The 71023-nt window shown below is 41.9% G+C and overlaps 4 protein-coding genes and 3 long non-coding RNA genes across 9 annotated transcripts; 3 read left to right on the plus strand and 4 right to left on the minus strand.

Moving 5' to 3' along the window:
- Positions 1-8591: 8591 nt before the first annotated feature.
- Positions 8592-9586, minus strand: LOC121655665. Its single transcript, XR_006013267.1, has 3 exons — positions 9544-9586; positions 9255-9455; positions 8592-8617 (listed from the first exon to the last, which is right to left on the minus strand). It is a non-coding gene; the product is annotated as an uncharacterized LOC121655665 (long non-coding RNA).
- A 15-nt stretch (positions 9587-9601) lies between these two features.
- Positions 9602-11807, minus strand: LOC121655742. Of its 2 annotated transcripts, none has more exons than XR_006013286.1 (3): positions 11777-11807; positions 11378-11667; positions 9602-9668 (listed from the first exon to the last, which is right to left on the minus strand). It is a non-coding gene; the product is annotated as an uncharacterized LOC121655742 (long non-coding RNA). The 2 variants fall into 2 exon arrangements; XR_006013287.1 differs by lacking the exon at positions 9602-9668 and adding an exon at positions 9743-9767.
- Positions 11808-12036: 229 nt separating this feature from the next.
- On the minus strand, positions 12037-12755 carry LOC121655528. The gene is made up of 3 exons (XR_006013234.1): positions 12414-12755; positions 12263-12326; positions 12037-12110 (listed from the first exon to the last, which is right to left on the minus strand). It is a non-coding gene; the product is annotated as an uncharacterized LOC121655528 (long non-coding RNA).
- Positions 12756-16913: 4158 nt separating this feature from the next.
- On the plus strand, positions 16914-31658 carry LOC121654689 (PWWP domain-containing DNA repair factor 3A-like). 2 transcript variants are annotated; one of them, XM_042008932.1, is made up of 6 exons: positions 16914-17001; positions 30384-30479; positions 30752-30847; positions 30983-31159; positions 31304-31392; positions 31505-31658. In XM_042008932.1, exons 2-6 carry the CDS (start codon positions 30459-30461, stop codon positions 31629-31631), a joined length of 510 nt encoding a protein of 169 aa, XP_041864866.1. In that variant the 5' UTR covers positions 16914-17001; positions 30384-30458; the 3' UTR covers positions 31632-31658. The 2 variants fall into 2 exon arrangements, with proteins under 2 accessions (XP_041864866.1, XP_041864863.1); XM_042008929.1 differs by lacking the exon at positions 16914-17001 and adding an exon at positions 30238-30302.
- LOC121649073 lies at positions 17270-25939 on the plus strand. Its single transcript, XM_041999619.1, has 7 exons — positions 17270-18060; positions 18188-18327; positions 18592-18796; positions 18892-18996; positions 19198-19397; positions 19726-19858; positions 25641-25939. The coding sequence occupies exons 1-7, from the start codon at positions 17436-17438 to the stop codon at positions 25937-25939; spliced, it is 1707 nt and encodes a 568-aa protein (XP_041855553.1). The 5' UTR covers positions 17270-17435.
- On the plus strand, positions 27358-29836 carry LOC121649082. The gene is made up of 12 exons (XM_041999632.1): positions 27358-27386; positions 27484-27611; positions 27745-27864; positions 27956-28003; positions 28174-28257; positions 28396-28461; positions 28607-28704; positions 29085-29145; positions 29225-29275; positions 29359-29403; positions 29504-29568; positions 29683-29836. Exons 3-12 carry the CDS (start codon positions 27853-27855, stop codon positions 29834-29836), a joined length of 684 nt encoding a protein of 227 aa, XP_041855566.1. The 5' UTR covers positions 27358-27386; positions 27484-27611; positions 27745-27852.
- A 2039-nt stretch (positions 31659-33697) lies between the features above and the next one.
- LOC121654410 (putative nuclease HARBI1) lies at positions 33698-34970 on the minus strand. The gene is made up of 3 exons (XM_042008540.1): positions 34616-34970; positions 34141-34535; positions 33698-34070 (listed from the first exon to the last, which is right to left on the minus strand). Exons 1-3 carry the CDS (start codon positions 34903-34905, stop codon positions 33700-33702), a joined length of 1056 nt encoding a protein of 351 aa, XP_041864474.1. The 5' UTR covers positions 34906-34970; the 3' UTR covers positions 33698-33699.
- Positions 34971-71023: the final 36053 nt, after the last annotated feature.

The following is a 71023-nucleotide window of genomic DNA, read 5'->3' on the forward strand; positions in this document are numbered from 1 at the left end:
GCAAAGCTGATTGCACTTTCAACAACAGACCTGTAGAACATTTGCAACATTTTGGTGCAGACGTTAAAAGATCTCAGCTTCCTTAAGAAGTAGAGTCTGCTCTGACCTTTCTTGTAAATGTACTCAGTGTTGCTTTTCCACTCAAGTCTGTTGTCCAGCTGAACTCCAAGGTACTTGTATTCCTCCACCACCTCCACCTCCTCTCCCATGATGGAAACACTTCTATGTGTGTTCTTGTTCCTCCTGAAGTCAACAATCATCTCCTTTGTTTTCTTGGTATTCAAGATGAGATGATTGTCACCGCACCATTTCACAAACTGACCGACCAGTTCTCTGTACTCTGCTTCTTGTCCATCACTGATACACCCAACAACTGCTGAGTCATCAGAGTATTTCTGCAGATGACAGAACTCAGAGTTGTACTGGAAGTCTGAGGTGTACAGCGTGAATAGAAATGGTGAAAGTACAGTCCCTTGTGGTGTTCCAGTGCAGCTGACCACCATCTCAGACACACAACCTTTCAGTCTCACAAACTGTGGTCTGTTTGTGAGGTAGTCGTAAATCCAGGTGGTTGTGGAGGGATCCACCTGGAATTTCTGCAGCTTCTCACACAGCAGAGCAGGCTGAATCGTATTAAAAGCACTTGAGAAATCAAAGAACATGACCCTCAAAGTGCTGCCTGACTGGTCCAGATGAGAGTGGGCTCTCTGAAGCAGGTATATGATGGCATCTTCAACCCCAAGCCCATTACGGTATGCAAACTGTAATGGGTCCTGAAAGGTGTTCACCTGCTTGCTGAGGTGAGCCAGTAAGAGTCTCTCCAGGACTTTCATGACTTTCAGCAGCTTTTTCAGGTCACTGGTGATCCAGGGTTTGTTATTGGGGAAGCACCTCACTGTTCTTGTTGGAACGGTGCTGTCCACACAGAAGTTAATATAATCTGTCACACACTCAGTCAAGGCATTGATGTCATCTCCATGAGGTTCACATAGGACGTTCCAGTCTGTAGCCTCGAAGCATCCTCTCAGAGCATCTTCAGCTTCATTAGACCAGGTTCTAATAGCCTTTCTAATGACTGGTTGTTGCTGAACGATGGGCTTGTAGGAGGAGGAGAGAAGAACTAGGTTATGGTCTGATCTTCCTAAAGGTGGCAGGGCAAAGGAGCTGTATGCATTTTTAATATTTGCATAAAATAAGTCCAACGTTTTGTTTTCTCTGGTGGAGCAGCTGACAAACTGTTGGAAAGTTGGTAGAGTTGCAGAGAGGGAGATGTTGTTAAAATCTCCAGAGATCGCCACAAATGCGTTTGGATGTTGTGTTTGAAGCCTGGCCACTACAGAGTTAATGACATCACAGGCTGCGTCTGGAGCGGTACCAGGTAATATATATACCGCTACCAGAATAACGCATGTGAACTCCCTGGGTAAATAATACGGGCGGAGACTCACAGCTAGCAGTTCAATGTCTCTTTTGCAGATCTTCTCTTTAATAGTGACATGTTCAGGATGACACCAGTATGGGGCGCCAAGTGTAAAAATTCAGTATAAAAGTTGTAGCTGACACATTTTCATTATTTATCTCACTTTTCTCACATTTAGCACATTTTTCCTACATTTTCCTACATTTAACATAACTTTAACCACATGTATAATGGTCAAACAGAACATCTAAATCTCAATTTTAAATCTAAATCTAAATGTTATATGTTAAATCTAAATGTTTAATGTTATATCTAAATGTTAAATCTAAATCTAAATGTTTAAATCTAAATCTAAATGTTATATGTTAAATCTAAATGTTTAAATCTAAATCTAAATGTTATATGTTAAATCTAAATGTTTAAATCTAAATCTAAATATTATATGTTAAATCTAAATGTTTAAATCTAAATCTAAATATTATATGTTAAATCTAAATGTTTAAATCTAAATCTAAATATTATATGTTAAATCTAAATGTTTAAATCTAAATCTAAATGTTATATGTTAAATCTAAATGTTTAAATCTAAATCTAAATGTTATATGTTTAAATCTAAATGTTTAAATCTAAATCTAAATGTTAAATCTTATATCAAAATGTTAAATCTAAATCTAAATGTTAAATGTTATATCTAAATGTTAAATGTTATATCTAAATGTTAAATCTAAATCTAAATGTTAAATGTTATATCTAAATGTTAAATCTTAAATCTAAATCTAAATGTTGAACCTAAATGTTTCGAATATATGCTAATTAACCCCGCCCCTTTTAGCCTCCACCAATAGGCTAGTAGGGAAACACTCGCGCGCGCACACACACACAGCCGCTCGCATACACGTCTTTACTGTGAATGTCTCTCTGGATGGCGTCGAACATGGCTGGTTCTCTCCCAGCAGAGGAGATTGAGCGTGCGGTCATCGCAGGTGTACGAGCTGCACTTCAAAGTGCACTTCCAACGCAACCACTCACACCATTAACGGTAAGATATATACATTTATTTTTAATCTTTTTAAACAACATTTTGTTGTTTAAAAACTTTCATCTAACTTTCACTGTTAGCTAGCTACTTAGCCGTAGCTAGCGTCCAACGGCAAATTTATCACTAGAATAGAATAGAATAGAATGCCTTTTATTGTCATTATACTCATATACAATGAGATTTAGCCATCACCAATGTCAGTGCAAAAGAGCAGTATAGAAGATAAATAAAAGATCTAAGGTATAAAATATTTACAGAAATAAACAGATGTGCACACTTATATATAAGTATGATGTATATACCTGTATACTATACATGTATATAGTGTTCGAGTTGAAAATATATAAATTACACTGAAACATATTCAAGTCAGAAAAATATATTGCACATTCAAAGTATTCTTGCACGTATTATGATATGTTGGACATGTCACATGACAAAGTATTGCACATATGTCGTTAGTGTCCCAAGTATTTCACATTTGAAGTCCTACAGGAGTTTAGGGCAGTTATTGCTTTTGGAAAGAAACTGTTTTTGAGTCTGTTTGTTTTAGTCCTGATGCACCTGTAGCGCCTCCCAGAGGGCAGCAGGGCAAACAGATCAGAGCCAGGGTGGGAGCTGTCATTTATGATGTTTCTGGCTCTGCTGAGGCAGCGGGAGGTGTAAATGTCCATCAGGGAGGGGAGAGGACAGCCAATGATCTTCTGTGCTGTCTTTACAACTCTCTGTAGCCTCTCCCTGTCTGCTACAGTGCAGCTGCCGTACCATACTGTGATGCAGTATGTCAGCAGGCTCTCGATGGATGAGCGGTAGAAGGTCAGCAGCAGGTTGGAGTTTAGTTTGTGCTTCCTGAGGATTCTCAGGAAGTGTAGCCGCTGCTGAGCCTTCTTGGTGATTGACATAATATTCTCTGACCAGGAGATGTCGGCCGAGATGATGACACCAAGAAACCTGATGGTGTGGACCCTCTCCACACAATCGCCGTTTATGTAGAGGGGGGCTGGGTCTGTGCTGAACCTCCTGAAGTCGATGATAATCTCCCTGGTTTTCTTGGTGTTGAGAGTGAGGTTGTTCTCAGAACACCAAGCAGCCAGCTTCAGGATCTCCTCCCTGTAGGCAGCCTCATCACCCCTGGAGATGAGTCCGACCACTGTAGTGTCGTCAGCGAACTTGACGATGAGGTTGTCATTGTGGGCCGGCCTGCAGTCGTGGGTGTAGAGGCAGTACAGGAGGGGGCTCAGCACACAGCCCTGTGGGGAGCCGATGCTCAGCGTGCGGGTGGAGGAGAGGTGGGGACCTAGTCTCACAGTCTGGGGTCAGTCTGTTAGAAAGTCCTTTATCCAGGCACATGTGAGAGGGTGGAGGCCAATAGTGTCCAGTTTTGTGCATAGTCTGTCCAGGATTATTGTGTTAAACGCAGAACTGTAATCCACGAAGAGCATCCGGACGTAGCTCTGCTGCTGCTCCAGGTGGTTCAGCGCAGACACTACAGCGTCCTCAGTGGATCTGTTTGCGCGGTATGCAAACTGGTGGGAGTCGAAGTCTGGGGGGAGGTGGTCCTTGATGTGCTGAAGAACAAGGCTCTCAAAACACTTCATGATTATCGGAGTGAGGGCCACTGGTCGGTAATCGTTCAGGCTGGTGATGGGAGACTTCTTCGGCACCGGGACTATTATGGAAGATTTGAGGCAGTGTGGGATGACTGCCTGATCCAGGAAGAGGTTGAAGATCCTGGTAAAGGTGGGGGCGAGCTGGTGGGCGCACGCTCTGAGCACCTTGCCCGGTACTCCGTCTAGGCCAGTAGTCTTCTTAGTGTTCACTGCCAGGAGCACCCGTCTGACATCGTGCTCCTGGATGGTGAGTGGGGTGGTGCGGGAGCCAGATGGGGGTGTGGGTGTGGGTTGGGGTGGGGGCATGGTTGGAGCAGATGCATGCTGCTGAGTTTCCAACCAGGCAAAGAAGCAGTTTAGCTCCTCTGCCAGTGTTGCACTCTGATCTGCTGTCGACACATCACAACCTCTGAAGTTGGTGATGTCCTGTATGCCCCGCCACACCTCCCGAGTGTTATTGCTGGACAGGTGGGACTCTATGCGCATCCTGTGATCCGCCTTGGCTCTTTTTATGCCTCTTTTCAGGTCAGCTCGAGCAGCACTGTACAGTGCTCTGTCCCCTGAATTGAAGGCAGCGTCCCGGGCTCTAAGGAGTGCGCGGACCTGGCTGGTCATCCAGGGTTTCTGGTTAGGGAAAGCCCTGATGGTTTTGTTCACAGTCACATTCCCGATGCAGAACTGAATATAGTCCAGTACCGTCCCTGTGAATGTCTCCAGCTCCTGTTGTTCAAACATGTCCCAGTCTGCCTGTTGGAAACAGTCTTGGAGTCTGGCGAGTGCATCTTCAGGCCAGGTTGTTACAGTTTTTGTGGTGGGCCTGTTCCTACGTCTGAGGGGGGTGTAGGCTGGGGGAAGCAGGAGGGAAAGATGGTCTGACTGTCCGAGGTGGGGGAGGAGTACGACCCTGCATGCATGCTTGATGTTAGTGTAGACATGATCCACTATCTCCTTATAGTAAAGAGTCATTAACAAAAATCCCTGGATTCAGGCGTTGATGTGGATCACCCCGCAAAGTCGATCACTGTTTTCTTATTCTATCTCTGGGATTCCATGAAAGTTTCATCAAAATCCGTCCATTACATTTTGAGTTACGTTGCTAAAAGACTAAACAAACCAACGCCATCTAAAACACAGCCTCCGCCTTGGCGGTGGTATAGAAAATTAGAACATTTAAAATATCCACGTTTAAAATGTGGACTCTTTTTCGCAGGTCTCCGGACTACAGACTAACTCGCAGGTTCTTCCAGCAGTGCCCAGAGGCGCGGTGACCCAGTTTTCAACCGCAGTCACTGCACAAAGATCAGTGAGTGATACAAAAATGCATTTGCTAATCCTTAACTGAGTAAACATTGTAATGTCCAAAGTTTTTGTCCAGGCCTTATTAAATTGTAAATAGTATGCGTGGTCTCATTTTACTGTGTCTACGAAACAAATACTGTCAAATGGTTAGGTTATTATAGCAACACACTTAAAAGGCACAGTAAAAAGCACTATTATCTACCCCTGTATATACTAGTTAAATGGTAATGAAATAAAACACTAATGTCCTTTAAACTATTACATTTTTTAGGTGTAGCAGCAGAGTTGCAAACATCTGTTGTGAAACTAAGAAATTTCATGGTCACATAGGTTTTTGTGGTAAGAACAAACTCCTCAACGAAGTTGAAGTGGATACAGGAGTTGCCATATCAATATTAACTTATTATCTATTCAATACTTTTTATTAAATAAAATTGACTTGGCTACATTAATATGAAATCAGTGAACTACTTTTTTTTTATCTCAACATCTTGTCCTTTTCTTTTAGGATGGACATGCCTTCATTTCCAAAGAAGATATCGAGGGTCTGTTGTTTCAAGGGACAACTGTTTCTGAAGCAGCCTCTGCTTTGCATATTTCCAGACCCACATTATACAAACTCATGCGGGAATACAACATAAGGCACACCAGATTTACTGAGATTTCTGATCAGGAACTGGATGTAATGATATGTGCCATTAAAGCTGAACATCCTCATGTAGGAGAAGTTATGCTAAATGGGCATTTGCGTGCCAGAAACATTATTGTCCAAAGACGTCGTCTCAGAGACTCAATTAAAAGGGTTGATGGTGCTGGTGTTGAGTCCAGAAGGGCAACAACAATACAGAGGAGAGTGTACACCAGGGGTAGCCAACGTTGGTCCTCGAGGGCACCAATCCAGCAGGTTTTCCAGATTTCCCTGCTCCAGCACACCTGACTCAAATTAAATGGATCCAACAGCCTATAAGGATCTCCACAATGACTCGTTAGTTTAAGTCAGGTGTGTTGGGGCACGGAAATCTGGAAAACCTGCCGGATTGGTGCCCTCGAGGACCAACGTTGGCTACCCCTGGTGTACACTGTGCCCTTCCCAAACTATGTATGGCACATCGATGGCAATCACAAACTGATCCGATGGAAATTAGTTGTACATAGTGCAATGGATGGCTACAGCAGAATGATAACTTTTCTCCAGTGTTCCAACAACAACAGGGCTGAAACTGTATTGGATCTTTTCACTACAGCCATCAGGGAAGTTGGACGGCCCATTCATATTAGAACTGATCATGGAGGCGAGAATGTGCTAATATGGGAAGACATGAGAGTGCACAGAGGAGAAAATTCTGTATTGACTGGAAGTTCAGTGCATAACCAACGCATTGAGAGATTCAATCGGGACTTAAACAGAAACTGCCGTGATGTTTTTGCGCCCATATTTTATGAACTTGAGTCCACGGAGGCCTTAGATGTAGACAATGAATCAGATTTATTTTGTCTTCACTATGTATACATCCCCAGGATCACTCGCACCTTATACGAGTTTAAAACTGCATTTAATAACCATGCCATTTCAACAGAAAATAACAAAACTCCTGTTCAGCTATTCACCCAAGACAGACATCTTCTGTTATTAAACAGCCCAGAAGCAGCAGCTGAAGAAACACTGGACTCTGTATCAACTCAACAGGTGCAGAACTCATTTTGCCCCCTTAATAATCGTGACTTGGAAGAACTGTTTGTTGTAGTGAACCCACTTGAAAATGATGGTAACAAGGGAAAAACACTGTATCACACTGTTCAGGAATTTGTATATAATAAGATGACAAGTGTGTAACTATTGTGTAAACCAATGATAAGGGAAATACAAAAAAGGGCCAAGATTCCCTATCTAAAACACCTGATTTAAATTATTATGTTAATGTTAAATTAACATTTTAAACATGCAGGACTGTGTCCCTTGAGGACCAGGGTTCCCCAACATCACTGTAAAAATTGTGAGCTGTATGCAACATTAAAATGTCAAGAAGTGGTAACGTGCATTAAGCAAATACTGTAAATATATAACCAAAGTAAATTAGTACTTCAAAGACTGAACATCTGTAACATTAAACATGAATAAAATAACAGTCAACATTGCATGAACTCAAACATTTGTGTGCTGTCTTGCATACCCAGCATGTGGGTTTCCTCACAGTGCATTTTCAATAACTTCAGTTATGGTGTCTGAGCTTGTGCTGAGATGTTTTATACTGCACTAAAAATTGCTCCATTCATGAGAGCCACTAAGAAGTTGTACTCAAATTCATCATCATCTGCCAGCATCTTTGTGTTAACAAAGATTTGAATCTCATTTGAGCATGTGTGAGCAATGGGAAGGTGTTTTGTGTCATCATGGACAAAAGTCAGCTTTGGACTGGGATGAAATCCAACAGCAGGAACTTTGCCACTGCCAGTTGCAAAGGCCAGGATGTGTCCAGGATTCAGAGTCTGAATGAACGCTTTTTCTGCTTCAGTGAGGTTTCTGGAATTGAGATGTTCTTCCAACTCATTTTCTACAAGACAGAAAAGTACAAAACATGAGAAAATGTTATTGTATGAGTCTAGTTTTTACTGTATCTATTATGTCACAGCTTTCCCTGTAGCCGTCAGCATATTTCAGTGGGTTAGTAATGTAATGCAAATTTGATTTACAACTGTGGTCTATAGATTTAAAGTAAATTTTCAGCCACAGTGCTGATTGCCAATTTGTTAGGCAATCAGCACTGCAAGACATAGGCAGTGTTGTCAACACTGCCTATGTCTTGCAACACATAAAAAGACCTTTGTTGAATAGTGAAAGGGTTAAACACTTGGTTATTAACTTGGTGGACTTTAAACATTAAGAAATGGTCAAGAAGCAAACAAACATATACACATTTTCTTGAGCCTGTGAACACAACACTTTTTTTAAGTTATCTTGGCTAGTTCATTTGTAGATGTACCAGGTACTTAAAGTGTTACATTTAGTGCTTATCGTAGAAGAAAAAATTTCATTTAAGCTTGACTACAAATAAAAGTACCTTGGATATAATGAAGAAACTCTCTGAATTTAACCACCATTAACTCCTCTCTTGGTCTTCTGTTGCTCCCCAGGACAGAATAGCTGGGTTTAAGGATTGCAGCTAGAACATCTGCTGTAACATCACTAGGTTCTTTCGGCATGTCCAGAAGGATCCCGATGGTCGGGGTTTCTTTCATGAGTGGAAGAACCTGTGAAAATGTTACGCATATTTAGTGGTCACTAAGATGAGAAATGGAGAGAGATCTGAATTTAGATGTTGATCCTGCAGTTTCAGGACAAAAACATGATCCTAAAGTTATAATTCAAGGTCTGCATACACAAAACAGCTATACCTGAAGATTTCTTTACAATCTGCATATAATATACAGTATTAGTTAAGTCAAGAAGTAGGGGCGGCATGGCTTAGTGAGTAGAGTGGTGGTCGTGTAGCCCAAGGGTTGCTGGTTTGATCTAGGCCCGGACAGCTCATGTCGAGGTGTCCCAGAAGAAGACACTGAACCCCTAATTGTTCCTGATGGGTCGTGGCTGAACGCCTTGCATGGCAGCTTCCGTGTGAATGTGTGTGTGAATGGGTGAATGTGATGTACATGTAAAGTGCTTTGGATAAAAGCACTATATAAGTACAGACCATTTACCAAGTAATCCATACCTATTTAATCTAACAGGTATGTGTCCAAATTTGTGACTGGTATTGTACAGGTAAGTGCATTTGTATTTTGCAAACCATATTGTTAATAATATTGACACAGTCACACATTTCAGATATCCCTTTCTTATGCAGCTCACATGCACATGTAAATAAATTTGCCTTTAAAATAAACTTACCCCATAGTATTTCAAACCCTCAGCCAACTGATCGTAGCAGCTCTTCCGTTGCATGAGGACATGGAAAAGTACTGCACTTTTCACAAATGCATCTTTGTTTTCCATGTTGACTGGGTTTGGAAGTCCTTCAATTTGGTATCTCCATGAGTCACAGCATTCCACAGCTTGAGCCAGATCATCTTCATTTTCTGCTTGATCAACCTCAAAGTGTAAAAAGGAAAGATAATAAATATCATGCATTCAGAACACAGAAATTGAAATTGGAAACAAAAACTTGTGAAAATCTTACCATTTTCAGGGATCCTCTCAGTTCCATGTCAGCCACATCATCAGGCGTGGCATTCACCTCAAAGATGTTTCCTGTCAGAAGGTAGTCTGCCACAAGAGGAGACAGGAGGGCTGGGGGTTCACCACCTTGGACAATTATGGTAGACATCATCTGTCCAATAGTACGATACACTCCATTTTGAACATGAGAAATGTTTAGTCTTGGAATGAAGCCATTTGGGGATTCTGGATGACAAAAAGTATTAGAATGAATTATTTCATTAAAAAATGAAAAATAAATTGTAGATATACATTAAAAACAAGTATTTAAGATAGCTAGCAGCCTCAAATCACATATTTATTACTTCTGATATCTTGATTTTTACAGACAGAAATTAGGGAGTTGGTGTTTGTTTACTGCTCTGTTCATGTGTGTGTATATCTGTGTGACTGTGTGTATGAGAGATAATGAGTTTTTTAAATTGCTATGTTCTTTGCTTTGCTGTGTGAATGCTTATATTACTTTAATATGCATAAATTGTGTTTACCTTGTAAAGCACTTTGTGTTGCCTTTAGCAGGTAAAGCGCTTTATTAATTTAAACTTACTTGATTTGATATAATGTTGTCCCTATTAAAATACTTAAATACTAAAATACTGTTAATAGAAGTACAGTTTACCATCTACCTACTTGCCTGATTATACCTGTAAAATTTAACTAGGTCAAGTGGTTTTGAAATCACACAAAAGTTGTGAACTTACACCAAATTAAAACAGCAAATTTTCACTGTAAATGCAGCTCTTCTAGCAGAAATTTGAGAAGATTTACAAATTAATCACTGAGTCTCTGACCTCATATCTAATACCACAGTGAAGAAACAAATTTAACAATCACCATTTAACTCCAAAATGTTTGTAACTTGACTGAAAATTCTGTTCCTATTATCTTGCTTAGTGGTAACACTGCCAATGATTATCTTCCTCCTATTTAAAACTTTGGTGTATGGCCCCTTTCCTTTTACTATGCTTTCAAGACAATGATCACAAAGAATGACAAGAATACTGCGTTTATCGCTCAACCTTTGGACTACTATGGATATCCCGTTCAGCGAAAGCACAGGAAGTGGATGTATGATACACAGGAACACTAACTGCTGAGTCACAAAGTCTTTAATGTCCAAAACCCAGAAGATATTGTGGCCAGATTTTATAGTGACTGCTTAGCTCTTTATTAAATATTAACAGGACCTTTAATGCAGAACCAATAACAGTCTATTAAGCTACACCATTATCACCATGTCAAAAGCAAAAATTAGTTTAATCTGTCTATGATCAAGATTTAACAGCTACAAATCACCTAACAATATGGTTTTTAAACTTTAATATAAATTTAACCAGCATCCAGGAAAGATCTGTTTACCCTTAAAACAGTAACAAGGTTAATAGTTCCAGTGTCAAACATTTAGGATGTTCTGTTACAAGACATGAAATATTATTCATAGACCTATATAACTGTTATTAATGTAGAATTAAGTCTAAATTAGCCATTAATTTTGTTATGCTGACACTTGTCATCAATATTTACAAGTGACATCCTCCTTGTTGTCTGCCATGTTGCAACACTGTATCTCTAAAAGCCCTAAAAGGACAAAATAAATATTGTCTCTAGAGTAGGCCTTGTAAAATTTTATGCAGCCACCCAAGTTCATGCTAAACACAAGTGGAAGCTGAGGCATGGTTCTTTAGTATGTTGTAGCTAACAATTTTGACCCCTACACACTTAGACTCATATGCATTAGTTTTAATATGTAATACGTTTATAAGTAAACTTATTTATAAGACATAAAAATGCCCAACCTTCAAATGCGCCACTATCTTTGTAGATTGCCTTTACAAGTAGACGGAAGAATTCCCGCCGGGGCCCTCCAAGGTCATCAGCTTCTTCACTGATGTCTTCATCGCTGGCAAAGGTCACATATAGCACATCGGTACTATCCACAAATTTCCGTCTACTAAACTGTCGGAGAGCAGACTTCCACACATTGGCTCGGCTTATGAAGATTGGTCTGTAGGCAGTTGTGACAACTCTCTCACTGTGTGCCCTCACGATTCCTATAATTTCTTCTTTGCTCAAAGTTTTTAGAAACCTTTAAAGCATAAAGATAATAACTTTTACTAACATAAAAAATACCATTGCACTCTTCATACAGTATGCAGCCCAACCATTTCAAGCTACATAAAGGTTCTGAAACAGACCTGAAATCTTGTGAGGACTGTACAGTTTCATCTAACAGACTTTGTCTGATGGCTTCCTCAATGGCTTCATCTTCTTCAACATCAATTGGGCTGCAGATGAGAAGGAAAATTCTGAAAAATGTTCAATAAGAAAAACAGAATAACAGAAATAATATAGATCTCATGTAAAAAAAACTGAATATGTACATGAAATCTGCAAAGTGAACACGAGCTTCATTTGGCCTTTGTTGTTCTTGAAAGTCCATTTCATCGTGAGCTTGAAGACTGATTTCACCATCATCCTCTCTCTCATGTTGTTCCCTCTGGCTTGTTGAAGGACCCTCATGCTGACTCACTATATGAGGAAAAATATACTTAGTAATTCTTGAAAAAGCTTTAATATTAAATAAATTACAAATTTAACAAAAAAATAAAAGGAGAGCAACAGTTTACTTTGTCAGGCTATTTACACAAAGATGAAATGTGTTACCAGTATTTTTTACCCACCTCTCCTACGTTGTAAAACTGGGCTTTCAAAATCACTATCATCTGAAAGTTCCAGAGGCCCATTCTGAACAAAATATTATGACAGAAAAAGAATTAGAAAGTAACAGAATTAAAAAATATTCCAAATTAAGTTATGAAATATCAAGCTCACCTGTGCTGGAACTTCCATCCCTGCCATGATGTACAGACAAGTGCTGGAACAGACTGAAGCAACTTCTTTACCACCCCAAGGAAAATTGGAAGTAACCTTTGGAATCATCAATTTCTTACATCCTTTGATGGTGCTCAAAAACTTAAATGGGAATGACTGATGCTCTGACAGTCCAAATGCTCCTTTGAAGATGGCAGTTATTTCAGCTCTTAGTTGATCTTCAGACCATTCTGTGGAAAAGGAAATTTTTCCAAGAAGACCAGCCTGAGCTAATCTGGTCCGAGTTTCTCCTCTGGGTATAACAAAGACTGATGCTTCTGAAGAAAAAGGCAAGCATACAACTTCTTTTGTATATGTTTTTACGTGTCTTCGGTTAAAGTAGCTTGATGAAGCCCTATTTCGTCGAGGGATAGATGGCAGAGGAGCCTATTGAAAAAGAGAAAAAGATTTTTCTTAATGGACTGGGTACAGGTAGTGGCTTTTAAATAATACAGACAAAAACTTTGGACATTACAATGTTTACTCAGTTAAGGATTAGCAAATGCATTTTTGTATCACTCACTGATCTTTGTGCAGTGACTGCGGTTGAAAACTGGGTCACCGCGCCTCTGGGCACTGCTGGAAGAACCTGCGAGTTAGTCTGTAGTCCGGAGACCTGCGAAAAAGAGTCCACATTTTAAACGTGGATATTTTAAATGTTCTAATTTTCTATACCACTGCCAAGGCGGAGGCTGTGTTTTAGATGGCGTTGGTTTGTTTAGTCTTTTAGCAACGTAACTCAAAATGTAATGGACGGATTTTGATGAAACTTTCATGGAATCCCAGAGATAGAATAAGAAAACAGTGATCGACTTTGCGGGGTGATCCACATCAACGCCTGAATCCAGGGATTTTTGTTAAGGATTCTTTACTATAAGGAGATAGTGATAAATTTGCAGTTGGGCGCTAGCTACGGCTAAGTAGCTAGCTAACAGTGAAAGTTAGATGAAAGTTTTTAAACAACAAAATGTTTAAAAAGATTAAAAATAAATGTATATATCTTACCGTTAATGGTGTGAGTGGTTGCGTTGGAAGTGCACTTTGAAGTGCAGCTCGTACACCTGCGATGACCGCGCGCTCAATCTCCTCTGCTGGGAGAGAACCAGCCATGTTCGACGCCATCCAGAGAGACATTCACAGTAAAGACGTGTATGCGAGCAGCTGTGTGTGTGTGCGCGCGCGAGTGTTTCCCTACTAGCCTATTGGTTGAGGCTAAAAGGGGCGGGGTTAATTAGCATATATTCGAAACATTTAGGTTCAACATTTAGATTTAGATTTAAGATTTAACATTTAGATATAACATTTAACATTTAGATTTAGATTTAACATTTAGATATAACATTTAACATTTAGATTTAGATTTAACATTTAGATATAAGAATTAACATTTAGATTTAGATTTAAACATTTAGATTTAATATATAACATTTAGATTTAGATTTAAACATTTAGATTTAACATATAACATTTAGATTTAGATTTAAACATTTAGATTTAACATATAACATTTAGATTTAGATTTAAACATTTAGATTTAACATATAATATTTAGATTTAGATTTAAACATTTAGATTTAACATATAACATTTAGATTTAGATTTAAACATTTAGATTTAACATATAACATTTAGATTTAGATTTAAACATTTAGATTTAGATTTAACATTTAGATATAACATTAAACATTTAGATTTAACATATAACATTTAGATTTAGATTTAAAATTGAGATTTAGATGTTCTGTTTGACCATTATACATGTGGTTAAAAGTTATGTTAAATGTAGGAAAATGTAGGAAAAATGTGCTAAATGTGAGAAAAGTGAGATAAATAATGAAAATGTGTCAGCTACAACTTTTATACTGAATTTTTACACTTGGCGCCCCATACACCAGCGCTGGTTTACCAGCACCGCAATTCCACCTCCCTTCAGCTTCCCACTGAGTTGTTTATTGCGGTCTGCACGGACCGTCCTGAAGCCGTGTACAGACGCATTACAGTCTGGGATGTGTTCATGCAGCCATGTCTCGGTGAAGCACATAATACTGCACTCTCTGTATTCTTTAAGAGACCTGGTTAGCACCTGAAGTTCATCAATTTTGTTAACTAGCGATCTCACGTTTCCCATAACAACCGTTGGAAGAAACGGTTTGAATCGCCACCGTTTTTCTCTCTGCCTCGCTCCTGCCCTGCATCCTCTTCTCTTTCTTTTCAACTCCGTTGGGATTTGAAGTGTTGTTTCACTGATAATCTTGAGTTTGGAGAGTTTTATCAGTTGATCCCGATGGTAAACAAGTCTCGTTGCCATGGAGACTCACAATAACAAGTCTTGCAAAAAAGAAAAAAATATTCAGAAAAATCTCCCGTATAGCACAGCCTCTGACCAGCGCGAAAAATCTACCCGAACAGACACAGATTGACAGCTGATGTCTTAAAAAAGACGGCTATATTGCAAAAAATCACAAGTTAAAAACAGAGCTACTACAATTGCTGCTGCCACCTAGCGGTGCATTCTAGATAGGTTAGCAGTTTATAGCCAATTTCGTGGATGTAGATGGGCTACAAGTGTTAAAAATGATTAATGCTATAGGTTTGGTATGTTTATTCATGATTGTTGAACCTCCAGATTAAGCACTGCGGGGTCTCTGGCGTAAACGAAGTGGTCTTTGATCTGAAAACTGATTAGGAAACACCGCTGGTTTAGAGAACCGGCCCGTTTCGATGGTACTGCTGACGAAGCCGTAGCTGATTGTACATCACTTTAGATAGGCGTCTGCAAAGTTCCCATGAAGTACATATATAATAATGTTTGCTTTTATGTAACACGGGGGGGACGACCCGGATCGTGACCAAGGACGGGACTGCAAGGGTCCTCTGGTAGACCAAACCAATTTCTAAAATAAGGTCTAGAGCTCCCTATTATAAAATGCACAAGTTTGTTCAGGCTACTGATTGACAGAAAGGAACAGTCATACAAAAATAATTTCTTTATTCACATTAAATTCCACTGGACGAAAAGTACCAAGATACGGAGCCGCTATCTGTCCTTAACTGTCGCAAATACGGAAAAGATACGGGGAAATCCCCGCCGCATCCCTCACGGATCCTATTTTTAGATCCCTCCGGATCCGGACCACTAAAGATCCAAAAACCCGGATTTTCACCCGCGAGGTATCCACAAGATGCGTGTTCATGTGATCCCTCGCGGATCCAATTTTAGATCACCTCGGATACTGACCGCATCATTGTCAGATCATGTGAGAAGGGTCTGACTGCAGCCGGGGCTTCCCTCAAAGCCACAACAAACCACGCCCCCTACAAACCACGCCCCCTACAAACCACGCCCCTTAAAGGCGGCATAAACAATCGAAGATTACTAAACGCAGAGGAAGCGGAAGAAAAAGGTGGCATAAACAATCGAAGATTATAGACGCGATGTCAATGCCCGTTCAGGTGAGACACATTTATATTATTTTGAAATGAAATGGCTATATCAAAATAACAGTGTCAATTAAATAGTACATTTGCCAACCAACCGCAGCTGCCAGAGAATAGTGATATGTGTGTTGATGACGGTCGAAGTGCTTTTTACAGTTATTTTTATTTATTTTAAAAATTAAATGTGTAAAGCATGGGTAGGCAACTCTAGTCCTCGAGGGCTGACATCCTGCAGGTGTTCAGAATTTCTCTGCTGCAACACAGCTAACTCTGATCAATGGGTGATTAGCAGCGCTTGGTGACAAGCTCTGCACAAGGTGGGTTACAACAGTGAAACTCCTATGCCGACCCTCAATGACTGAAGTTGCTTACCCCTGGTATAAAGTAAGGAAGTAGGCCTATGAGTTTTTTAAAATGGTATTTTATTCTCCTATAGACAAACAACACAACATTTCAGGATGGCACTTGCCCGGAGCTCGTTAAATTGGGAGTGGACACTTTTCAGTGTCCAATGTGCCAAAAGGTTGGGCCATACCATGCACTTGTTCCACATTTACAAGGCCACCAGATTTCTGTGGTTAAATATGGAGGTAAGTTCAACCAGAATGTTTATTGCTAGCTAAATGATCAACAGTAACTATAAAAGACCAGTTGGCCTACTTTTCAATATCTCTTTCTATAACTCATATAGAAATATATTTTTTATTACATATTTACAAAATATTTTCTCAAAATGCATCTGTAATATTTTCCACATATTTTTCTGTATTACTTTCAGGATATAGTGTCTACAAATGCCACCGTCATTGTGTGCGCAGCAGTCATTATCACTGCAGCCACTGTCCAAAGATCATAATCAGAAAGGAGCTGTTTATTAGTCATCTCAGAACTTGCCTAACGGCAGGTACACTAGCAGCAGTGACTGCAGCTCCTTCACCTACACGGGCAGGATCAGCTGTGAGGCCAGCAGAGCCACTGCATCCTTCACCTACACGGGCAGGATCAGCAGTGAGGCCAGCAGAGCCACTGCATCCTTCACCTACACCGGCAGGATCAGCTGTGACACTAGCACCGACAGCAAGTCCACCACTGATTACAGTGGCAACAAAGGGTATGAGAACTAGTCCACAGAAGATGACAGGCCCCAAAATTCTGATGTCAAGGCGCAGAAACACAACATGTTGTTTTTGCAACTTGATATTGCTGAAGAAAAACCTTAAAGCACATATTCAGAGACAACACACACCAAAAACACGAGATATCACAGCCAGTCACCATCTACAGTCTGTGTGTATTGAGAGAAAAAGAGGAATTTTTGCTGTTTTAATGAGATTCAATGGTCCAGCCCACTACATTCATGTCAAGAAGTGTACCTGGGGTGAGAAGCCTCAGATTACCTGCCAACTGGACACATGCAACAGGTTATACGATTATGCACGCAGAAGTGGGCAAGTAGGTTTTGACTGCCAACATATTCAGTCATTGGTGTATGGTCCTGTGGACTCTAATTTACCAGTTGTCCTTGATGAAGAGATTCTAACAGATATGCTAATCAACAAATGGTTCAGCAAGAACACAGAGAGAGAGTGTTTAAGTAGGAAGCTGGCTGCTGATGCGGAAGGTGCTCCATTGAGCTTTGAAGTAAATCTCAGGAAAGAACAAAAGCAGTACTTTTTTTCTGTTTTTGAACCACACATCTCCTCATATTGTAGATTTGGAAGGCTCATGGTCCACTACAATGGTATCAAAAATACATGGCATTGTCCTTGCACAAAGGCTCGAAAATCCTGCCCACACAAAGCCATAGCCAAGTGGCACCTACACCAGCTAGAACCTGCGATTTTCACAAAACCGGAAAGCTGTCATGAGGACCCTCCTGAGACATTTTCAGTTGAGCCCCACCCTACAGTTAACACACAAACGGGTAACATTTCCCTGTATCCTCCAGAGGGGGAAGCACTGGTGGAAATGGTGGACTACCTTATTTCACACAAGGCCCTGCCAGCAATCCTCCCAGGAGACCTGGCATCAGTGAAGTCATCAGATTTCCCGAGGAACTTGGTCCCTCACGAGACCTATTGCCACAAATGTCCAGGCAAAGTTCCTCTTTCAGAACCGATTGTCATATCAAACAAAGCCAAGATTGTTTCAATCACTGAAGTTGTGGAGGGTAGGTTGCAATCCATGATAGCAATTGTAATTGCTGTTTTTAAATTTTATGCTAATCCATATAGTCGGCCATCCTGTAATTCTTGAAACATTGACAAAACTTTTAATATCTCTTTTGCTTTTTGAAGGTGTAACAACATATTGTAAAAAATGTGCTGTATGTGGCACATTTTACCGCTATCAGGAGTGGACAGAGGGCCTTCATAATTTCAATGATTGTGTCATTTTGACGCATCATTTTTGTCTCTTTCTCCGGAATTCTATCCAGGTAAATAAAATGTATACTAATATTTATTTTTGTGTAAACCTTTGTTCCTTTCCAGTACTGTAGATGCAAACACGGTGTATGATAATCTCAAGATGATAAAAAAAATTCTCATAGCCATAGCAGAGTCTGATTACTCTGTTTCTCCTTTTTTTAATTAATTTGCATTTAGGAATATTGAATGCAGATTGATAAAGCTGAAATTCAGTTTATTTCCTAAACTTAATTCATCTATTTGACAACTTTTATATTCACACCCATTTCTAGAACCATACAGCTGTGGCAAGAGTGGTGGAGGCTTTGCAGAAGACAAACAATCAAAAGTATCCGGAACCTAATTTGATTCTGCATGGCTACCTTCATTTTGAAGCCCTGTCATCTCACGAATATGAATTCTCGTGTGTAAACTGTGGAGATCATCCCCCCGTTGTAATCATGGATCTGCATAAAAAGGGTGTATTCAGCATGCCAGGTGGGTACTTTTAGCTTTTCTCCCTTCCTTTTTTCTTATCAGAAATGCTACGATGTCTTACAATTGCCACTGCTTGTTTGTCTTTTGATTGTCAGTGTGTGACATACCAGAACCGCCACCTGGATTTGATGGCCATGTGGACGTCGATGACTTCTGGCTCTCTGTTAGCCAAGAAATTCTTTGTCGGGGCTTTGTGAAGAGTAGGTTAAGATTTACAACTTTTAAGTACTGAAAGGGAATGCTTGACATCAGGTTTCAGTGGGATAAAGGATTGTACAGGTGATCCAACATTTTATTTGAAAAGTAATTTAAAGGATGGTCTGTGCCAGATGTATCCAACTGCATACATTGATATTTCCTATAAGGAGTCCCTGTGTTTTGTGTGTTTGTTCCTTCTCTAGGTAATGCTGCTAATCCATGTGTGATCTCACCATCCTACCACAAATGGGCACCTTGGATTGGACCACACACCAGGGCAAGCAACTCCTTATTAAACACAGAGTACCAGAAGGGTCGAGGCAGCAAGCGGGTAAACGTTACAGACCAGGCCGAGATGGATATATGTGAGGACAGATTGATCAACGAAATAATGAACTTAAAGGTGAGTTTAGTGGTGTTGCTTTGGATTAAAGCCTGCAATGTACCAAGCAACTACTGACTTACTGAGAAATGATATGAAACTTTGAGAGGTATTAAAAGTATGCTGTAACTACCAGCTATGTATTTTATAACTATGGGGTATGCACACTGTAATCCAATGCTTTACCAGATCAGTTTCTACACTTTATGAAATGTTTACGTGTATGTGCGTATTTGTGCAAAATTTTTAAAAAAGTAAGTATAAGCAACCCTTGGAATTTAATTTAGAGTAGCAGCTTTGCATTAAAGGTTGTATGGCTGTTTTAAAATATTTGCCCATGTTTTCACAGGTTGATGCAGTGCGAAAACTGGTCAAAGAGTGTGGTCTTGAGTCAACAGGTTCCAAAATGGATCTTGTCATCCGATTGAAAGACCAGATGAAAACCCGCAGTGCTTTTGATAAGGTCTTTCAAAAAGTGTGGGGTGCAAAATACAGAAATTAAAGGAATCCAGGGCAAAAATATAGAACATAAAATAAGTCTTTATGCAGATGATGTATTACTCTTCCTTCAGAACTCACAAAAATCACTCTCTGAGACAATCACAGTTATTAATAAGTTCTCATCAATATCTGATTATTCTATTAACTGGTCTAAGACTACAGCCATGTCCATCAACTGTGACCTACAAAACATCCCTAATATCAAAATACAGACAGGAAACATTAGATATTTAGGTATAAATATTTCCCCCAGATTATCAGATTTAACAAAATTAAACTATGTTCAGCTACTAAAAACAATAGAAGATGATCTCTTACGGTGGAGGCGCTTACCCATCTCACTAATGGGGAGAGTTGCCACCCTTAAGATGATGATTCTACCTAAAGTTAATTATTTATTTTCAATGATACCCACTAAACCCTCCACCAGTTGGTTTAAATCTCTGGACTCTTTCATATCCAAGTTTCTTTGGAAAAACAAGCCGTCACGTATCAGTCTTAAAACCTTACAGCAGACTAAAGATAGAGGAGGACTGGACCTACCAAACTTTAATAACTACTTTATAGCTAACAGGCTGCAGTACATCTCCAAGTGGCTCAAACCCAGTTATCTGGATGAGCCGTGGCTAGATGTGGAGCAGGCTTTGTGTGAGGACTTAGTCATCTCTGACCTGCCGTTCATCAGCTCAACCATTAAACCATATAAGTGCTTTAAAAGCCATAACATCCGTTTTTCCTTAATGGCTTGGTGGGAATTCTGTAAGATAACCAGATCTTCCCTCTTTCCATGTAGACTTACACCCATCTGGAACAACCCTGACATCCTGCAGAACAAAAAGATGATAAACTTCACTCAATGGAAGACTAAAGGAATACAACAGTTAGGACAGATAATAGAAAATGGAAACTTTGTATCTTTCAACACAATTGTCTCACAGTATGGAATCAACAGCAATAAATTCTTAGAGTACCACCAACTAAAATCAATTATATGTAAGAAGTATACCCCTGTACAGTTAGACTTGCAGCTTCCTATCAGAATAGCAGAATTCCTGAATCATAATACTCCAAAATTATTATCAAAAATATATAGATTACTTGCAAAGCTAGAAGACAGGATATCTCTCCCAACTTCAAAATGGGAAGATGATTTATCTAATAACTTTGATCAGAAAAGATGGTCACAAATATGTTTAAACACGTTTAAAATGACTCAGAATTCAAACATACAACTAATACAATTCAAAATTCTCCATAGAACTCATTATACAGGACACAGGATGTTCAGGATGGGCCTTTCACCATCAGATATCTGCCCACACTGCTCTGAGAACACCTCTGATAGCTACATCCATGCGCTGTGGTCCTGCACACCTGTCCAAAGGTTCTGGATTAAGGTGTGTGAAGATCTCTCAAAATGGTTTAAAACTAGTTTTCCTACAAACCCCACACTTTGCCTACTGGGCGACCTGGGTGACACTAACATAGGAATACACTCCATAAACTTGGTCCTCGCAGTCTTATGCATCGCAAAGAAAACTATTCTTGTGAACTGGAAAGATAAGAATAATTTGTCTATCCAGCAGTTTAGAAATCTCCTGTTAGATCACATCAGCATTGAGACAATGTCTGTCTCCTCCAGGAACCAGTCAGATGACTTTCATTCCCTCTGGTCCCCTGTGACTGGCTACATCACTTAATGTAGGTGGAGGATTGCGGCTTCGCTGGGATGGGGGCGGATGTGGGTGGGGGGTCCCTGGTGGCTTCAGGTCTCCGGTTGTCTCCTGGGTGGGGATCTAGGCTGCTCCGCTGCTGGGTCGGCTGGGGGTTCCGGTCTGGGCGGGCGGCATTGGGTGGGCCCCGGGGTGGGGCTGCCTCGTGGCGGTGGGGGGTGGCTGCCGGGGTGCCTGGGTCGGTGTCCGTCGGCCCCTGGCCGGGTGGCCGGTCGGGCCCGGGGTGGGCCGGGTGGGGGCCCCGGGCTCTGGGGCGTCGGGTCTCCCCCCGCTCCTGGGGGTGGGGGGTCTGCCGCTGCTGGGGGGGGCTGGGCCCGTCCTGATGTGCCATGCCGGGGGTTGGTCCGTGCCCTGGTGCTTGGTCGCAGCCCCGGAACCTGGGTGGGGGTGTGTTTGTGTGTGGGTGTGTGTGTGTGTGTGTCTGTGGGTATGCTGGTGTGTGGGTGGGTGTAGAGGGACGTGTGTGCTGTATGTGTGTGTGGGTGTGTATGAAGGTCTGGGTGTGTGCGTGTATGTGTGTGTGTGAGTAGTGTGCGGGTGTGTGTGTGGAGGTCTATGTGGGATGTGGGTGTGTGTGAAGGTATGTATATATGAGTGTGTGCACGTGGAGGTCGAGGTGTGTGTGGAGGAGTGAAGGAGTGGGTGGAGGCGTGAGTATGTATGGAGGTGCTTGTGTGTATATGCAGGTATGTATGTGAGTGTGTGTGTAGTGGTGTATGTGTATGGAGGGGTATGAGAGTGTGTGTGTATGTGGGCACCGGTGTGTGTGTTTATAGGTATGTGCGTGACGTGTGTGTGTGGAGGTATGTGCACGTATTGAGGTGTTGGTGTATAGAGGTGTGTGAGAGTGTGTGTGCGTTTGCAGGGGGTTAGGACGTGTCCTCTGGGGGGCGCCCTGGCTGGGTGTTGGGGGCGGGGGCCTGGGGTTCCCTTCCTTCGCCTCGCCCCCCTCCCACTCAGAAAGAGGAAAGTGGCCCCTTGGGCTGGGGGCTGGCCCCTGGGGGGGTTCGTGGCGTGCCTGGGTTGGGGTGCCTGCTCTGGGCCTGTGACGCCCTTCGGGGCCGGCGGGGGACGGGGGCGCCCTAAGCCACTGGCGGGTCGTCTTCCAGGGGGGAGGCTTACCCCCCTCTGGACCTACATCTCCTGACCCCTCCCCTCCCCACTCTTCACTACATACACAGGTAGGGCCGTGGGGGGTGTGCTTGTTGCGCTGGGCGGGGCAGGGGGGTCATCATAGTGGCCCCGTTGCTTCGCCGAGCGGCAGCATGCCTCCCAGCTTTTAATTCCACTTAGTCACTGAGCACAAATAACATTTGCAACATACAAACACGTTTTGGGGGGTGGAACATGCAAGGTCAGGTGGGTGGGACTGCTCAGGTGGCCCCACCCCCTCCTCAATGCAGTTACTGCCCCCCAATTTTAACCCTCTTTTTTTAATTGCAAACAGCACATAATATATTCCCTCACTAGTGGGGGAGGGAGGGGGGATGGGGTCTTCAAGCGCCCCTGTCTCCATGGATGGCCCGGGGGCGGGGCGGGCCGGGTGGCCTGTCGCGTTGGCCCGGGGCGTGGGCGGGCTGCCCCGGGGGGTTTGGCTGCTGGCCCTGGGGGGAAGGTGCTGTTTTGGGGGTGGGGAGTGGGGGACTGGGGCGGGGTGGGGGGGGTGGGGGCCTGGTTCGTGTCTCCTCGCCTCCTGGCTGGGGCTGTCCCCCCGCGGCGTGGGGTGGCGGGAGGATGGTGGTGGGGGGATGGTGTTTGTGTGTGTGTGTGTGTGTGGGGGGGGAGAGTGGTGTGTGTGTGGGGGGATGGGTGGTGGAGGGATGGTGTGTGTGTGTGGGAGGGTGGGGTGTGTGGAGGTGGATGTGTGGTGTGTGGGAGGGGGGGTGGTGTGGGTGTGGGAGGATGAATGGTGGAGGGATGATGTATGTGGGGGAGGATGGGGTATGTGTGGGAGAATGTATGGTGCAGGGATGGGGAGTGTGTGGGAGGATGGATGGTGGAAGAATGGTGTGTGTGCAGGAGGATGGATGGTGTATGGGAGGGAGGATGGTGTGTGTTTGGGGGAGTGGTGTATGTTTGGGAGAGTGGGTGATGGAGGGGTGGTGTGTGTGTGTGTGGGAGGATGGGGTACGTGAAGGTGGATGTTTGGTGTAGGAGAGGGAGGACGGTGTATGTGTAGGAGAATGATGTATGTGTTGGAGGATGGGTAGTGGAAGGATGGTGTGTGTGTGTGTGTGTGTGTGTGTGTGTGTGTGTGGGAGGTGTGAAGGTGGAGGATGGTGTATGTGTGGGAGGATGAGTGGTGGAGGGATGATGTGTGTGTGGGAGGATGGGGTAGGTGTGGGAGAGTGTATGGTGGAAGGATGGTGAGTGTGTGGGAGGATGGATGGTGGAAGGATGGTGTGTGTGTGGAAGGATGGATGGTGGAAGGATGGTGTGTGTGTGTGGGAGGACAGAGTATGTGAGGGTTGGATGGTGTATGTGTGGGAGGATGAATGGAGGAGTGGAAGGAGAGTGTGTGTGTTTGTGTGTGTTGGTCTGGGGGGGGGGCAGGACTGGTTCTCGGGGTGTGCGGCTGGGCGCTGGGGTGTGGGGCTGGCCTCTGGCGGTGGCCGTCTGGGCGGGCCGGGTCCCCCCGGGTGGCGTGCTGGCCCTTGGCCTGTGGGGGTGGGGGGTGTCTGTCACGAATGGAGGAGGAGGTGAGGACTCAAATGCAGGCAGGAGGCAGAACACCAACACCAACACCGACCAAAACAAGACAGGCCCCAGGACAAAGTTCAGGGGGAGCCACCTGGAGGCAGAACAGACGGCAGGATTAGGTCAGGAGGCCGGCCGGGGGGCCGGACGGACCGGGGCAGAACCTCCGGTGGACGGCCCGGAGGCCGTGCAGACAGCCGGATCAGTTCAGGCGGCCGGCCAGGGGGCCGGACGGACCGGGGCAGAACCTCCGGAGGATGACCCGGAGGCCGTGCAGACAGCAGGATCAGTTCAGGCGGCCGGCCAGGGGGCCGGACGGACCGGGGCAGAACCTCCGGAGGACGACCCGGAGGCTGTGCAGACAGCAGGCTCCGGTCAGGAGGCCGGACGAACCGGGGCAGAACCTCCAGAGGACGACCCGGAGGACGCACAGACAGGTTTCCAGGCAGACGGGCAGGCTTGGACTGGATCTCTGGAGGACGGGCAGGCTTGGACTGGATCTCTGGAGGACGGGCAGGCTTGGACTGGATCTCTGGAGGACGGGCAGGCTTGGACTGGATCTCTGGAGGACGGGCAGGCTTGGACTGGATCTCTGGCGGCGGACGGGCAGACTGGAGCTCTGGGTTGGGCACCAGTAGTGGGTAAGGGGCGTCTCGACCCGAGACCCCCTCGGAAACAGGAATCAGAAGAGAAGCATCACCACTGAAGACCCCCTCAGGAACAGGAATCAGAAGAGAGGCGTCACCACTGGAGACCCCCTTAGGGACAGGGACCAGAAGAGAGGCGTCACCACTGGAGACCCCCTCAGGGACAGGGACCAGAAGAGAGGCGTCACCACTGGAGACCCCCTCAGGGACAGGGACCAGGAGAGAGGCGTCACCACTGGAGACCCCCTCAGGGACAGGGACCAGAAGAGAGACGTCACCACTGGAGACCCCCTCAGGGACAGGGACCAGAAGAGAGGCGTCACCACTGGAGACCCCCTCAGGGACAGGGACCAGAAGAGAGGCGTCACCACTGGAGACCCCCTCAGGAACTGGGACCAGAAGAGACGGGCAGGACCTGGGCACCGGCGTGGGACGCTGCAGAGCAGGGCAGGACCTCGGAGCCGGCGTCGGACGCTGCGGCGCAGGGCAGGACCTCGGAGCCGGCGTCGGACGCTGCGGCGCAGGGCAGGACCTCGGAGCCGGCGTCGGACGCTGCGGCGCAGGGCAGGACCTCGGAGCCGGCGTCGGACGCTGCGGCGCAGGGCAGGACCTCGGAGCCGGCGTCGGACGCTGCGGAGCAGGGCAGAACCTTGGCGCAGACGTGGGGTGCTGAGGCACTGGAGCAGATCTGGGAGCCGGCGTGGAGAGCTGGGGCACTGGAGCAGGAGGCGAAGCTGGAGACGTAGGCCTGGGAGCTGGTGGCGGCAACCGTGACAGTCGAGCTGATGGCGTCACTCGAGACGTGGACCGAGGAGCTGGTGTCGACCTCCGAGATGTGAAGCGCAGAGCTGGCGGACGGAGTTCCGCCCTTGCCTTTCGAACAGTGGACTCTAACCCTAGGTCAACTGCTTCAGGAAAGGTGAGGTACTCAGTCCACAAATTTACCAACCTGGTAGCGGTTGCCACCCGTACAAAGGGTGGATAAAGCCCCTCCAAACTCCTGAGGTAGGAGTCCTCAGCCAGGAATAAACAGTCCTCCAAATGGTCGCGCTCTGAGATGTCCTTATATGGCCAGCACATTCTGCCTGCTGAGTCCATTTGTGGTCAGATCCTACTGTCACGAATGGAGGAGGAGGTGAGGACTCAAATGCAGGCAGGAGGCAGAACTGGTGCAGGTAAAAAGGTTTATTACCCAGGAACTCACGACAGGGAACCACAGACGACGGGGATAAACTCCAGAGAACAAAACCCAAACATGACAAAATGAGGATCTGACAAGGAATGACTGAAAACCGGGAGTACTTATACACAGGGGGAGTAACAAGACACAGGTGAAGTGGATGACTAATTACACCAGATGAACTAACGAGGCAGAAACAGAAAACCACAGGACACAAGGGAAAAAACTAAACATGACCAGAAAACCAAGAACATGAACACAACACACCAACACCCAGAAACCATGACAGGTGTCCCTGCGCTCCTGGGCCCGGGCCCTCTGCCCTGTCTGTCCCGGGCGGCCGGTGCCCGGGGGGGTCGGGGACTGCTGGCCTCGGCCTGCCGGGGCCGGTGCCCTGTGTCCGCGGGGCGGCTCCTGCTGGGGTCTCCTGCTGCTGCCTTCCTGGGCGGGCGAGTGGTCGTCTCTGTGGACCGGTCGGGATCTGTTGCCTGCGGGGGGGCTGGTGGCCTGGGTCTCGGGACCGCTGGCCTGACTCTGGCCTCTGTTCAAGTGAGGTGGCATCTGCATGATCACTCTGCATGGTCACTCCTTCCTGAACGTCTCCACACAGTCTTTGCGTCGCCATGTGGCCGAGTTCTCCAGCATATCCACACAGGTTTCTCTGCGCGTGTTCTTGAATACAGCAGTTTCACTTATATCTATTATCATATTTTTTTTTCTTTTTTTTTATTATTTCTGTTCTTATTATTATTATTATTACTCCTACTCTTATTATTATTACTACTACTATTATTATTATTACTATTATTGTGATTATTATTATTGTTACTATTATCAACTAGTTGTGTAATGACCTACTGGCCAGGATGATCTTAGCTATATATGTTGCAAGTAGTATGGATTACATGGTTTTCTGTATAATGTTTTAAGTCCCCACCCGCACTCCCCACACCCTTTCTGTCCCTCTCTCTCCCCTCCCTCTTCTCTCTACTTTCTTTTCTATCTCTCTCTCTCTCTGTCCCCTCCGGTCGAGTCCAGCATTAAGAGTCTGATTTAATAAAGTTTTTCATGTCATCAAGAGGGACTTTATACATGTAGTATAAATCCCTGCTTGATAGAGTAAAATTGCCCAGCACCAGACAGCAGCCAGACAATCATTCTGTTTGCAACGATGCTGGACAAGACAGGTTAAAAAAAAAAAAAAAAAAAAAAAAAAAAGAGAGTGGAACCAACCTACCAGTGCATTCCAGAGGTAAATTTCCATCCCTTTTTTGGAATGGCATCTATGTAATTGGTAGACAAACATGTCTCATGAACAAGACATGATGATGTTGTATCTTTTACGACAGTGCAATTGTACCCAGAAAACATTGACCCATGTTCAGAAGAATGTGAGGCTCTGACAATAATTTCATCTCTGAAGCCCTGCCGTGCCTCATGGACTGTAAAGGGTCATCATCCGCTTCAGGAGCAGGTGGTAAACATAACTGCAATCATTAACGTTGATATTTTGGGGGAAAATTGTTGATGTCAATTAAAGATGCCCCCCCCTCCTGTTTGGTTTTTTTTTTGTTTGTTTTTGTTTTGTTTTATTATACCTGTAACCTTAGCTCAATTATGTCCTGGATGTTACGAGACCTGGAAATGAGCTCATCATCAAGGATGGACCAACTTGCCTTTGCAGAAGTGACATCTTGACCCTTGGACTTCAGAGACAAATGGAATCAGTGGTACTCAACTGTACATATTTCTGATGAAAGCATCTTTTCATAAAAAAAGTTATTACTTCACTGTATGAAGCTGTTTTGTAAACATCAACAGGTAGGGAATGGGTGCTTCAGGTTGGTCAGGGAGATGGCAAATATCCAGGTTGGTTTAAAAAATCTCTGATATTTAATACTGACCAAGATCAAGTGAGTAGATGAAAAGGGAATTTCTAGACTTGCATCCATTACTTGGATGTATTCATAAGTGACACTGAGTCATATGCTTGACCATTTTCTAATATTGAACACTCTTGGTTTACTTTCAATCGACAGGGAAGGGATGTTTTTGTTGCTGACCTGTACGTCACCCCAACATGGCTCGATCCTGGAAACACTGATCCCCTGCTCCATTTCCCAGTAATTAAACAATCTAAATTTTCATTTTGTAAAAAGTCTTTGCTGGTCCTAAAATACTATGCATCAAGGCAAATGTAATGCAAGGATAATTCAAACAATTAGCTAAGTGTCAGTACAATCAGAATTTTTTTTAAACAGAAAGATGCTGACCAGAAAGATGCCCTAATCATCCCCCTTTGGATTCCAGGGCATTTTCTTCTGAGTGTAAGGACATTATACCATTTCAGATACCGTATACTGGACACATTTTTATGATTGCCATACAATACCAACAGAATATGTGAAGACAAGTAATTTTTGAATTTGCTGTGGCTTTTTGGTTACTGTGCAAACTGTATATTTTCTATAGGTAATGAGGCCACTCCAGAAAGAAATCTTCTTTCTGGATTCGCTGTACTTCAGAAGAGCTGATGGTTTCTCTAGTCAGGCCTACAGGGAGCTGTTGAGGTTTTTTGGTGTTGTCTGTTCTGGCGGTCACGTTACCCTGACCTGCCACTGTTTTGAAAACATTCCAAACATAAGTTCATCGTAAACACGGAAAGTTTTCTGTAAGATCAGACAAGATTTGTTTCTAGAGAGCTGAAATGGGCTCAAATTGACAATTTGTCAGTGAAATCAAAAGAAAAAGGGTTATAAACAAATCCTCCTCCATGAACTTGAAATGTTCTTATTTGCATGGTCCCGTTCTTGGACATGTTCCCCGTTCTGTGGATTACAGATTTTGATACTGTTCATATGTTATGTATCAGTTTTTTTTTCTCTCCCCAACAGAATCATAGCAGTGTATACTTTTTATGTTTTACATTGCTCTGTTTTTTGTTACTCAGAGGTCTTGCACAGCAGATTGTTGCGGGAGCCTGGACAGAGAAGACTGCCCTGGATTTGAAGGTATTTCCTGCAATATCACTGACAAATAGATTTGTAAATAATTATGCTATATTGTTAACTGTAACTGTCTGTTACACAGGATGTTCCTAAGCAGACACATGGCAATGACTGTGGTGTCTTCATGATAATGGTGAGCGTAATGTCATAAAGTAATTGTCAGGTAACCCTTGTGTCTTTATATGTATTTATTTCTATAATTTGTCATCACTACAGTATGCCTGGTACTTTGCCATGGATGCCTGCTTTGACTTCGGTGTTGTAAGTATCCTATGAAATTGAAAAATTATAACTAATTTTTTAAAAATTTTACCTATACAAAAAATCAACTGTGGTAGTAACACTATCTGGTCTTCATTAGGATGACATGTGTCTCCTTAGAAGATGGTGGTGCATTGTTCTCTTGGAGAACTTTGGGCTGGAAGGGTATGGTTCAGGGCTTCCTCAAAGATAATTCGATTTTTAATTAAATTATTAAAAACCCTTTATGATAACACTTGTCTCTTTTTATTCTGTGTCATGGAAATCTGTTAATTGCAGGTATGGAAGGAAGTTTGCTCATTTTACAGATGAAGGAAAGGCAACTCTTCGTGACAATGTACCACCAGTATTCAGGATCACACGCAAAAGAAAACTTGAAAGCCCCATGGTCAGTGAGGACCTTATACAGTATCCATCACTCCAGCCTGTTTGAAAATAGATCACCACTCAAACAACTATTAAATGAACATTTATAGCACACAATGTCTGTTGTTGATGGTACTGTTATTATATGGTTGCATTCATTCTAGTGACATCTGACACACACTTCATATGCTATTGATGCACCAGTTTAGCTAAGCTATACTATTAATGGACATTAAGTTACTGAGTGATTTTGAAACATCAGTTGTCCTGAAGAACACATTTATATTTTGCCTTGAGCTTTACCCATGTTTTTTGGTTGATCTCTTTTCAGAATAGAAAACTGTATATTTTGTCAAAAAACAATTTGTGATTGGTGCATAATTTTAATTGCAAAGCATCAATCCCCTCTGGATCCCCATAAAACCGACGCAATTATTATTCACTTTCTGCAGAATCCACAGAACACTGACCCTGAAATTGATCACATGTACTGTAAGAGGCCTTACAGTTTTCCATCAAGAGAGCAGGTTCAAGTGAGTGAAGATCGGTGCATGACAACAACATAGTGTTTACAGCTGTGCACCAAGTCACGTGTTTTGCATGTCTTGATTAAGGACAATAATGACAGCAGTGACCAACGCCAGGATGTGTTCACCACAACCAGAGATGCTGGGATCCTGAGTGAGGACATGTCTTTCAACAGGCTAGTGGTAAGGACATGCAAACGATCAAGAAACCGAATGATTGTTTGCACTTGGTCCTCTAGTTGTGCCCAGTGACGGCTCTGTGTGGACAGCTCCCATAGAATAGCATGGTGTTTTCTCACCCCAGGTCTCTGTGGTCAGCCATGTTACAGTATTGGGGTGGGGGTGGATACGTATGTGTATTGTGCTACTGCATGTGTGTATGTACTGTACATAGGGTGTGGAGGGCAGGGGTGTATTTTTTAATATGTAAATCACTTTTTTTCATCTAATTTTAGGAACGAGCTCAGCAAGCTGAACAGAAGCGAATCCTTGCCAGTGAGCTTCTGTTAACATTTATCACTCAGGATGAATGCCTGCGACAACACCTCCAAGTGAGCTTAAAAATTCATTTTGATTCATACTCTTTAATTCAGTCAATATGACGAATGATTAAAGTGAACCTCTTTCGGTTAGCCTAGTGTTTATTTATTTGAGGAACCTCCCAAAAATGTTTATTATATTTACAGGCAGTCATCGCAGGAAAACTCACACCGTCCTGGGCATCAAAGGGAAGAGTGAGAATTTTCCTCGAGAAAGAAGACCAGCTTGACAGAGTGATGAGCTTCTTGGCCAGTCTGTTGGAAGCACAGGGAACCAAATGTCATGATCAAGTGGCATTTGTTATGGACGTGCTTCTGCCAGAGGTACATTTTTTTAGAATTGATCATGTTAACATGTTTTGTATGTATTACTATTGTAAGTCTTTTAAACTTAAGTTGTATATCTTAAACATGCCAGACTGATTTACAGTCTAAATGAAAGATGTCCTTTTTGTTCTCATGACACAGGCAACACTCCATGCTATTGCTGGTGTACATGCTGTTTCCCTGCACAGGGCCACAGAAATCTATGAATGTGGACTGCAATATGACTACAGGTATACTACAAACATGAGGAGTGTGCTAATACTTACATGTATTTGGACATTTATTATGAAAACCTCTCTGTGTGAATTTTCTGTGATTATTTCTTTCATTTTGTCTCATCAGTGAGAAACAGCTGTTTGCACATTATGCATCAAAAAACATGAGCAAGGAGGCAGAGCAGAAAATGCTGACATACAAAGAACAACTCCAAAGAGCACTCGAGTCCAAGGACTTTGTGCAGATGCTTTAGCTGTTGCCAATAAAACACTAAACTGTTGTTGGTTTCATTTGTTTCATATTTTTTAAAACTTTTAAACATTCTGTTTTAAGGTACATATTTTAAATATTTGTGAAGAGCTATTTATTTCACTAGTCTAAATTTATATAATTAAGAAATATTGTTTCAAAGGGCCAGCATTCTTTTCAGTTAAGCCGTAAGATCTTTTATTTTATTTATGAACTGTACAAATGGGACATGTTATGGCAGGCGGTGTAAGAGAGAGAGATTGCCATATATGGTACAGTATTACAGAAGCACTGAAAAAGAAAAGTAACTTCAGTCAAAAATAAGATACATCCATCATTATTTAAAGACTGGTTTAGAAATCTTTCCTGCTCTTAATGTGATTTATATGGGTTTCATGTGCTTCATTTCTTGCAGAAAGTGTTCATAATTGGGATTGGCGGATTACCACTTCTTTCTTGTGAAATTGGCCCAAAAGCAAAAACAGTTGACTTAGATGAATAACTTAAATAGCTAACCTCTTTGCCTGTTTATTTATATATATATATATATATATGTATATATATATATGTGTGTGTGCGTTGGTGTATTTACTTGGTATTTTATATCTGGTGGTGAATGAAGTCAGTGGTGTAGATGAAGAGGAGAGGAGCCAGAGCCAGAACTGTCCCTTAAGAAGTCCCCGTGCTGCAGAACACAGTGTCAGAAGCGCAATCCCTTGACCTCACACACAGACCTGTTGGTCAGGAAGTCCTGGCACACCATGATCCAGCTTATCCTTCAGGAGTTCTGTCTGGATGGTGTTGAAAGCACTGGAGAAATCATAGAACATGATTCTCACAGTGCTTCAAGGCCTCTCCAGGTAGGATGTCTGCAGAGGGAAGATGACAACATCCTCAACTCCAATGTTTGGCTGGTAAGCTAACTGTAGAGGATCTGCTGAGGGTCGTACCACAGAATGCAGAGGATGGAGCACCAGCCTCTCCAGTCTTTGCCAGGTGAGGTGTCAGGGCCACAGGTCAATAGTGACTCTGTGGGGTGGGATGACCTGGGTGCTCATTTATAAAACTCTGCGTAGGATTCCTACTAAAAGTGGACGTCCGCCAAGAATCCAGAGTTTGCGTAAGCAACAAAATATTCTGATTTATAAAACCGTGCGTGCGCACAGGTGCAAGCAATCTTCCCTTTATAAATCACACTCTGCCTGAAAGCTTGCGCAAGTGAATTCTGCTGCTAGCCCGCCCCCTACACGCCCACATTCTACCATAAATGGTCAATGCAAAGCACCTCATGGACATTTCTGCATATAAATGAACCAGCTGATCTCTGCTATTTAAACCTAAATCGTGGCAACCGAAAAGACGAGGAAGCGTAATTTTACGGAGACGGAGGTGGAGGTACTTGTTGGTGAGGTGGAGGCTCTCAAAAACATATTATTTGGCAGCCTCGGTAGTGGCATCAGCAACAAACGGAAAACAGAAGAGTGGCAACACGTTGTTGCAGCTGTCAATAGTGTGGGGGTGACGGAGAGGTCCGTGCCAGACATTAAAAAAAAGTGGTCGGATCTCAAGGTGGAGGCAAAGAGGAGGATGGCACGCCACCGCCAGGGAATGTGTGCCACAGGCGGGGGTCCTGCCACACCAAACCCCACGCCGCTGGAGCTGAAAATAGCCTCCATTCTTGGGCCCGCAAGCATCTACGGCATAGTGCCAGAGAATGAGGGGGACACAGACCAGGCGGACGCCACAGCAGAGACCGGTAAATTTTTGTTTATTTAATTTAACAGCCATGTAAAAAGCAGCAAATAACATTTCTTATTTATCTCCAGTCACTCTACAGATGGAGGCAGTGGGTGAGGAGATCCCCGGTACATCCACAGAGGAGATGGTCAGACCCACCACGAGTGCGCCCAGGCGCACGGCACAGCTGGAGGTGGCCGCGTGCTGACAGATGCGGTCGTGATGAATTACATCAAATCCGTCATGTAATTAGCGGAATGTGTGCTGTACTGTCTGAAATTTCCACGTCATTAAAAGAACTTGTTAAAAAATGAGATTTGCCTACTGTATTCCTTTCACAAACGCTGCATGACTTGCTGACGTAGCCTGGCTCCCCGTTGGTGGTCTTCATGCCGGGGAGGGGGCTGTGCGTCAGGATCCTCATGGTGAATGGGAGGGAGGCCAGGTGGGAGGGGAACACCATTCCTCAGTGCCACGTTGTGCAGGACACCACACGACATGATGATCCTGCACACCTTATTGGGCTGGTAGAGAAGTCTCCCCCCCGACGCATCAAGACACCGCCACCGGTTTTTAAGGAGGCCGATGGCTCGCTCCACAACAGAGCGCGCACGAACGTGGACGGAATTGAAGAGCGCCTCCTCTGCGCTTTGCGGGTTCGCAAAAGGCGTGAGGAGCCAGCGTCTCAGGGGATAGCCACTGTCACCTGCAGGTTATGGAGATTAATTCAGAACAGAGACTTTGTTGAGATTTCCACAGTGTATGTTGATACTTACCGAGAAGCCACCCATCCCGCGAAGCACCTGCCTGCAGTCTATTCCCTACACTGCTGTGTGCCAGGATGAATGAATCATGGGTTGACCCAGGCCACCGTGCCACTAAATTTGTCAGAAGCAAGTTTGAGTCGGAAATGACTTGCACGTTAACTGAATGCACATTTTTTCGGTTAACGTAGACAAACTCATTCTGACTTGGAGCCCTTATAGCAACGTGAGTGCAGTCAATCGCGCCGATTACATTTGGGAAACCGGTTGATGCTGCAAATTGCCTTTTAATGTTGGCCTGTTCCCCTACAGTGTATGGAAACTTTATGTATCGACTGCTCATTTTTATAATGCCATCCAAAACGGCAGGCATTACATTACTCAGCGATGGCTGAGATATTCCAGACCTAAAATGGAATGTAACAACTTATTGAAACCCACTGAGTGTTGGGCTGGAACATGTCAGCTTAGATTAAATTAAAATTACCTGTCGGCTAATTCCCGCTGGAAAGAGCCGGTTGCCAGAATCCCGAGAGTTGTCAGCACCTGCATATGCGCGGGTATGGCATGGTTCCGGCGGGTTGATCGCTCCAACACTGGGCCCAACTCAGCACATAGATTTAAGAGCACTGCTCTAGGAAATCTAAATCGGCATATCAGCCAGTCATCATCGTTGGCCAGGAAATCTTGATGGTCTCTAAAAACTCTCTCCATCCTGATCCTGCCGTTTGCGTAATCTTCAAGGAGTGCCAGCGCATCCATTGTGAAGTTCTGCATTACGCACGGTCGTAATTCACCTATTTATGTTTACTCAGTAATTACACTCATTACTACACACCTTGTCACAACTCGGCTTCTGTGAACAAATGAGTGCATTTGCTTTACGATCAAAACAAGTAAGACCATACTGCACTGACAACATTAAATTCCTATGGGGTGCCTATAAGTCGGCTACAGGTATGATTTCAGGAACGCATCTATATTTCAGGCTTCTGTGTTTATGATTCTATGGCACTAGTGTCGGATATGATGGCATGATGGCATGCATGAATGAAGGTGAAGTTCATCACCTCACCAGCAGCACCGCCAGTTTCCCGTCTCCAAAATGTTCGTAAGCAAGTTTCAGAGTTTACGTACCGGTACGCACATTTTCCCGCCACGTTAGTTTTTATAAATCAGAAACTTTCCGTAGAAAGTCACTTACGCCGCTTTTTGTGCGTAAGCAAGCTTTATAAATGAGCACCCTGGGCACTGGATGTTTTCCACATCTGTGGCACCCTGTGCTGCTGATAGTTTAATGGGTAATTTTTCAATTTCATAATCCCTTTTTAGTATAATAAATCATTATCTTTCAGTGATATTTATGGCATGTGATATAGTAGACCAAGCTGTGACACGGCTCTTGGAAAACTGCTGGAGTAAACAACCTATTTAAATCTAAATAACTGCTACTAATTATTATTATTAGAAATATTAATTTTAGTTCATAATAACCTTCTGCACATTTGCCTCTTTTTTATCAATTGTTTCAAGCCCATTGTTTGCACTGGAAGGCATTTAATGTGGTGAATCAACCGTTAATGCTCCTGGTATGGTTTTATTTCCCATCTGTTTGCTTTCGGCATGCTTTGGAACTCCACAGCCACCGTAGCGGCTTGTGGGCGTGGTTTGTAGTGGGCGTGGTTTGTAGTGGGCGTGGTTTGTAGCGGCTGCGGGCTGCAGTCAGGTATTATTGCAATATGCGGAAGTAACCCGGAAGCCTGAGAACTTTTTCGGCGTATGCGCTGGGTGAGCAACTTCCATAGAAATGAATGGGCCGCCATTTTCAGTCCGTTATCCAGTTCCTATAATACATCCATGGGCTCCATACGCCGCCATTGTTGTGAAAAAACTGAACCATTGCAGTGAACGGAGATGACGCCACTCTCTTTCTAGAGGCACACTAAGGGAAACGTCCCTCTCCAACCTCGGTACTACAAAGACCAGCCGTGACCCACAGCCCCATCCTCCAATCACAGCGGACTCTTACAGAAGCCCCGCCCACCGCCTCCAGTTCTGGTTTCCAAAAAAAAAAAAAGACTGAAAGCGTTCCGTTGATCCGGATCTGGACTGGAGTCCTGTTTGATATTTTCTCCTCACCAGTTAAATCCAGTATTTTAAGACATGAAGCTACAAGGCAGATCTTTAACATGAGAAGAAAAATGAAGCCGACGTCTTTAAATAATACAAGTTCAATTTCTCAAATAATGTTTCAAGAATTATTCAAATTTACTAGAAATTCATTAAAGTAAATTAGTTAAAAACACAAAAGGGTGAATGAAATGAAAGATTGTGTTTTCGTGGAGACGAACATTCAGTGTTTTATAAATAAAGTTGTAATATTTCAGGACTGTTTAAAGGAGGGATGTGTCAACACAGATACACCTGTGACACAATGAGGTGATGATGATGTAACTCATGTACCTCATATACTTCACTACCTGGACTAATAGTTGCTGCTACACACGTCTGTAACACGTTGCATCTGTATATTCCAGCATGTATGTAGTAAGTATGTTCTACTGCACATACCAGTCCAGTGGGGATGACGGGAAGGATGGCTCCCAAAGCCAACACATCATCCCGTTCATTCCCTCTCTCTCTTCTCCTCCAGACTTCAGTCGACCATCTTCAGCTTCTATTTTCCTTTAGTTCTAGTAGCCGACAACACCTGTTCCAGTCTGGCTGCTTCTCTGTACATGGTGTTTATTTAATAGAGACTTTTGTTGTGTTATGTTGGTTTCTTCTAGAAGCCAGTCATGTAGCAGTGTGTCGTCATCAAGCTGCTTCTTCCTTTCAGTAACTAGTAACTGTCTGGAGCAGCTTGTTGTCGTGTCTAAGCTAGCATGTTATGCTACTTCTAGATGATGTTTGGAAAGTTTGCCACACTTTGATGGTGCCAGTAAAATTCCAGCCAGGTGTAGTTTCCGGATGTATAACCCCTACTTGTACCCTCCCAGAACACGAGGAGGGAACACGGCCCCCTCCCCAACCCACCGGAGGAGGATGGTTTTATGATCCAGGTTCCAGCAACGGGCAGGATTTGAACTAGACACTGCACCACTGGCGACTTACGGTTCTCCACCAACCCCACCACGCCACCGAGGACCTTCACACTCACACTTGTTCTCGTGGTGCTTTTATCTTTTCGTTTTGGCCGTTGGACGTGAAAACTGATGTGGTGAATGAAGAGGTTGGATCCCAGGTCCTCCTGCCTCCAGAGTCTTCTCCTACCAGCCTGAGCTGTTCTTCCAGATGTGAAGCTTCACTCTTTACTTTAGACTGGACTCTTAGAGGAGTTAAGAAGCTTTAAATTCATGGAGTTTAAACTGGAATTCATCACCTGCAAGCTGTAAGATTTATACCTGCAGCTTGTTGAACTTCAGCCAGGTCTCCATGCCCCTGAGCTTTCCTCTCATACAGCTACTGTCATGGCCCATGCTCATTCCCACTCCCTGCTTCCTGCTGACCATATTTGGATCTCCAATCATCACAGCTATTAGGACGACGCAGCTGGAGGATATCAAGTCATCATTCTCATCGCCATATAAACCTCACCCGGACCTCCAGTCATCGCTGGATTATACTACTCATCGTGGTAACCAGTCGTGCACATGATCTATATCGTATTGTATCTGAACCGACCTAACTTGTACCCTCTCTCTTCCAAGAACCGTACCTGAACCTCGTCCACACCACGGAGAATCCTGTCTGCCCGCTCCAGCCCGTCCTTCCAGCAAACCCTGCATACTGCACAGCACAATTCTAATAAAGTGTCTCTGATCATTCTCCGAGCGCTCCTCTCTTTGGATCCATACACCCAATCCATGACAGCTGCAGCCTCTGCAGCTTTTCTAACTCCTTCATTTGGCATCCAAAGGGTTAAAAAAGTCTTTCCATCAGAAGGTTTGATCACAGTTCTACTGATAATCCAGGCTTCACCATCAGGGTGAGCCGTTCTCCCAGAAACTCTGATAAACTTGAAGTTCTTCACTCTTTATTTTTGGCTGTTGGTCTTAAAAACCAACATCAGTGTTTCTAGAACATTTAGAGGATCTGAACTGGAAGCTTCTGCTTCCAGCTGCAGCTGAACATCATCCTGAGCTGCCCAGTCACAGCTTCCTCAGGGTTTCTGAGCAGGTTCCACTCTTTAACTCAGGAGCTGAATTCAGAGCTTTGATCACATCTTCAGCAACGAGAATCTGTCCTCTTACCAGCTGAGCTGCTCCGACTTCACATCCATCCGTCTTTTCATGGATAATTAAACATGTAAATACATAAAAACATCTATAGAAGTATCAATAAATAAAAATACCACTGAAAAATGTACTTTTTTGCTCTGCTATGCATAATATCAATACTTTAAAATTTCCAGATTCTTTAAAACCTTTTTTTCTCATTTTTTACTATCCAATAAACATTGTCACAATTTACAACTAAATTTTTTTTTATTTCATTCATTTATTTTGAATGCATTTAATTGGCACATTTGTTTATTGAATGAAATATTTATTTTCAGTATTTATATATTTAATTCTAAATGAAACAGCTCTCCATACAGTAAATACTCTAATTTAGAAAAACCAAATAAAAAACTAAAACTAATAAAAACTAAACTAAAACTAAGCATTTAAAAAAAAAAAAAACTAATAAAAACTAGAAAATTTGCTCTAAAAACTAATTAAAACTAACTGAATTTGAAAATAAAAAGTCAAAACAAAATAAAAACTAATAAAAAATCCAAAACTATTATAACCTTGGTGCAGATGCAGATCCTTCGCTACAAGACCAAGCACTACATCCTTCCACATAAAGCAAAAAGATCATCAATTTCATCCTGAATCAGACTGCAGATCTTTTGCTAAAACATTTTTACAGCTGGACAAGACCAAAATAAATGGACCATCGATTCAGGAGAGTTTTTACTAAAACTGCAAAGTATATGAATATTTCATGTAAATCTGTTCTGAATCTAGACTTTAGCTGGTAAATGCTATGGACGAGCTTGAAGGAGATTTCTTTCCTTTTATTAGTGATCAGAGATTTATTAGGAATTAGATAAACCTGCTTTCATGGCACATCACCCACAAACATGTTCCACTGACAAACAGCACAAGGTAATGATAGAATATTCTTTAGAAATAGTGTTCTTCCTGATCTATTATTATTTCTGGAATAACTGGACAGACAGACCTTCCCTACAGGAGGATGAAGAGGAGACAGCAGGGGTGTGTACTGGTATCAATCCTCTGTTGGTGTTTACAAAGCATACACACTCCAGAGGGGATAGCTGCAAACACCTTGGCGTCCTCCACAGGCGTTACAGGGATGTTGTATTTATACAGAAATTCTTCATAAGTTAAAAGAAGCTCTCGTTGTTAAACAGCTGATCTACCAGTATAATACTGGTATGAAACCAGTTTTCTATGTTTTTATATAAGATGTGTTTATATAAGATGTCCTTGTTATTCCAGATATAGTGTGTGTGTGGTGGAAAGTTGTGTTTATAGATAAGTGACCATGATAAGAAGGCTTGGTGATGAAAGCCGACAGTTTGAGTGGATTTTACCAACATGATAATTACACATTAAAAAGGAATCAATGCTACAGATTTTTAAAATGTAGAGGTATTTTATTCCAGATTGAGTTGAACAACTAACAGAAAAGATGTGGAGAGGCAGGACAGCCTTGTCTAATACCTCTAGATAAACTGAATCTTGGGGATTTACCAGCTTTTAATTTAATAAAGCTGTTACTGTTTTTATAGAGTGACGATAGCTGAATAGAAGTCATCCCCAAAACAAAAGTTTTTAAAGATTGTAAAATGAATTGATGCTCCACCGTATCAACGGCCTTATAAAAGTCTAGAAATAACATAAAACCCTTATCATTTACTATTTCTGGATCAAGAACGTTCAGCACAAGTCTGATATTGTTTATTATGTGTCTTCTGGACATAAAGCCTGACTGGTTAATAAATGATTCCACAAAGCCAAATTTTTACAATGTGGAAATGAGAAATGAGCAGTTAACTCTATCGAATGTCTTTTCTGTGTCTGACTGGAGGAGCCAGCTATCTGTTAAAATGTTGGCCAAGTTGATGTTTTTGGCTATTGAAGGCCCTTCAGTGCAAGATTTTAACTGTGATCGGGCATTAAACAGGTGGCTCACATGTTCAGACAGGGCACGGAGGGCGTAACGTATTACACTTACACATACTTCTTTCTGGCCCCTTATTCGGGAATTGTTTTGTTATTTGTTAAAATGTTTTTCAATGCATGTCACTGTAATGACATATAAAATAAATACTGTTTTCTGAAGGAAGAAGTGTTGTGTAGTGAGTGTTTTTGTCCGTGTGTCAAGCGGCTGAAGCGTTGCATTTGGGAATGCTGCCGTAGTTCTGGTTCTAAGACGGTCAGTCTGGTTCGAGGCTATCGGTATTTAGGTACATAAATACCCACCGCTAGTACGCACAGAAGACTAGGGTTGAGTTTAGTATAGTCCCGGAGAAGAGGTAGAGGGGAATTAAATTAAAATAACGCACTGTATATGTGGAAACATAAGTTATAGATAAATAGATAAATAAATAAAGGCTGTGTATAGTTAGAAATTAGCAAATATTTTTGTGGTTACTGGATATTTTGTGAATGAAAAGTGGAGTTAAATGAAACACTTGGGAAGAGACAAACGAAACTTACAGCTAAACTTTAGAAAATAAAGTTGAAAGGCTCCAAGAAAAACGTCAAGCAAAGGTAAAAAGGATCAAAGATGCAATAAGAAAAATTACAGATCTTATGCAAAGTGCTGACAATGTTGGAAAAATACAGTCATGTCTTGAAAATATATCAAGTCTGTATAATGAGGCAGATCATCTTCATGCTATGGAAGTTCCTATGTTTCCTCTTGAAGAAGAAGAAAAGTAAAATATGTGGTTTGATAGTGTTAAATAACATAAAACTGCTTTTGTGGCTGAAACAAAGAAATGGTTGTTGGAGGTGACAAAAGAACCTGTTGCAGTGGTGCTGTTGGTTCATCATGTCAAGGATCCAATGTTTCCAATGATAAAGAGGAATGATGTTGAGGAATATCGAAAATGTAATAGATGACATTAGACCAGATGACAGCGTTTCTAATGTGTCTAGTAGAACAAAGAGACGTAGCACAGTGGTGAGCAAGTCCGCTTCCTCCACAACATCATCAGCTCGATTAAAGACTGACAGACGCTCTTTTGGCTCATCAGAGACTGCTGAAAGAAAAGCATGTTTTAGAGGAGCAGCAGGAGTTGCTGCGGAGAAAGAAGGAGGAGCTAGATTTAGACATGGAACTGGCTGCTTCTATGGCTAAAGTGAGTGTGTTAAAGGCGTCGGAAGATTCTTGTGTCTCATGTTTCTGCAGACAGGATGAACAGCTAACTGAAAAGAGGAAAGAGAACACAGTTGAATGCTAATGCTGCAACGTTTGTACCTGAGTTTAACACGCTAACATTGGCTGCAGAGGCTGTAGATGATGTCCTTTCTCTCAGTTATGCTGCTGTGAAACCAAAGATAAATAATAATGTTGGGCTTCCCGCTGCTGTGACTGGGGCCGGTCTACCTATAACATCAAATGGTGCTTTACATCAAACAGCTACACATAGTTCTCCTGACTCATCTGTATCTGCATTAGAGAGCAACACAGATCAACGTTTCCTCACAGTTCTGGAAAAGCAGAATGAAATAACATCTTTATTGGTTGAACAACAGTCGCTTTTTCTTTTACCTAAACGAGATCTACAGGTTTTTGATGGTGATCCCCTGCAATACCAAACGTTCATAAGAGCTTTTGAACATAACATGGAAGGAAGAACTCAAAGCCAGAAGGATTGTTTGTATTACCTTGAGCAGTATATGAAGGGTCAACCCAGAGATTTAGTCCGAAGTTGTCAACATTTGCCTGTTTCTCAGGAATATTCAAAGGCAAAGTCACTACTTCAACAACATTTTGGTGACCCATTCAAAATAGCTTCTGCCTACATTGATAAGGTGCTTTCCTGGCCAATGGTTAAGGCAGAAGACATCAAAGCTTTACAAGCCTGTAGTTTTTTGTTACAAGAATGTCGCAATTCCATGGGAAATTCTTTGAATGACTTGAATGTTCCATCAAATATGCAAACCATTATAAGAAAGCTTCCTTATAAGTTGCGGGATCAGTGGAGAAGCACGGTTTGTGACATTCAGGAGAAGTTTTGCCGTAGAGTCACGTTTCAGTATATTGTGGAGTTTGTGGACAAACAAGATAGCAAGCAACCGTCTTTTTTGGAGATATCCAAGATGAACCTGGAATGAGGAGAAAAGAACTGAAAATGGTTGAGTCTCAAATTTGGTTTATAAACTAGAAGCAGTAGTTTTGCCACAACTGGAACATCTGTTCAGAAGAGAGTGGAACCTGAATAAAGGAGAGAAGAACTCGTTAGTTTGTTTTGTGGAGCTGGTCGGAGCAGCCAATGGAGTAGGTCACTAGCCCTACAATTTACATTAACTTCTCAAAAATTAATGGTAAATGTAATTTTTTTGCATTATCTATCATCTTTTCTAATTTAAAGTTTAATTTTTCACTAAAAATTGTTGCTGCATAGTTTGTTTATAATTGGTGCAATAAAAATATGTTTTTCCAGACACGGTGAATGATCATGATTAATAATCACGATTACAATATTGATCAAAATAATCGTGATTATTATTTTGGTCATAATCATGCAGACCTACTCTTCAGTTGGGTTAGATGCGATGATGTTTGTAGTTGTTTTATTTTCTGTTCCAGTTCAGCTTCTTGTTGTTTTCTTTCTTTATTTTTGTAAGTAGAAATTGAGATGATTATGCTCTTATTCCTCCTTGGTCAGTTTCCCATAAAAAGAATGGAAATGACTTTGGGAACTAATTTCTATCTAGAAAGGATGCCTGCATCATCCTGCAGCAAAAGACCTGCAGGCTGGTTTGAGTCTCTAAACTCTGTCTAGGAGTGAGTGTGAGTCTGATTGAATGTTTTTCTCTTTGTGTTGATTCTGTGATGGACCAGGAACATCTCAAGGCCCCCTGCCACCCTGTATTTAAGTAATCCGTTATCACGAGAAAACGGTGTTAAAAAAAACATGAGCGTGACCACTCTCAATTCAATTCAATTCAATTCAATTCAATTCAATTCAATTCAATTCAATTTCTTTATTGTCCCCAAAGGGAAATTGATTTCGCAGCCAAAACACACACATAGGACAGACATCACAACAAAACATCAGCAAACAAAATCAGAACCGAAGGCATATGTCAAAAAGAGAGATTCTCACAATTCAAAACATTAAATGAGCTTAAAAAACATTAAATGAGCTTAAAATAAGTTAAATAGAGTCACAGCTAAAAACTAAATAAAACAACTCTGTCACCTTAGGCCATTGCTGTTAAGCAATTTAACAGCAGTAGGGACAAATGGCACTTTAAGTCTCTTTGTCCTCCCCAAAGTGGCCTTGAAGCAACGGCCAGAAGGTAATAAAATGAACTCATTCTGGAGAGGGTGGTTTGGGCAGTCTAATATAGAATGGGCTTTCCTCAACAAATTTTTATTAAAAATGGACAAAAGACCCTCCTGCTGGAATCCAGAAACTTTGCCAGCAGCTTTGACTAGACGACCTAAGCGGTTATTATCTGCCAAACTTAGGTTCCCGAACCAAGCAATAATACAAAAGGATAAAACCGATTCAATTACACTTTTGTAAAAAAGAGACAACATTTTAGTGCAAACGTTAAAAGACCTCATCTTTCTTAAAAAGAATAACCTCTTGTGAACCTTTTTTGAGGTTAAGTCAATGTGAGACTTAAAACATAATTTGTTGTCGAAGACCACACCCAAGTATTTATAACTGTCTACCTCTTCAATGGCAGCTGCTTTAATAAAAGTAGACTCTCAGCTTCCATAGGATCATTCTGTCTATTTTATTTCTCTTGATAGAAACCACAGGCTTACAGATATACATGTATTTATACGTAGAATGTGACTCAGCAACAATAAAGTGTGGCATAAGGAGAAGTTGGACTGGTGCTGTATACCTCATCTGTTCTGACTGGACCAGCTGTGGAGGCTGCACATATATAAATCAGTGTCTAATACTCATCTCTGAGGTCACAGGTTGGTCCTTCTGAAATGAAATTATTTTACCAACACCTCTTTTACCAGTTAAACACGTGTAAAATGAAACAGTCAACAAACAGTGAGAACACTATGAAACAGGTAAAACACTGTGGAGTTACACCTGATTTTCTCTACAGGTGTTCTTTGAGTCGACGTTCAACATGAGTGCTGATTCAGTCTTTTCATGTCTTACATTTTCTCTGTAACTTTCTCTCCAGGCTGAGTGCGTGTGGTCTCTCAGAGAGAAGCTGTGGACCTCTGTCCACAGTCCTCAGCTCCCAGTCCTCCAGTCTGACAGAACTGGACCTGAGTAACAACGACCTGCAGGACTCAGGACTGAAGAAGCTGTGTGGTGGACTGAAGAGTCCAGACTGCAAACTGGAAACTCTCAGGTCAGGATTAATCAAACTAAAAGATTAAAAGAGTTTTTATTTATGAGTAACAAACTTGTGGAAGCTGTTTGTATGAATATCAGATGTTTGTGTGTCTCTGATTTAGGTCTCTTACACCACAACTTTTTTCTTCATAGTACATGTGTGTACAGGTTGCTGCTAAACTAGTAGAACATGCAACAGTCACATGACAGTTAAAGCTAAACCCATCTTCATCGTCTCGTTTTTATTTCCATTTATCGGTTTTAAAATAAAGAAAAACATAAAACTTTTATAAAAAGAGGATAGACAGACTTTCTTCTAAGGGATGTAGATATTTGTGAAAAATAATGTAAAGTAAAAACAACAAAGTCCATAGTTTCCAGCCTAATGACAAGAATATTTTATCCATGTATTTAGAGGCATTGTGGAAGGTCCAGAGAGACACTTGCAGCTCCAGAGTCGCACGTTGGAGACCCCTGATGTAGTGTTTGTAAACCAAAATTTACTGAATTTTCTTTTTATCAAATCAAAATGTATTTATTTGGTAGGAACAAGTATGTTTAATGAGTCATGTCACACACAACAGCATTTTAGCCAAGGCTAATTCTCAATGCCCGTCCCTAGTTAGGCTTTTACACAAAACACAGACAACAGTGACTATACACACTACAATACAAAACAATAAAACATCACAAATACAACATGGGACGTTCACATGTCTCACCCCTCAATAAAACACCATAAAAAAATAGAACAATGTCTTCAGTTATCAGCGCATACAACAATCCCACCCATTTAACACCCACACAGGAAATTACAGTATTTAAAAATTAGTACAGTCCTGGTTTGTCTTTAGCCAGTTCTTAAGCCTGGAAGTAAATCTTTTAGCGTCAGGTTTGGTCTTAATGTCAGATGGTAGTGAGTTCCAGAGCTTAGAGCTCTTAACAGAGAACGCTGTCTGTCCGAAGCTAGTCCTGCAGTACGGGATTTTACAGTTGTGATTTCTGGCACTTCTGGTGAATCTGTTGCTGTTTTGTCTCTCAATAAATGTACTTAATGGCTCAGGTGCAAAACAATTAATACATTTGTGAATTAATTTAATGAAACAATTATTGCTAACGCTATCAAAGCTCATTAGATTATATTATTTAATGATGATACAATGATGGCGGATTGGATTTTTGTCCATAATTTTTAGTGCTCGATTGTATAGCGAGCTTATACGTTTGGTTGCAGTAAGAGCGGCTGGTGTCCATGCTAACATGCATGTACAGCAGGGCAGCCTGGTTTGGTATGTAGTTTCTGATTAGTTTAGAACAGTTTTGATTACTTTTTATTGTTTTTGAGATTTTCTTTTTATATTTATAGAATTTAAGTTGCGGATCAAGGACCAATCCAAGATATTTAAATTCCGTTACAGTATTAATTATTTCATTTTTTAGGTAAATTTAAATGTTTCTTTTAAATCTAGTTTCTTAATAGACAAACACATAGAGACTGTTTTTGAAAAATTTAGAGCTAACTGATTTTGGATGAGCCACTGCTGGATGTCAGACATACAGATGGACAGTTTGTCTGCTGCCTGCTCAGGTGACTTAGCGGGTGCATAAAGAACAGCATCGTCTGCCAGAGATGGGAGTAAGTCCCATACATGCAAGTCTCAAGTAAGTCACAAGTCTTAGCCCTCATATCTCAAGTAAGTCCAAGTCGTCTCTATGGGAGGATCAAGTAAGTCAAGTCCAAGCAGAGCTTTAGTCAAGTAAGTCAAGTCAAGTCGAGTCACGAGTCAAGTCATTAGATTTGTCTGTATTTCACCAAACCTGTTTTTCAGAGTCAAAATCTTTTTTTATGTAAGCTGACAAGTTAATGAATTAGCTCAACATGAATGAATTCCAAACAGCCAATTTTTATTTTAATTTTGAATATGATAGACAATGGCAAGTTGCAATCAATAACCAGATCTAAAAGTATTGAACGTGTAATGGCGTTCTTCTGGGGATGGCTAGTTCTGTAGTGTTGCTTGTTGCTTGTGATGAACTGGGAGATCTGGGGCTGACTTGAGTCTGTCGTAGGAGCTGCTTTTGAGCGAAAGTACTCTTCATATCTAAACATTTGGGACAGAGGGAAAAGGGAAAACATACATTTTAAACTCATGTATTCGCTGCACACAGCTTGCCATTACTGCCTACAAAGGAGTCACAACATCTGAAAGTAAAGTTTTAATATAGCCTCATTGCATGCATACATAGATTTTTAGAAAGCACACTAGTCAGTTTCGGTGTTTAAGCTCTGGGATGCATATGCATTGTATGGTCAGAAAAAGAGAACTAGTTCAAATTTATGTATGCAGTTGTTTTTCTTCCCGTCTAAATTAGTGCCTTAATTAGCTCTTTTTTTGACCATTTGTGTTTGCATCAATGAGCTTAAACACCAAAACTTCCATAACGTCTGAAAATAAAGTTTTAAATACACATTGACTCATTCTAGGCATGCAGTTTTGGTGTTAAAACTCAGGGCTACAAACACAAAAGAGTGTGTGTGATGCACACAAAGGGCTATGCAAAACAACAGCAAACAGAGAGGAAGGCAGAGGCATTTAAGGAGGCACTAAATTAGACTTCATATAACATAAGGACAAGATGGGAAGAGAAACAACTTTGCCTGGCGTCAATGTTGAACATGTGCCCTAACATTACCTACAAGGCACCATAATCATAATATCTGAAAAAAAAATATGTACTAGGAATCAATATGTTTTTTTTTCCAGATGTTATGACTGCAATGAGGTTACACTATAACCTCATTATTATAAGTTACAAAAACCACATTACAGGTATTAGTGTAGATATTTAGCGGGTACGCTAACATTAGCCAGTTCTGGTGTTACAGCTAACTTAGTTAGCACTAACGTTAGCGCTGCTTGCAGCTACTTGCCACTTTTTTATTTTTTAGCTAAAGTAAAAAATCATTGATAAGAAAAATATTAACGTATTAACGCAAAATAATAATCAGGACGTTAATCCATCTATCTTTAACCTAAATTATGTCATGTTACTCACCTTTCTTTATGAGCTGTCTTGAAATGTCAGATGAAATCGACGTAGTGCTTGCAGTATCACTTTAACTTTAACTTTAACATTGCAGATGTTGCATGTCACTCCTCCTTGCATGTCACTCCTCTTTTATTTGCTGTTGTCTGGTAATCTTTGAATCCAAAATGTATTATTTTCGGGATGGTGTTGGTCCGAGCGCCCTCCATCTCCCTGCTGAACAGCACTAGCACGTCGCATTGTGTAGAGGAGGGGTTGCCAGGTCAGGAGCACTTGCTCACAATAAAGCAATGTCGATCTAATATTTTTTTTTTTTAAACAAAACATGTTTGAACAAGACAGGTTTGTCATGTGACTTGGCAAGTCACATGACAAAAGTCAAGTCAGGTCGCAGGTCAGGAAATGCAAGTCAAAGTCAAGTCTTTTCTTAATGTTGATCAAGTAAGTCACAAGTCACAAATCTGGCGACTCGAGTCGGACTCGAGTCAAGTCATCGACTCGAGTCCCCCCATCTCTGTCGTCTGCATAGAGCTGACAGCTGGCACCTGAGCAGTGCAGAGGTAAGTTATTTATAAAAAGACCAAACAGCAGAGGGCTGAGCATCAAGCCTTGTGGAATACCCATTTTTATGTGTGAAAGTGCAGATATGTCCTGATCTACTTTAACACACTGTGCTCTAGACTAAAGATAAGATGTAAACCAGATTACTGCCACAGCTGATAAATTAAAACCTGACATTTTATATATAAGCAAAGTATGGTTGACCAAATCAAAAGCCTTTTTAAGGTCAATAAATATAGGCAAGGCAAGGCAAATTTATTTGTATAGCACATTTCATGTACAAGACAATGCAAAGTGCTTTACATTAAACATTTCAGCAGGGTGCAGAAAGCAATACAAGTGCATTAATAATAAAAAAAGATTAAAAAGATTAAAAGAAATGCAATTAATGAAATGAAACCAGAACGAAGGTGCTAAAATAAAATAGATAAAATGCAAGAAATAAAATTTCAGTGTGGGGAAAGACAATATTAAAACATGATTCCAGCTTAAAGAACCAGATGTAGATTATGACTTCTAAATAAAAACTAGTCCATGCAGCAAAGAACAGGTGGGTCTTTAACCTGGATCTAACTAAACTGAATGTTTCAGCTGATTTGAGGCTTTCTGGGAGTTTGTTCCAGACATGTGGAGCATAGAAGCTCAATGCAGCTTCTCCATGTCTGGTTTTGACTCTGGGGACTGATAAGGAACTGGATCCAGATGACCTGAGGGTTCTGGTAGGTCCTAAACCATTCAGAGCTTTCTAGACCAGCAGCAGAACTTTAAAGTCTATCCTCTGACGGACCGGCAGCCAGTGTAAAGACCTCAGAGCTGGACTGATGTGGTCCACTCTCTTGGTTTTAGTGAAGACTGGAGCAGCAGAGTTCTGGATCAGCTGCAGGTGTCTAATTGATTTTTTAGGTAGAACCTGTAAAAACACTGTTACAATAATCAAGCCGACTAAAGATGAAAGCATGGACTAGTTTTTCCAGGTCCTGCTGAGACATCACATCTTTTACCCTTGATATGTTCTTAAGGTGATAGTAGGCTGACTTTGTAAATCCCTTAATGTGTTTTTCAAAGTTAAGGTTTGAGTCCATCAATACACCCAGATTTCTGGCCTGGTTGGTGGTTTTTAGGTGTATAGACTGAAGCTCTGTGGTGACCTTTAATCGTTTCTCTTTCACACCAAATACAATCACCTCAGTTTTGTTTTTGTTTAACTGAAGAACGTTTAGACACATCCAGTCATTAATCTCCTCAATGCATTTACCAAGAGCCTGTACGGGGCCTCGGTCTCCTGGTGACATTGTAATGTATATCTGTGTGTCATCTGCATAGCTATGGAAACTAATTTTGTTTTTCTTTATGACCTGTGCCAGTGGGAGCATGTAGATGTTAAACATATAACTCCCACCACATTGCCCTTGTCCAGGGACTTCTTTACATTTTTAATTAAACAGCAGTTTTCTAATTCAGTTCAATAACCTGGTTTAAAACCAAACTGCTGTGGGTGGAGGAGCTGTCTGGCTGCTAAATACTCAATCAATTGTGCTGCTACAACTTTTTCAATGACATGACAATGAATGTCATGTTGTGGTCCGAGATTCCTGTTATCAGATTATAAGTCCTTGTTATACGTTCTGGTTTGTTAGTAAATGCGGGTCAATGAGGGTCTTAGTCTGTCTGGTTTTCCTTGTCGGCCCTTTAATCATCTGTTGATAATTGAATTTTGTCATAACTGCTTTTAGTTTTTGTTTACAGTTTTTGTCAGACCAATTGATATTAAAGTCACCGTACCATATTGTCTCTCTTTAAGAGTCAAGTTGCTTCACTACATGACTTAATTCATCATAAAAGGTAACAGTATGTGAAGGTGGATTATAGAGGACAACAATATTAAAGTTCATAATAGGTGATAAAATTACTTTCAAGACTAGACATTCCTGCGGGATATTTAATTCAACTAAATGACATTTAAATTTGTCGTTGATGTATATTAATACCCCCTTGCCTGTGTTTCTGTCCTTTCTAAAGCACTGATACCCAGCAATGTCTATCATATTAGCTGGTATATTGCTATGAAGCCATGATTCTGTTAAACAGAGATAGTCCAAGTTTGAGTCCAGCAGAAGTACAGAGATCTGATCGTATTTGGAAATAAGGCTGTGTATGTTTAATTGACCGCCTAGTATTCCCTTTGGTTTACACTTTACGTCCCAGAGCACACGAGCGTGATTGACAGTTTGAAAGAATAAATGTTGCTTTTGTTTTTGTGCAGCGTGACAGTCAGAGCCATCTGAGCACATTTGTAGCGTGTTGTCTTTTCCCCCACCGAGGTTAGCACGCCCCGCTTTAGCCGCCGCTCCGTCTCCACAAAGGTGTGACAGTACCAGCCGACTCCAAACAGGCAACAGAGGGCAGGCGTTTACCTGCAGGATGAGCCCCAGGTGGAGGCAATGAGTGGCAGCTTTAACACATGCATAGAAAAAAAAGAATTACTGCCAAGCATGAAACAAGTGCTTATAACACTAATCCCAACACATGGTAAGGACAAAGACTACTGGACACCCTGAGACCAATCACACTATTAAACACAGAGTAGAAACTCTTATCAGGAAACTTGCAGCAAGACTTCAGACCGGTATAAATCAGATCATCGGTGAAACACAATCTGGCTTCCTTGGTGGAAGAATAATATACAATAACATCAGGTTGGTCCTGGACTTCACTGCCTACAGTGACATGTTTACAGGAAGTGGCTACCTTCTATTCCTGGACTTCTAGAAAGCTTTGATTCAGCTGAACATCCTTTCATTTTAGAAACGCTCACAGAATTTGGCTTTGGAAATAAATTTATTGATCTAATTGATATGCTACACAATGGCATCAACAGCTGTGTAGCTTTGGAGCCCGGTACATGTCGGAGGTTTCCAGTCAGGAGGGGATCAGACAAGGATGCAACACTTCACCCTCGCTGGTTATAATGGTCGCTGAGCTGCTGGCTATCAGTCTTACAAACAATGGGGTTGAAGGTATTAACATTTTGGACAGAAATGTTTTGATAAGCTAATTTGCAGATGACACAACATTGTTTTTAGAAGATGAGAGAGAAATTCCCATTGTACTTGTGTAACCCCTGGAAAAAATACAGTTGGTCTTGTGAAACAGTTTGTTTTATCTGAATTGCTGAAGAGTATTGTTCAGTTATTTAATGTGGTCACAAGAGGGCGCTTTATGTGTGCTTAATGACGGAGATCCTGTCATATGTGCATTGCATGATGGGAAGGAGATGGGCTAACGATCTCATACCGAAGCTACCACGAGGTGTTACTGAGCAAGACTTGTGAACGTTTATGAAAGGATTTGGTTATATTTTCCCAGAGAGAAAGAGTGTTTTGTTTTGAGTTTTTAAAGAAGTGTGAACGCGACTGTAACTGGAGCAGATATATTTTTGTTTTACCGAGGACTCCGGTGAGTTCTTTTACATGTTACGGTGCTAAAATGGCTAACAGCTAATGCTAACGTGAATTTTCAGTTGATTATTAATATGGGATGTTCATTCTTTCTTATGTATAAAAAAAAAAACAATCGGAGTTGACTTTAAAAATATTGGAGAAGCTGTAATGAGTCAATATGTTGAGTTGAGTTGAAACAGAATATTTATTTTATATGGATGTTCATTTTTTTCCTGATGCCATGTTGGATGCTGTGAGTGAGAAGAACTCAGTGTGCTTAAGCAGCATGTGTGCGTACGCAGGTTCTTACCTGATCCTTTTCATAATTTAAACGGTCTGTTTAGATTTAAATTTCTTTGAAAGGATGAAAATATATTTTGTGAATTTAAATTAGGAACATGTTTGAAAAAGAATATAAGGATTTATCAGTGTAATACAATTCATATAGTACTGTTAAGAAAAACACATTAATGGCAAATTGAGGAATTAATATCTCATGAGATAAATGCTTATTTTGTGGGCAGTATTATCAGTTACATTGAACAAAAAGAGAAGAATAGAATTAATTCTGTACAGAGAGAGAAATTTATGACTGTTAGTGACATTATGTTCTGCTATGCAGATTGGTTTTTTTCCTCTTGGTTCATGCCGAGTGCTGGATCTACGACAAGTTAACAGCAGTCAGTTAACCGGAGATTCCGTTCGAGACGTGGCGGAATCGGGAGGATGCCTAATTCTTTATCTTCATACTCTTCATGGAAGACCACATCCGGAGGAGAAACCCCTGAACAGCGCGCAGTACTCATTCACACACACTCTACCCAGGTAGCATACACATACACTGAATAGACTTGGACTGACTTGGATTTGGACTGGACTTTGAATTGGACACATTGAACTTTGAACTTTTGATATCTGAACAGCTACAAGCTGTCAAAGGACAATTTCTTTCATTCTTGTTGTTGTATTATTGGGTTACTTGGGAGTTCTGAAATCTGAATGAGTCCGTTGTGAGAATAAACCACTGTGTTGTTTAACATATATAATTTCCCTAGCTCCTTGAGTCGAACCGGTATACATTGTTCATTGTGAATAGATTGTGTAAACCACAGAAGGTCACATATAGGAAACAACAAAAGAGAATTTACAATTAACAATTACACAGCACAAATATAAGTGTTATATCCCACACACGTTACACTTGAATTTATGAACCAGTTTTCTAAGGCACCAGCTGTAAAATGAAATACTGATAAATGTGAGATATTTACTCTACATGACCAAACAGCTCAGTCAATTTGTAAAATCACAATTAAAACTGGAGTAAAATATTTGTGTATCACCATCACACAAACACAAGAAATAAGAGAAAAAGAGAGCATGTAAAAAACATAGATAAAAAAAAAATCTGTTCTTAATTCATGGCTTCATAGGGACACAACTACATGTGGAAGAGTGCTCCTAACTAAGATGGAAAGTTTATCAGGTTATTTATCCTGCATTCCCACTGGAAATCTCTGACAAGGTAATCCAACAGATTAACAGCATTCATTTCAGCTTTATTTGGAAAAATAAATGCCACTATATAAGGAAAGCAGATACAGTGAAAACCAGCGAGGACGGTGGTGTAAACCAGGGGCGGTTCTAGGATCAGAGGTTTAGGGGGCCTGAGCACCACACAGGCTAGAGAAATTTCACCGTTTTATATATTTTAACACAATTTCATTCCCACATTTGTGAAAGAAAAGTAAAACACTTTTTGGTAAATTCTGTGACTAAACCATCAAATCTGAGAAAGGTTATTTAAATGCTGAGCCACAGCAGAAGAGGAATGGATGGAATCATAAAAGAAACTTATTGTAACTCTAATTTCTGGAGGAAGACGACTCATTCTGATACAGCAGCTCCTCAACATACACATAAACAGTACGGATGTTTCCAGAGTAAACCAGCCCCTATAGCGAGAACCAGAAATACCAAGAATGGACCTTGAGATTATTTTTTGTACTTTAATTTGAAATACAACACACACCATGTAAACACATTAACATAAATGTACTTTTTCAGTCTATTAAAATACACTAAAAAAGTGCTTTAAATCTGCTAAATAATAATGGCAATAATTGTAATATAACACTACTACTACTACTACTACTAATAATAATAATAATAATAATAATAAACAGTTATAAAAGAGAGGCAAACCTGCCGATGGTACCATGTCTGCATGTATGTTATCTTTGTGTGGATACTGCAGATTATTCCTTGTATGTCACCTCATTGGTAAATCTGTGGATTACTTTCTGATGTTCAAGTCTCTCTTCTTACCAGCTTCTTCCTGACCTTCCTCTCTCTCCTCTCCTCCTTTATCATCTCTCACTCTTTGGACTGACGATCATACGCAAATAGATTTTATTTAACTCGGTGAAAACATTATATGAACATGAAAAATACTATTAAGAATACTAATAAATAAAGTCCTCTCTGCTCCTCTCTCTCTTTGTACCGACAACCAAAAGGCAAATAACCGAACGATGTGTTTTATATCTAATAAGAGATAAAAACACTGATACACTGATCCAACTTACAACAACTTATTACTTATTCTTGATAGACACACCATTTGATCTCACACTCTTACCTGAACCTGGCTCTGTTTTACAAAAACAACATTTTATGTCCATGATGAGTCTGTGTGTTTGTACACACACACACACACACACACACACACACACACACACACACAACCAGGGTTATAATGTTAATGTGCATCCAGTCAGTTAGCTGGTCAGTAGCATCTTTGCTTTAATATGAACACATGTACATACATAACAGCAGCTTCTCTCATTCCAGTTCAAACAGAGGACAGTGGTACTGACCACTGCTAACGTTTCTTAGCTAGAAAAACGTTGGCTAACTCCTACCTACCAACATAAAGAGTAACCTAAGCTTAAATGCAGCAAACATGAGGACTGCTGATGATAAGAATGTGTTGGTATTGAGTGGTAGAAGTTAAGAATTGTGCCACATCTCCTGGTTTAAGCCAGGTTCTTCCACCACTACAGCAGACACTCAGGAAGGCAGCATCGCTCTGTGCAGAGAGCTCAGAGCCCGAGGTGGGGAAGGCAGGCGGGATCACACCATTTTAGAGAAAACAAGAATAATATTTTTCTTGTTAAAATATTATGTTTCAACCAAGCACAGTATGGTTTTTACACATTTCTAGTTTGTTAAAAAAAAAATAGAAATGTTAGGGGTGCTGGGATTCAGTTTAGGGGTTGTTATGTAGATAGATGAGCAAACTAGTTGGTTTAGGTGCTTTACGGTAAACAAGATGGTGTATGGGTCAGAATACAGGGTGGAGGCGGATGGAGTATCTTTATCTTGAACTGTGGGTCCAGCTCCGTTTATTTACAGTAGTTCAGCTCAGCAGTGTCATACCAGTCCTGCAACAACAAGCAGACATCAGTCAGTAACTGGACTCAATATTACAGGCTGTGTTACACAAGCATGATACACACAATACCCTCAAGCAGACCTGCACTAAACAGTAACATATAAACCACCAGGTCTGAGGATAAACATCCCCCTGCCTGAAGAACGCCAAGCAGCTAACTGGTCCCCACATAATGTCAGCATTACTATCAAGGAGCGTCTTGCTGGCTGGACTAATCCAGATGGAGCGTTGGCGCCACCTGGTGGCCAGCGCGGGTATACGTCCAGCATGTGCCGCTCACGCTCTCCCGTCATGAACATGGCACCGTGTCTCCTTTCCTCCTAACAAAACCCTCACCTGCACCATGGAAGAACACGGATATCTAGGCAGACTCATGGAAGTGTCTGCTGACTAACACCCATACATTCACCTAACAGAGACTCCGCCCTGTTACAGGTAAATGTCTGAGCTTAACTTCGCTCGTATCAGATAGAACTGAGCCAACAGGAAATCCTCACTTTCCTCATCGACTTAACACTCAGGATAATGAACCAGCTGACATAAACCTCTGTAGGACGTCTCACGTAGGCAGAGGAGAACTTCTACAGCAGAACTCGTCTGCTTCACTCGTGGCTAAAACTGGAACGAACCCCAACTCTACTACGTCACTTCCCTCCCACCGTCACAGAGGCTCAGTCCTACACACCCACAACCCAGTCTTTACTACAGGGGCTTCAGCCCCCACAATGGGCTAGAAACGCCTCTGGTGTACACGCCATAGACTTTGCTGTAATGAAAGGAGCTTTAAAACTTAAATGTTTAAATTCCTTTACTAGACACAGAGATTCCTTCTGGTTCTGCATTCCCAGGGCAGTTTTCCAAAAAATGGGAGGTACTGACTTTGTACTACGATGTGACGATGATGTACGCAAACTACCTGCAAATGATCAGATTTCCACCAGCAAGTTCTCCTCTACTGGAAGTTATTGTTCTGCCATCATGTTACACCACACAATACACCCCTTTGGAACAACCGATGCATCCTATGGAATAGAAAATCAATGTTCTTAAGAAGTCGGATGGAAAGGGAATCTGGTCTATCACCCACCTAATGGACGATACAGGTGAACTATTAAATGATCCAGATTCCTGTAATTAACTGAAATTTCACTGCACAGTTCAAGAGTATAATAAAGTTAAAAGCAGTTCCCATTATTGTGAGAAGAATGATCCAACAAACCAGGGAGCGTTCTGATATTCCAGTAGAACTGAAGCCGCTCTGGATCAGCGGCGACACTTGAACAGTTTGACTTCAATAACAGATTCTTTGGAAACGGCTTAACAGTCACTATTACCCTTTCCACTTAAAAAGAAAGGACATTCTTAAGGACGATGATACAGAAACATCAGGAAAAGAAGGAAAATATATTTGTCTCATAAACTTCTACCTACAACTAAAGAAGTGTCTTTAAAATCCTAAATGGAATATTCCCATCACACAACTTCCTACATGAGAAATTTAACTTGGAGAACAACTCATGTGGATTCTGTGAGACAGAAATGGAAACAACAGAACTTATTTTTCTACTGCAAACAAGCGTATGAATCTCGGACGTCTTTCAAAGTGGCTTCACTCAGAAAATATCCCAGCGCCCCTCTGAATATGTGCTGAGTCACTGCTGGAACATTAAAGGAGAAGAAGTTGGAATTTCTTGGGAATAACTTGATCTGCTGGCCAAACATTTTATTCATAGATGTAAATCTGCCAGAACTAAACCCACTTTAATGGTTGGAAGAATGAAGTGAAAATCTTCTCAGAATGTCTTTGTAGAAAATGAAAAGAAGCCAAAGACTTCTTTCCTGGATGGACTTGTTCATGTTACTAGGCTGAGACCCACCTGCTGTTTGTTCTTAATCCCCTTTCTGTTCTCCTTTATGTTATTCCTCTGAGTTCAAGAGCCGCCTTAACACATAGAACACGGATAACATGGATATAGTGGCTTTTCCCACATGTTTGTAGACATGTTGTAAAGCAATAAAGCTTTATTAAAAGCAGCTTGTTTTCTGGTTCCAGACAGTAAAGCATGTTGGAAAGAAGGTGAGAACGATGTTCTGTGCAGAACAACTCATGAAATGAACATAGAAGGAAGAACATCGTTACTTAGTTTGAACCAAAGAAAAAAATGATGCACTTTTGTCCATCTTTATATTTTAGGAGGAAAATTCCACATCCATAAAAGTACATTTCACAATCCAACAGCAGCATTTAAGCTGTTTCTGATTGAAGCTGAGTTTTACTTTAAGTCTCTAAAACTGATTTCGAATCAGAAATGCAGATCAATAATTAATATTCATTCACAGCTTTTCAGCCAATAAACTCTCACAAATACTATTATTATATATAGAATATTATGAAGTCTGTCACGCCAGTTTTTCTTTCATTTCTATTTCTATTTGTTTACTTTCTATACTTTATTTTCTACTTTATTTTTCCTCTTCATTCCGTTTCTTTCTTCATGTGCATCTTGTACAAACTGGACTGGATTTACTTTCACTGTCTGTTTATTGTTTGTCAGGTTTGAATAAAGCATAAAAACAATGAAGACACAAAGCCAATAATGTGAGACAGGTCCAGTTTCTCTGAACATCTGATGACGTTCAGCTTTAGTTTCACAGCAGTTCTCTCAGAGTTTCTGTCATACGTGTTGTTTTCTGCAGCCTGTCAGGATGTCTGATCACAGAGGAAGGCTGTGCTTCTCTGGCCTCAGCTCTGACCTCCAACCCCTCCCATCTGAGAGAGCTGGACCTGAGATACAACCATCCAGGAGACTCAGGAGTGAAGCTGCTGATGGCTGCACTGAAGGATCCACACAGACTCAGGTATGGAGAGGCTGCTGCAGCCACACAATGTCTGATAGAGGAGGAAGATCTGCAGACATTTTCCCTGTCCTTCACTCAGTCCTGCTTCATGCTGGATATGAGTGTTATATGAACCATCACACATGTAGGAGCCTTTTTCCTTTGCTCACAGCAGATATGTGAGTAGGAGAGTCTCCAAGGGGAACATCTGCAGGAACAACAGTGATAACTGTCTGTTACTCAGAGTTTCTTCAGTCTGGAAACATCTCTGCAGGTTAAAGGGACATTCTGTCATAGAAAAATCTTTTCTGTCCTCTGACCCTGGATCAGACACAGAGATGCTCCAGGAAATGTTAGCTTAGCTTAGCTTAGCACAGATATTTATAAAAGCGTGTGAACAGTCATGTTCTTGTAAAGTTCTCTTTATAAATCAGTCCATGTGGAAATGTGCACGTGTTGATCAGACCTGTATTCCTACCTCTGTATAGATACATTTAAACACATGATGGATGAAAAGCTTCCCATGAATGATGATGCTCAGTGATTCTCCCACTTACTGGAGGCTCCTGATGCTGAATCACAGCAACAGACCCACAACATGAATTTAGATGAGACACATATAGAGCAGGAAGTATTCTGGTCCCTGAAGACTCGTTCCCTCTAGATTCTTTCATTCATGTCGTCTTCTGTTGGTGCCGCTGCTCCGTGCAACGTCACACACGAGTGTCGTTGCGGTTTTTTATCAGTTTCCTTCAATTAGCTGCAAACAGCTGATCACAAAGATGGAGACAGTCAGTGGAGCCCCTCCCCCTGATCTGATCTGAAAAGAGGAGTTAGACAGGAAAACACAAGTTCTTTACTTCTTCATGCCTCTGTTGAAACCACTGACGAATATTTACCCTATTGCCAGTTCTTTGACCGACCTTTCAGGCTCATGTCCTGTTGCTTCCTCTCTTGGATCTTTAACGACCGGTGAGACTCCAGTCGCGAAGTGATGGGCGAACCTTTCCACCTCTATTCTTTTGGCGCGGGAACAAGCAATTTTACCCCTTTAGAATTCCTGGTTATTATCGTCCGCTCATGCGGAGATAGGCCTGAGGAGTTATTCTGGTAGATAAGCCAACCTTTGGGTCTAGGAGTATGAAGCTACCGTACTATCGTCCTAACAGGATCACTACCTGGTATCGAAGTAATAACCTAGCAAATTCTTATGTCTCTTCGGGCGTTGAGTTATCTGGGGCTCACCTGCTCGTTGTGTTGTCCTCTCCTCTCTTCAGTGGATGTGGACAAATATAAGAGAAATAAGTTTGGTTGGGAAGTTAACCAAAGTTAACTATAACCCTTTTATTAAAGTTTTCTGTTATTGGTACAATACAACAAAAATAATAAGTGTAACCCTGTACAAAATGTTATCTTTTATTTTGTGTGGTAATTTTATAGTGTCTGGTTAAAAAACAGTGAAGAGTAAAAAAATTACTGTTATAAATATATTCTTATTTTCATGTTTATGTTTACATAATTTAAAGAAAGTGGAAATTCATGATGTTAATATGTTATGAGTTAAAAAGAGTAATGTAAATTCATTGTTTCAAGGTCTCTTTGTTTCGAAGTTCATAACAAGGTGTTTATTTTCAAAGCCATTGTAACCAGAAGGACTGAGCACGTGACACTGTTCTGATTGATGATTGGTGGAGAGAACGCGAGGGAAAAGAGAGGGGAGACGAAGCAGAAGTGAGCGTGGAAATTACAGTGTTAATTCAGTGTTCCAGACTTCCTACTCGTCAGTCGTGAGTGGGACACTGTAAATATGGGTTGTGAACAGCTAAAGTTACTTCTGCTCAGAGTTGACACTTAGTTGTTCCCGTGAGCTTCATCTTGTTAAGCAGCAGCGTGTTAGCCGACACTAGCTCAGTGTGGGAACTGTTAGCTGCCAGAAGCTAACTCAGCTTCTAGTATATAATCTTAAAGCCTCCGGAGTGGCAGCTTTGAGAGCTAAGCAGCTGTCAGCGTGACCAGATGAGTACCAAGCTTTGGGAATCGTCAGCGCGACCGGATGAGGACCGAGCTTGGAGATCAACGTTAGCAGCACGGAGCGAGCTACATTCAGGATCGTCATCGCCGCAACGGTTTTCCCCTGAGAGATGAAAGCTGTTGATACAGAGGGACCCAGCATTCATCGTTTCAGCTCCTTCTAGGGTAGAAGTGGATAAAGAAAGCATCAACCGTTTGGAGGTATCTTATTTTATTTAGTTTATTCTAAACAGCCATTAAGTTTTAGGCTGCACCGCTCCCAAGCCACGCTTCAGGCCTGCACCTTTTGTTATTTTCTTTTATTTGACTAATTTATGCCGGTTTGTGTGTTATGGGAAGTGGGCCCACATGACTGAGTTTATATTTGTTAGATGTGTGAGGAAAAGATGAGTGAAATAGAGTGAATAACTCCTGCAGTTATCTGTGGAAATACAAGACCCAGCCTTTTAAGTTCACACGTGCGTGTTGTTTTTATTTCTTGTTGAAAGTGACTGAAAGCAGTATTCTAGTTTGTACAGCACATCCAGTTATATTTAAAGAACTCAGGGCCCGTACCAGAAGAAGGTGATTGGTGGGCTACATAAGAAAAAATAATAAAATTCCCTTTTCGGGGCTTCCCTTTCAGTGAGGGCTAAAAAGCAGACTTTAAGAAATAAGTATGAAGTAAAATCTCCGGACAATCTGACTCTCTTCAAAATATCACCAGTATATATACATAACTTAAAAAACATCCCACTAACAGAAAAAAACACTCAAAACCAACCCACTCAGTAATTTAACATCTGTAGAAAAGCATACGTGACCACATGCATGCATGTATTGCGCATTCATGTGGGTGTATATCTTGTCCGTTTCTGCAGTTTACAGAAAGGCTGCTTTTTTTTTTTAATAATTTCTGAGTTGCAGGGGAATTCCGCTCTGCTTTGGAGCAAGCAGATAAGAGGTAACTCCCCTTGCCACTTCCTCAGCAGTGCAAAAACTGTCTCTTATTTGTGTCTTATTTGTGAATGCACTTGTCTGTAGGCTGTAGAATAATAACAACTAAGCTGTAGCTCTATTAATCAAAACCAAAACCTAATGAACATCACTAAATCTAAGGATAATAATGTAAATAAGCAAGCAAACAAGAATATATGAAATGTGAATAGGTAATGTATAACACATAGAAAAACATAACCGAGTATTGATCAGGCAGTCCATAAACTCAGTCTTTTGATTATAAACATCATCTCACATCATGCGTGTCATAACAGTCATAGATTCAAACTTTAATAAACTTCTCTCCCTTTTTCACACACTGAGAGCAAAAGCGGTGGTTTCCAGGCAGGTGTGAGTTATCTGTCGAGATAAGGGCCTCTGCTCCCTGACCGTTGCCTTAGCAACGCTCTCTGGCCTAGAGCAGTGTTCACGCCACCCATTGAAGAGCACGGCCTTCACACTCCTGAAGTCTGGCTTAGTGTTTGATGATCTGGACTCAATGAGGACATGAATGAAAATGACTGAGAGATGTAACGCAGGTGCTTCTGACCAACCAGTAAGAGGTGGACAAAAATGTGCAAAGTCCGAACCAAGTCAAAAGATAAGTTTATTACAACAAAAGGGTTCAGGGAACACTGAAAAAAAGGGATAAAGTCTTTAAGTGCAGGTGTGCTGCTAGCCCTGTTAGGAGGGGGAAAAAGAGGAAATTGGGTCTGTTACTCCTAGTCATCAAGTGTGTAGCAACACGCTACAGTCGGCCAAGCGATGCTTGTGCTTTGGCTGTATTTGGGGTCAGACAGCCCAGGCCACCAACTTAGGCCCATACAGTTCCTCCTTCTAGGCAAAACCAGGATCCCCCTCCGAGCACACTTGGACACAGAGTTCACCACGCCACAAAGAGGAGAAGATTATGATGACCTAGTTGACTAGGCTCCAGTCGTTCTGGCAATGGGATAAACAAGTTCGCATGCACCACTTTCTCCAGATCCCCTCCATCACGTCCAATCACATAAACAGGTAAGTCAGGGTCCGGTTGTCGCACAACTGAATATGGTGTTTCCTCCCACTTATCAGCAAGTTTACTCCGTGCCTTGGCCCTCATGTCCTGTAAAAGTACCTTTTGACCTGGTTGCAGTGAAGGTGAGGCAGACCTCCGGTCAAAATGAGCCTTCTGACGAGCCATTTCAGAGTCTTTACATTTCCTTGCTTTTTCTATTGCAAACTGGAGACGCTTTTGATAACAGGTCACCCAGTTTTCCACAGAAGTGCAGCCAATGCTTTCAGGGAGACCTAAAAGATGATCCTGTGGAAGAAATCCATGCAGGGTCATTATCCTGAAGATTTTGCCATTGTACCTGAGTCCGTTCTGGTAGTGCAGGTATACCAACTGGGTCAAACTCCGTGGGACTCAGTCCTCCAACACCAATGCACATTGCCCTGGCCACAGCTGCCCCAGTGGGCGTAAAGGATGGAATCTCCAATCCCTCTCTCGCCTCCTCTGAGTCCAGCATGGGCACCTCTGGGGGAAAACGAGACAAAGCATCTGCACTTTGGTTAGTGCGCCCTGGTTTGTATTTTATCTCAAACTGAAAACTGGCCAAACGCGCAGCCCATCTTTGCTCCAAACTACCAAGTTTTGCTGAAGTCAAGTGCACTAATGGGTTGTTGTCCGTGTACACCACAAAAGGAGCACAGTATAAATATTCAGCAAACTTCTTTGTCACAGCCCAAGTTAAAGCTAGAAACTCCAACTTAAAGGAGCTGTAATTTTTATCATTTCTCTCTGAGGGCTAAGTGTTCTGCTTGCAAATGCAATTACTCTCTCCTTTCCATCCTGCATTTGACACAGAACTGCACCCAAACCCTGCCTGCTGGCATCTGTATACAAGACAAAAGGCACATTAAAATCAGCGTAGGCCAGAATTGGGGCAGAGGTGAGAGCATTTTTCAAAGTCTGAAATGCCTCTGTGCAAGTCTCCTCCCAGTTAACGAGTTGCTGCTGTCCCAAGCTTTTAGAGTTTTTTGGGCTTATTTCTGTTAATAAGCGGTTACGTCGGTTGGCAATCTTGGCAAAATCTTTGATAAAGGGGCGATAATAACCTGCTAAACCCAAAAAGGACTGAAGCTGTTTAACTGTTGTAGGAATAGGCCACTCTTTAACACACGTCACCTTCTCCGGGTCTGGAGAAACTCCTGCTGCAGAGACTCTGTGTCCCAGATATTGCACCTCCTTTTTTAGAAAAGGACATTTATCTGGCTTCAGTTTTAGGCCATGCCTCCCCAACTTTTCTAAAACAGAGTCCAAGTGGGTCAGATGAGAGTCAAAATCTGGTGAATATATTATCACATCATCCAGATAAATCAATACCGACTGCAGGTTTTGGTCTCCCAGACATGTGCGCATTAATCTTTGGAAAGTAGCCGGTGCATTGGACAACCCAAAGGGCATCCTTGTAAATTCATACAACCCCATTGGCGTAATAAAAGTAGTCTTTTCACGATCATTTGGGGCTACCTGTACCTGCCAGCACCCGCTGGCCAAATCCAAAGTGGTGAAATATTTTCCGTTGCCCAGGCCAGCTAGTGACTCTTCTATACGAGGGAGCGGGTAAGCGTCTTTATGAGTCACTGCATTCAGTCTGCGGTAATCCACACAGAATCTAAGAGGCCCATCTTTTTTACGCACCAGTACTATAGGAGCAGCCCATGGGCTAGTACTAGGTACGACAATGTCCGAGTCCACCATACCTTGAATCAGCGCCTTTACCTCTTGATACATTTGTGGTGGTATTTGGCAATAGCATTCTCTAATAGGCGGTGCACCTGCTGCTGGTATGACATGTTGCACCGTGGTTGTGCATCCATATTCTTCATCACTGGTTGCAAAGACAGCCTTGTGTTTGTAGAGCAGGGCTTGCAACCGCTCCCTACCTTCTGCACACAGGTCCAAATCGTTCAAGTTAGGTAAAGCAACAGGCTCAGCAGACACTTTGTTATCTGTACTCACTCACTGTGTTCGCATGAACTCTGGTCAGGGTCACATTATTCTCAGGGATTACATCTGCAGAGTTAACTTCAAACGTTTTAGCTAACAACTGGTGCCTATACAGATACACTGGTGCATCGTTTGGATTTCTGACTTTTATCAAAACTCGCCCACAATGAACAGTGGATAGGGAACGAGCTATTAAAAGTCCACCCACCTCCAGTGGTTCCACCAAGCACTGGTAATCCTTCCCGTCAATTCCTCCCTTGGTCCGGCCCCACAGTAGAATTTCGCTTTGGGCTGGGACCCGAGTAGGATGACGAGTAATTGTCCTCACATATCCAATTGCCCCCTCCGAATCTGCAAACTGATTCTGTCGGGAGCAGATTTTAAATGCCACATTCCATGCTTGCTGTTGTGAAACATCACAGGTCATTGATGCAATAGTGTGCTTATCCATTTCCTGCCAAAGGCGAGAAATAATGTTCATCCCCACTACGCCACTGGAGTCCATGAGGCAGTGGTCTTTCACAATCAGGAAACCACAATCTGTCAGCTCAGCCTCGCCTACTTTAATAGGGAGGATTACATAACCCAAATAGGGGATGTTAAGCCCATTGGCGGCCTCTAGCGTGAGCCAGTGTCCTGCATCCTCTAATCGCTTTCCCTCCGTGGCAAAATGATGCAGGAAAAAGCTATTTTTCATCAGTGAAACATTTGATTCTGTGTCTAGGATGTAATGAGCTGGAACATTTTCGATCATCAAGTCAACATTTGGTACTTGTCCAATTAATTTGGTTACAACACTCGCCTCAGAACCTAAAGGGCCTAAGTACCCCACTGTGTGGGCCGCCACAGTGGTGTCAACTAGTTTAAAGAAGTTGACCTTGGCCTGCCATTACAAAAGCGGGCATTATGATCTACCTGATTACACTTATTACAAAGCGGATTACCCTGATCATCATACCGGTTTACAGAGTTCATATGGGCACGGCCCCTCCCAGCTGGTCTGACTGGTGAAAATGACGTCTTCCATCCTGGAGAGTGGACTGATCCAGGCGGGGTCTTCTGCAGCTCGGACCTAATATCACTAATAATAGTTTTGGACAACTCGGTGAACTTAGCAGTCATCTGAGTGCTCATTTCTTCCCTCAGTTGCGATTTAAATTGTTCAAAGTCATTAGGATGTACTACATTACTGTCATGGCCCTTCAGAGTAAAACATTGAGCCTGCTCAGATATCTCATCATAGGCCTGTTCTCTCACACCTAATTCACCTTTGACAGTTTCAAATGTAAGCGCGTCATCCAGCAGGATTTTGGTACGAAACTCACCCCTAGTTGCTGGGTCCCTAAGGCCCTCAACCAAGTGGTCTCGGAGTAAAACATCATCGTCATGAATTCCTCTTGGGTCTTTATTTTTAAGCCTATTAAAATCCTCTTGTAATCTCAGGGCGAAGGTACCAACATCCTCGTGTGGCTGTTTAGCATTAAAAAATCGTGAACGCAAAGTGGCGGCAGTGGCCTTATCCCCGTACAATTTATTAAGTTCTAAAAAAAAAAATTTCCGTCGTGTCCCTTCTATTTGGCGGCAAAATTAAAATCTCTTTTAGCCTTCCCCTCTAAGCAACAAAGTGTCAGTTCCACTCTAAAGTCCACTGGTACTCCTTGCAATACAAAGGTGGTTTCCAAGTTACTTTTCCACTCCCCCAGACTGATTTCTGAGTCTTTGCCTTTAAACTTCAAAGTCACCATATTAAACATGGGAATCATGCCCAGTGGTCTCATTGTTGGAGCTTGACTGGGGTCCGATGTACTTGGACCAGGCTGGGCTTGACTTCGGTCTGTCATTTTGTCCACCACTGGTTGTTCTACTCCTACTTTGTCAGACCCTGCTCGCAGCGCCAAGATGTAACGCAGGTGCTTCTGACCAACCAGTAAGAGGTGGACAAAAATGTGCAAAGTCCGAACCAAGTCAAAAGATAAGTTTATTACAAAAAAAGGGTTCAGGAAAACTTAAAAAAGGGATAAAGTCTTTAAGTGCAGGTGTGCTGCTAGCCCTGTTAGGAGGGGGAAAAAGAGTCAGCGGAGGAAATTGGGTCTGTGACTCCTAGTCATCAAGTGTGTAGCAACGCGCTACAGTCAGCCAAGCGATGCTTGTGCTTTGGCTGTATTTGGGGTCAGACAGCCCAGACCACCAACTTAGGCCCATACAGTTCCTCCTTCTAAGCAAAACCAGGATCCCCCTCCAAGCACACCTGGACACAGAGTTCACCACGCCACAAAGAGGAGAAGAAAAGCATAACCATGAAATGTCTCAATATAAGCCCATTATATAAATACAAGAATAAAATTAGTACCGGTACAATGTGTGTTATGCCAATTTGCAGTTACCTGGACACAGAGTTCACCACGCCACAAAGAGGAAGAGCATTGTGTGTCTGCTGCTTAAATAAACTAGTGCTCCCCTGAGCACATTGAAAACACCTGGTTCACCACACCCACAAACACTCCCACAGCAAACCACACAAAAGAACATAGGCTGGATACAGCTCTACCAGGTTACAGAGTCACTGGATTTCTGTCCAGATTTTGTCACTTTACACTCAATATTCACTCAGTAGTCACATGACTTAAATGTAGGTTGTTTTACCAGAAAATGCAGCGTCATGCTAAAGATTTCAGACCTGCCGGTGGACTGGATTCCTGCGGGACTGGATCAGGAGTCTTCCTGTATCAGTGCTGCTGATCAGTGGTGTAAATAGATGATAAGGACCTACTGGAGCCACTAGGAGGCGGAGTAGAGCCCTACTGTCCCGTAGGAATGGACTGATAACCACTGATAATGCTGCTTCAGTCATGTGATAACGGCTGGATCGGGTGCTGGAGGAGGTGATGGAGATGGCAGTGTGTGTGTGTTGTGATGAAGATGATGATGTTACATCAGGTTTCCTGGTTAACGTGAAAGGACTCAGTATGTTCACAGCTGATGTTGAGGAAAGATGAGACAGACTTTCCTGAATCCTGTCACATCCTGTATTTCAGCAGCTGCAGCTCCATGTCTGACCACCAGAGGCAGTCTAACCTCTCCTCTTCACTCAGGACTTTAGAGCTTTGATGATCCCATGCTGCTGATTCAGTAATTACTAATTCAATCATCCATCAGATGATCAATCAGCTTCAATAACAGTGTAGATGTTGGAGTCAGTAGAAGCTGGTGATGTGGCTGCACTTCAAACTGGAAATGAATCAGCAGACTGGATCAGATGTGGAAGAAGTGTGGTGAGTTTATGCTGCTGATCCCTCTGATTTGTTCCTGCTTTAGAAAGAAATGCGTTTGTGTCCACACAGCAGCAGGATCTGCAGGAATAATGTGAGGGAACAAATCCTCAGTGTGATGATGAAGCAGCTGTTAGTGGTCAGTAGGAAACAAGCCGTCACAGCTCCAAACACACACATCATGGCCTCAAACAGAGTCTCTGACAGTCATTCAGCTTCATGTGCAGGAAAAGAAGCCACTTTAACATTTCCCAGCTGAGTCACAACAAAGAATCTGAGCCAATCTGCTCTGCAGAGGAGATTATTGTCAGAAGCTGATCAATAAGACTTCAAGGGAGAGAGAAGATGCAGCTCTTGGTTAGATCAGGAGTTTCTGCAGAGTTCTTCATCTGTGAAGAGATGAAAAGGAGAAGATGGTTGAAAGAAGAAACTGGGACTTCCACAAAGCAGTTTTCTTGGTGTGGGTGTGGACCAATCAGCTTCCTGATTCTGCTCCTTCTAGTCTGGAGATGCTCCAATCAGGTGGATGTGTCCAGATGTTGGACTGTTCCTTTCTCAGTGTAGAACAAAGTGTGTATGAGAGCCATGTAATGTCCATGTTAGCATGCTCTGACCCCCTCCTCCTTTCAGGGTGGAGCCTGCTGGAGAACCATGGTTGAGACCAGGAGGTCTGAGGAAGTGTAAGTGTGTTTTTCATTGGATTCATCACATTCAACCATCTTCACACTGTCCCATCACTCATTCATCAGTCAGCATCAAAGTGTCAATAGATCAATAACTGCAGCTGGATTGTGTTTGTTCTCTCCATCAGATTCCTGTCCACTCACCATCCACATGAACACAGTGAGCAAAGAACTCAAACTGTCTGACAACAACAGGAAGGCGACATATGTGAAGGAGCTTCAGTCATATCCTGATCATCCAGACAGATTTAACTGTCCTCAGCTGCTGTGTGAAAATGTTCTGACTGGTCGCTGCTACTGGGAGGTCGAGTGGAGAGGAGATGTTTTTATATCAGTGAGTTACAGAGAAATCAGAAGGAAAGGAAACATCGAAGACTGTTTGTTTGGATACAATGATCAGTCCTGGAGTCTAAGATGCTCTGATGTTGGAGGTTACTCTGTCTGGCACAATAACAGAGGAACACGCATCTCCTCCTCCTCCTCCTCCTCCTCCTCTGTCTCTAACAGAGTAGCAGTGTATGTGGACTGTCCTGCTGGCTCTCTGTCCTTCTACAGAGTCTCCTCTGACTCACTGATCCACCTCCACACCTTCATCACCACATTCACTCATCCTCTCTATGCTGGATTTGGGTTCTGGTGGTCTGGTTCCTGGTATGGTTCTTGGGTGTGTGTGTGTTGAGTGTAAAGAGTGTGATGGTAGCAGAGAAACTCTGACTGGTGAACAGATAGTTCAGTCTGTACATGTCTGTCTCTTTCACTCAGAAACATCTTTTCAGATTCATGGATTCAATCAGTTTGTGTGTGAAACTCTTCTAAATGATTCCTTGGAAACTTCTTCCTCTTCCAGTCCTTTAAAGATGGAAGCTGTGCTTCTTCCAGGGTCCACATGTTGTTTCCAGTCAAAGCTTCACACTGAATATCAGGATGTTGTGTTCACTTCATGTCAGCTGCAGTTAGTTCCACTTCATGATGCTGGAAATGAAAATCCTCCCAGTGTTTCACTCTTAGTTTGTTTGCTTCATTCTGTCTTTATTTGGACTTTCTGACATTTTCACATGTTGAATTAAAGATTCATTTTCACGTCACAAATTTCATGTTTTGCTTCATTTTTCACCACAAATGTTTGACTTTCTACTTGAAATGTAGAATTTAAAGAATTTTCATTCAAACTTTCACATATAAATTTTATCTTTATTTTCTTTCAGATTAATTTAGACTTTTTGTGAAAATATTTGATGTTTAATGAAAAATAAATATGATGTAATTTCTCTTTTATTTGTATTCATGTGGTTTTGATATTTTATCTGACATTTCATTTTTTGATTTTTTAATGTTTTCCATCATGTTTAATTCTTTGTTTTGTTTAATAAACATTTAACTTTTATTCTGAGGTTGTTTTCATGAGAAGAAACGTCTTGTTGTACCTCCATGTTCTACCGAACGCTTCAGAAGGTCTTTGGTTCCTGCAGCTGTCAGATTTTTTAATGAACCTGCAGCTTTTTGTTTGTTTTGTTGTTTGTGTTGAACCATGTTTTTGGTATATTTACATATTTAAGTTTTTTATCATGTTTTTCCTCTTTTTGAATGTTTGGCTTTTAAAAAGCTGATCTTAAATAAAGTTTTCTTTCTGTTGTGACTCTTCTTGAATCTATTTCTTTATGATGATGATGATGATGATGATGCTCCAGTGAACCAGTAGATGAGAGAGATTCTGTACTTTTCCCTCCGAGACATGAAGAAGAAACTAAAACTACCAGCAGCATAATTTCAGGATGAATGTTATTGTGTGAGTTACATCAGCAGCTAATTTCCAATGAACAGGAGATGAATGAAAGTGGCCTCCAGTCAGGGCGACTATATTTCTAATCACATCATCAGGGTTTGCTGCCTGTTGACAGGCTGATCTGATCTGCAGTGATTTAAAAACTCAACTGTTCAGGAAAAAGGGAGATGATATTAATAAGAACCTCAAACACTAAAACATGTTCATTCATGGTGAAACAAAACTTCCATGTTTAAAATAGGGGAGACCAGGGATGGTTGTAACACTTTTTGCTACAACACCTGTAACTCATTGAAATTTTTAAATATAGTTCTCAAACTTTTATATGAAAAACCCACATTTGTTCACTAAAAAAGGCACCAATTCAAAACTCTGCAAGAATATGACAGACGTGGCGTGTTAATGTCAAACACACGGTCGTCCTTTGTTACAACCTACCCCACTACCGGGTGTGGTTGTAACACATACTGGGGAGAGTCGTAACAATTACACAAAAGAAGCGTAAACAGATGCCACAACATATAATATGCTTCAAAAATGGATTTATTGAAAAGGAAAATCCAAACAAAATCTTTCTCTTTTACTGACTACAGCTCAAACATTCAATGTTTAACTCAGGAGTGTGTGAATGTGTGTGTAAATAAGCCTACTTGAACAAACTTTAATAACAGTGTGGCTGCTTAATGAACAATCTGCACTTGTGTAAAAAAGATATGTGTGTGATATCTAGTTTATATACTTTTTACATATAAAAACAAAGAAAAAAAACAGGGCCAGTGTGTTCATGTTTTGTTTGACTATGTTCTTATTCTGAATCACAATATTGACAAATGAAAGTTGGAAGACCTGAAGGACGAGCTTGGTGGGTCCAAAGACTACATTGGGGACATTTTACACACACTTCCTTTGGCCTTGAGTTGCAAGACGGCTCCATGCAGATAAAACAAATGTTCTCAACATCTGAGGTCTCAGAATCTTCAGCATTACCTTTCAACACTTTTATTATTTATTTATTTAGTTATTGGTAGTGGGGGGACACAAACACTGCTGCTTCTTCTTCTGCTTTTCTTTATTCTATTGTAGCTTACTCTGGGAGGATCACTGGATCCCTGGTCTCTCAGCTTCTGCAGTGATTTGCAGGATCTGTTCAGTGTTACATGAGAGATTCCGTGTTCCTTTAAACACATGGTCAGCATTTGGTTTTCTCAGCATTTTAACTGCGCTGTGATAAATACAACC

The sequence above is a fragment of the Melanotaenia boesemani genome, chromosome 2 (genome assembly GCF_017639745.1).
Source record: "Melanotaenia boesemani isolate fMelBoe1 chromosome 2, fMelBoe1.pri, whole genome shotgun sequence".
In the NCBI taxonomy this organism is placed as follows: domain Eukaryota; kingdom Metazoa; phylum Chordata; class Actinopteri; order Atheriniformes; family Melanotaeniidae; genus Melanotaenia; species Melanotaenia boesemani.

Coding starts and splice junctions, on each gene's coding strand:
- LOC121649073 (XM_041999619.1), top strand. CDS start 17,436: ATGCTAATCAACAAATGGTTCAGCAAGAACACAGAGAGAGAGTGTTTA. Junction 18,328..18,591: donor TTCTCCGGAATTCTATCCAG/GTAAATAAAATG, acceptor ACCCATTTCTAG/AACCATACAGCTGTGGCAAG. Junction 18,997..19,197: donor TTGTCGGGGCTTTGTGAAGA/GTAGGTTAAGAT, acceptor TTCCTTCTCTAG/GTAATGCTGCTAATCCATGT.
- LOC121649082 (XM_041999632.1), top strand. Junction 28,004..28,173: donor GGGAGATGGCAAATATCCAG/GTTGGTTTAAAA, acceptor TTCAATCGACAG/GGAAGGGATGTTTTTGTTGC. Junction 29,404..29,503: donor CCTGCTTTGACTTCGGTGTT/GTAAGTATCCTA, acceptor GGTCTTCATTAG/GATGACATGTGTCTCCTTAG.
- LOC121654689 (XM_042008929.1), top strand. CDS start 30,255: ATGTACTGTAAGAGGCCTTACAGTTTTCCATCAAGAGAGCAGGTTCAA. Junction 30,303..30,383: donor CATCAAGAGAGCAGGTTCAA/GTGAGTGAAGAT, acceptor GTCTTGATTAAG/GACAATAATGACAGCAGTGA. Junction 30,848..30,982: donor GCCTGCGACAACACCTCCAA/GTGAGCTTAAAA, acceptor TTATATTTACAG/GCAGTCATCGCAGGAAAACT.
- LOC121654410 (XM_042008540.1), bottom strand. CDS start 34,905: ATGCAGAACTTCACAATGGATGCGCTGGCACTCCTTGAAGATTACGCA. Junction 34,536..34,615: donor CAGCGGGAATTAGCCGACAG/GTAATTTTAATT, acceptor ATTCCATTTTAG/GTCTGGAATATCTCAGCCAT. Junction 34,071..34,140: donor GCGGGATGGGTGGCTTCTCG/GTAAGTATCAAC, acceptor CATAACCTGCAG/GTGACAGTGGCTATCCCCTG.